This window comes from Marmota monax, unplaced genomic scaffold, assembly GCF_021218885.2.
Source record: "Marmota monax isolate L192 unplaced genomic scaffold, Marmota_monax_Labrador192_F-V1.1 WCK01_AAM20220418_F8-fsc00145, whole genome shotgun sequence".
Lineage (NCBI taxonomy): Eukaryota > Metazoa > Chordata > Mammalia > Rodentia > Sciuridae > Marmota > Marmota monax.
In genome coordinates this window covers 1,508,996-1,581,084 of record NW_026695201.1, presented here as the reverse complement: position 1 = coordinate 1,581,084, position 72,089 = coordinate 1,508,996, and the positions used below count along the sequence as shown (strand labels likewise).

The following is a 72,089-nucleotide window of genomic DNA, read 5'->3' as shown; positions in this document are numbered from 1 at the left end:
ATTAATGGGCAAAAGATCTATATAGACATATCTCAAAAGGAGAAGTAGAAAGGACCAACCAATACATGGAGTCCCCTGTGTTCCTGCTTTGCTAGGGAAACAATAAGACTTCTTTGTCCTTCTTTATTATTGGATTGGCATTGGGGACAAGAAGAGAGTTTTTTGTATCATTTGTACTCTTATAAAATCATATTTGGAGTCAGTGTAAATGTTTACCTTATATCCTTGGAAAGTCCAAGAGCTTTTGTCAGAGCAATTATGTCAGCTTTCATGTCTGATGTCCCCAGGGCTAAAGCTTCATCTGCCAGCACCTGTTGCTCTGTGACCACAGTTTATTTGGCTATCCACAGGCCACTCTCCATGAAGCTGTTCCCTTCTGTGAAGAGGTCCCATTATGAATATGTGATAGGCTGACCAGACAAATCCGACCTGATGATGTCACCAAGACCTCTGAGGAGTCATATTTGCATTGCCTGTTACCATGTGCTGACAGCAGAGATGTGGGATGTAAGATGGACGTAGTTTTAAGGTTGTTAATATTTGGGTTGTCCAGAGAATGGCCTGGTATGGCTTCATATCTTCAGAAGTCAGATAATAGTCACCCTTCTTTTTTAGTAGGACTTCCTGAGGCACATCACAAAGGAAATACCTAAACCTAAGAGTTGGGCAGATGTTAAGAAAAGCCTTCTGACACACCATCCTCAATCTACAAGCTAACTAGTGCTAGAGAAACTCGAACACTTGAAACAAAAGCAAAACACAAACCAAGTTAACTGTAGAATAGATTGCTCAAGCACTCACATTATAAGCTTAGTAAAAGAGAAAGCATATTTCTTTCCAGGCCAAAAATGAAGTAACACACAATTCTCATTTATACAATTCAGTCTCTATTAGAATTATGACATCATTTGCACCGATATTATTTATCATCTAACATGTCTGCATTTGGGCAAAAAATTACTAAAACACATACCAAGAAAATCAAGCTTTGTTCAAGAAACTAAAATCAATAGAGTTAAAATTAGAAATGCTTCATATGTTGGAAAAATCAGAGGGAGTATTTTAAGTACTTTTGTTTAATATATTAGTGGTTTCAATGAAAAGGAAACATTCAACAACAGGAGGAATTTTAGCAAACACATGGAAGTTTTTATTAAATGTTAAATAATGGTTTTTAAAAGAGTTATGATCCAACTATCAGCAGTATTCTGAACAGAAATCCTGCAGGCCAGGGGACAGTAGGATGATATATGCAAAGTGCTATGGGGGAAAAAAAAAACAAACAACTACTAACCAAAAATGCTTTGCAAGAAAATTTGTCTTTGAGAAGTAAACACCTTCCCAGACTAATAGAAGTTAAGGAAGTTCATCATCATAAGTCTGCATTATAGGAAATGCTGAAGGAAATTCATAAACTAAAACATAAAGCTGCCAATTAATAATATAAGACTCTGTAAAAGCACAACCTAGCAGTATAAATAATGCAGAATAATATTCTAAACACTCTAGGACTATAATGGTGAGATGCAAAGTAATTTTATCCATAGTGCAAGGATTAAAGGAAAAAACCATTCATAATAACTACACCTAAAATAAACTGTCAAAGGATAAGTACAGATAAATGATGTAAATTCAGACACCAAAACATCAAAGGGGGAGGCAAACGTGTAGATATTTTTGTATGCAGTCAAAATCAAGCTTATGTCAGCTTAAAATGGACATTTAAAAAGGGTCAGACGTCTTAAGTAAGCACCTCGGTAATCAAACCCAAGTCATAGGAGAGACATACAAGGGCAATGAGAAAGAAAGGATCTAAAGTACCACCTAGGAAAATAATCAAATCACAAAGTAAAACAGTAAGAGAAAAGAAGAAGCAAAGCACAGAAAATGAAAGCACCAATTCAATGTCAGTAATAACTGTTCCCTATCATTAATCACTTTACATGTAAATGGATTAAATTCTCCAATAAAAAGATACATATGGGATAATTGAATAAAATAAGAAGGGCCAATTGCACACTACATACAAGAGAATACATTCCCTTTTAAGAACCCATGTAGACTGGAAGCAAAAGGATGGAAAAAAGATATCCTATGCAAATGAAAACTGGTTCTGAAATTTCAGCCCTTGTTTCAGATGCCCATTCATTAATGAGGACAAAGTTCAATCACTACCATCACCACCACCAAATAGAAATCTCACAGCTTTGCTACCAAAGAAGAAAGTTGATGAACTAACATCATAGAGGCTGCCATTCTAACTGTTGGGTGATCAGAGGGCTATAAAGGGGGATGCCAGAGCATTGTTATCAATATATTTAATTATTTTTTAACTAATGTCCTTAAAAGAGCTGTTTTTCCAATTTTCACACCCAGAGTTTCTTTATTCTTGTGAACAGCAAACAAAAGGGCAAATAGCTTAGAACAGGAAAAATGTTAATATTGTTTCCACTGTAGTTGCCAAGGGGAAGAGAGAGAATAGGAAAAGGAGGGGAAAACAAAATCTCAGCTTTGGAAAAAGCGCCGCCCCCCCCCCCCTTAAAAAAATAGTGGTCAAGCAGCAAGTGTCTATTCAAAGCATAAAGTGGACCATGTTACATGAAAGGGATCCCTGCTACATTTTCCCCACTGGTAATGTCTATTTTTTATTTCTGTGGAAAAAGGTTTGATGACATTTCTGAACTGCTTGCTACTGAGAATGGGCAATGAAAGGGGTCCCTTGAACGGAAGAGTCTTAACCTGTTCTTAATTTTTCTTCTGGGCTTTTATCTGGAAGAGATAAAGAGGTGATTTCAAAGTTGGTAGAAACTGCAAGAAGCATAGGCACGTCCAGCAATTAATGTTTGGCAGACTTATTGTAAATACTGCTTAATGTAGCTCTTTCTACAATACCAGACTTTTCCCTCTCCCTCAGACTACCCAGAAAGGTCTCCCATATACTAGTTTTATAGGGGCCAATTTAAGCCCAATTTTGAGCTCTCCCCTCTCTGGAGGAGAACAATAAAAAACACATTATCTCACTGCAAGTGGGTTTCTTGGTAGAATAGAGTCAATTTCTTTTTGAGGTAGGATTCATCTCTTCCATATTCCCTGCGTGTTGGGGTCTCCAGTTTCCATACATTGTATATCCAATGCTTTGCTTACTTGTGAATTCACATTTGCAGTCAAATATGGTCAATTGTCACTTTGCTTTGAGGAGGGGTGTCTATATGTTGGGATCATCTCCTTCCAGAGGATTTGAGTTATTTTCAAAAATTTTTTTCTTCTGGTGCAATAAGATTCACACACACCCCCAGAAGATATATACCAGAACAAACAAGTATCTGAAGTTTTCCATGACATGGAATATTTGGTGAGATCTATTTGCCAATCTTCAAAAGATTTTATTTCTACATGTTGTGTTCTTTTTACGGTAGGCTAATTTTCAGTCTTCAGATTATTTCGGGTGCAAAATACACTCTCTTGAGTCACCATCAGAATGGTGCGCTGGAGGCACAGCCCTCAAAATGGGACTTGGTGAACTTTACCAAGGCATCCCTCCCATAATGAATACTCTCAAGGAGCACCAGACCAGTTCTTCAGGAAGGAAAAAGAACACATGGGAATTCCATCTCCACTAGGCAGTGCCATCCCAGGAGTCAAAACTCTACTCTCTGACATATTTATCATCCTCTGTCGCTGCCCATGAGACTTTTATTCAGTTTCCTGAACAGGGCAGTAAGATGATTGGAAATAAGACAAATAAAGGTAAATATAGAGATGGCAGGATCTAGTGGATCAACAAAACTCCTGATAGAGAGATGGACCACTAGCAGGCTCTGCTTGTTTATGACATAGGTTTAAACATCAAAAGGAGTTACTGTGAGAAAGCTTCTTCAAGATAAACAAAAATAAGGTTGTGAGCAAAAACAGCCCAATTAAAGCTTATCTGCTATGCCCATATCTCTTCTACCTCTGGGCACCTGGGGTTTGAACTCAAGGCTATTGAACTGATAAATTCCATGACAGACATAGAATTTTTCCTCTAAACAGAGGCCACCTCAAATGGGCAGTGTTCTCAGCACCTTCCCACCAGATGTTACCAAAGAAGGTGTCACCTCTGTCCAGGACAGTTCAAAGCAATGATTCATTCATGTCTCCCAACAATCCTCCTCAGTGCAATGAAGTTTGTATTTGTCTGATTCAAGATGAGGTATTAGAGCCTTGATAAATCATTTGTTCATTTGTTCTTCACAGTCATTTTGGTTGCCCTAAAAGAGATCTTAATATTATGGTCATATAAATGTCCATCTTTGAGTGACCTGGACAGTATATGTTTGCCACCTTCTTTGGATTGGCCACAGTCTACATTAATAGCAATATTTTGAGGGCATGCTTAAAGCCCTTATTCTAAGCTCTGAAGATCCCTCCTTCTTTCCACCTGTGGGTGTACGATCATGAAAGCATATTTTGAGTCAGTGTAAATGTTTCACTTCTTCTCTTTGGACCAACTGAGAGCTTTTGTCAGAGAAATTAGAACAACTTTCCATTCTGATGTTCCCAGTGGCACAGTCTTAGCTTCCAGCACCTGTTGCTCTGTGACCATGGTACCCAGCTTTTCACTGACCATTGTCCAAGAAGGTTTACCTCTGGGAGGAGGTCCCACTCTTGCTGTGTAATATGCTTATCAAACAAATCTAAGCTCCAAGATCTCTGAGTCTTCCTATTATATTGGCCCACTGTCACCTCGTGGTAACAAGGCCGCTGGATTTTAAGTGGACTTGATTTTAGTAGATTGGGGTTTTCTGTCACAATGATTTTGTATCTCTCATATTTTCAGCTTCTTCAAGTCAGCCAGTAGCTACCCTTCTCTTCTAGTTGAAATAGAACTTGGTAAGGAACAAAAATAGCAGTGGGTTGTTCTAGGGTATACTTCTCATTCTCTTGTAGTCAATCACAGGAGCATTTGTTGTCTGAAATCAGGAGATCTATCTTCTTGACACATGATCAACCCATTTTGACAAGTAGGCTAGTGGTGGTAGTAAGCTTCACAAAGCTTGAAAGAGAATTCCAAGGGCTGTGCCATGCTTCTCATGCACATGTATTCTGAACTTTTATTGTAAGTCAGACAGGGGCTAAAACAGAGGCTGTCATGAGATTGTGTTTTAATATCTCAAAGGCAGGTTGGCGCTCTAGGGTTCAAATCAAGGGCACTGGTTTGTTTCTGTTAAGGCCTCATACAGGGGTTTAGCTATTAATTCAAAATTAGGGATCCAACTATGGAAATCCTATCATTTCCAGGAACCCACAGAACTGGCTCTGGCTTCTGGGTTCTCTAAGGCTAACGACAGTCTCCTCTGATCCGACAGCTAATTTCAGTTCCTAGCCTGATCTGTAATTCCAGATAGGTTACTTGTTGTTTACAAATCTGAGCCTTATTTGGGGGTACCTTATAATCCACGTGAGGTGAGGTGGCTAAATACAATGATAGTACTGGAAAGGCTATGTTCATAGCCAAGGCTAGCGATAAGCATATCATCCACATATTGCAAAAAGGATTTCTTTCTTCTGTGATAACAGATCAACTTTAAATTCAGCACCTGATGGTATGGATATGCTCTATAAAGGTCATGGGACTATTGTATACATTCAGTAAAGTGACACTGAGCAATACCACTTAGTATCTCAAAACCAGGAACGTACTTTTGAATTGCTTAAACATAATCCGCAAAAGTAAAAAAAAAATCAGAAGTCATCCCCAGTTACACTGTCAATTAAAAGTTTTACAATTAATACTTGATATAACAGCCAATATATAGCAGAGAATATTGAAAGTGATTTCAGAGTCTCATCCAGTTGTATTTACTAGGGAAGTTTTCTTAAATGTGGATAAAACTGTTCAGAGATAGATACAACCAGGATCAGACCAGCAAGTAAAAGTTCTACCACAATTTCTATAGTTTCCATTTATTTTTCCTTTATGCGTTTACCTAGACAGAATATGCTGTCAAAGCATACTTGCTTATAAACATATAAAAATACTTGTTAATTAGTTTGTATAGGAAAAACATTAATTATCTCTGATTCTGGAAAGATCAATTCCGTATTTTATATTACATCAAACAAAAACAGTCTTAGTTATTTGAATTCCTTAACCAGAAAACTTGAAAAGGAAGATAGAAATTATTCATTGTGCTCTTAGCATGGCTGTGGAAGACTTAAATTAAGAAATCAAGTACACATTGAGATGACTAAGTGCAGAATGAGTCCAAATCTTTGACCACATAGAACATTATCATCTTCAAGAGCAGCAGTAATAACAGGTTTTATAAGCAGTGTTCAGTTCATAAATACAATAGGCATTTTGGTATTCTGGCCACTGGGGGGAAAAATAAAGTTGTAGCATCAAGAAAGTTCTGAAATGTCTTACTTGTGCAGATTCCATTCAGTGTATTTAAGGTTAACTAAAATTGACATCATTTTTTTAAAGATAGACCAAAAATTCACATTAAAAAAAATCTCTATACTTCTATTTAGAGTAACAGTAGGTAATGCGATTCCAGAAGTTAAAAAAATTATTTTATAACATACAAGTTCAGCTTAGCAAACCATTTAGGTTCCAAAATGGATTCATCCCTATTAAAATGTAAGCCTTTAAAACAAAGAATCTGTTTGTATACATAGACATAGACACAAGAACCTTAGTATGAATTTAAAAGGAATCAGCAGCCTTAATGTTTCCTTTAAATAGGTCTGGAAAGAATTATATATTAGCTTCACGGAAAGGATTAGTTGGCTTCCTGGTCTAAGGCTAACATGGGTGATCTCTCCTTCAAGGCTAGAAAGGTACCAAAATGATTTAATCCATAAGGAGAGAAGGAGGAGATGCGGGCTTTTCCTGACAGTTGGTAACTCAAGGAATGCTTAGAAAGTGATAGAAGAATGGCAGCTTTGCTTGTCTTTTTCTTTCCTAGTTGGCTCTGGTGAAGAAACACATTCTTGCTCTTAAAATGTCCTTCTTACCTGGACAAGTTCACGAAAAGCTTGCTTCACGTTCGTCCTAATCTTTGCTGAGGCTCCAGGTACCTTACAGGTCTGATGATTCAAGTCTGCTTTAATGCCAATTAAAATGCTTGGAAACGCATCAAGATCCTTTACTCTGAGAATCTGTCTTCGAAACTTCCAGATTTCTTCAAAACTGCGTCTGTGACTGAAAAGACCAAAGGAAACCCTCACTGGTCCTCATGCACTGTTCCCTCACGGCGCCAAACTCTTCTTGTCCAGTTCTATCCAAAATAGCTAGCCAGATGCAATGTCATCTGTTACACACTGTTTTTTGTGTAAGAATCGCCAATGGTTGGATAATAATCTATTACAAAGCGAGACAGATCTGGCTCTAACTGCGCAGAGCCAAGACGAGAGGACACCACAATCTCACCAATAGAGGGACTGCTGCAGCCAGCAGCTGATCTACACACAAAGGGCTCTGCTCTGGCAACCAAAGCCCTGCCCTAAGAGCAGGAAGCCAGACTTGCATCTCCCAGTGGGCTCCCGCCTGGACTGAAAGGATAAGGTGGAATGGCACTTCCACTCTGCCAGCTCCGCCCTCCCAGCCACATTCCTGAACAGCTGGACTCCAGGGATAGGGACCTGGAGGAGCTCTGAGCCCGGGCACAGTTTAGGAGCTCAGAGACAACCTGCAACCCCCAGCCTCCAGATACAAAAGGATTTCATGATCCAGTCATAATCTTCACGTGGCTTTTGCTAGATTCTTATTTAATAAGAGGAGGAGAGTTTTAGTCCCTGAAATAGGACAGTCCAACAATTTCTTTGAGTGATTACTTTAGAACTGGAGTCCTACCATACAATAGCATCACTGGGAATTCCTTTCTGGTGGATTACAGAAGAATACATTGAGCCCAGCACTAGGAACCACCATAGAAACTTGACACCACAGTCAGCAGAATGTACCTGTTTGATGCTGTGGGTTGAATATCTTGTGCAATATTTTATAAAGCTTGCAAATCTTGCACAAATCAGTACACTCAGTGTGAGGTTTCTTACAGGTAGAATTGGGGTGTTGTGGGGAAACCAGAAAGGCCACATCAATCTGCATTTTAAAATTTTGACTGAAAGAGTCTGGATCCCTATCAATATCTCTTTCCTAAGAGGGTACTGTCTCCTCTTCAGACAGGTTAGCTACTCTTTGAGTAAAATCTTGATTGGGGTAGTGTTAATCATCTTTCCTGGGGCCCATTGCTTCAAGAACCTAATACACACTCTCACAGAACTCCAGCAATATGGACTTGGTTTCTTTTTCCTGGTTGGAAAGTGAAAGCTAGAGACAGGTTGCATTTTCCAGTGGCACTTGCAAATTGACTCATTGCTTTTAGGTGAAAAGGTTATTTGAGCATTTATTTGCAAAACAAATCTCATCCCATGGAAAGAATTGGACAATCTGGCATATACAAAAAGCTAAGGCTTTGCTTGATCAGTTTGCATTCAGGAGGTTGAAGCAATAGATGCTGCTGAGCCTGACCCATTGCTCCTACCACTGCCAGGGTGCTATCACTTCAAAAGGTTAATTTATACTTTAAAATAGAATAGGTTGCACTAATGTCAATCAAGGACTCAATTGTGTTCCCACTGTCAATTTTACTGGGGTTACGTGTGGCTATTGGTATAGGAGCCTTCTCTAAATAAACCTAGATACTCCAACGCTGTTACTTCTCAGCTGAGCCTTGAATTTAGGAGGAGTGACATGATCCTGGGGATCTTGGCTTGGCTTCCATGGACAATCCTTTTTCCAATGTCTTTCCTCCTTTGTAGGCACAAAGATCTCTCTCTCTCTCTCCCTCTCTCTCTCTCTCTCTCTCTCTCTCTCTCTCTGTATATATATATATATATATATATATATATATATATATATATATATCCCCTCCCAACCTTGTGTTAATTTTCCTATAGGTTCTCTTTGCAGGGGATGCCAATAAAACACTTGGTGGCTTTAGTTTCCGTTCCTCCTGATCATATATACCTTAAAAACAATATCAACCCCCAATGAGGTATTTGTGTCAATTGTCCCCTGCTGAAGCTTTCTCTTTATGTCTGGACACTTTGCCCAGTAAGGGTCATGTTGACCATTCAGAGATTTTCAGGGGCTCTCTGATCAGGGTTAAAATGCAGGTGCCAACACACACAGAGGCTCTGGGGGAATCTTACATCTGCTAAGCCTGGTGGGTAGATTGCACCCCCAATTTTCCATACAATGTCCTTGTCAGAAGAGGAAGGCTGACAGATAATGCCCTCCAGATAGCACTGGGTTGAAAAAGTTTAAATGTTTTGAAAATTTTTCTTCCAATGTTCTTCTATCTTTGCACACTGGTGGATTTGCTTTTCTTTGCACCATCAACATAGTTCATGGCCATTCATTCTCATTATCATGTTATCTGCAGAACTTACCTCTGATAGACCAATTCCAACTCCGGATCATATGATATTTCAAAATACTATAGAATAGCCACCTTTCAAAATATATGTTAACCAGACAATTACAGTAAAATACCATTTTTCCCATTGTCATAGTCAAGTGGCACCCCCTTTATCCACAGAGAAGCTCTCTTCACCATGGCTGATTTTAGGACTGTCAGCAAAAGAGTCTCTGCAAAAGAGTCCAATGTAGGTAGATTTCCTATTTTTGTGTCACCCTGTTTAATTGGCCACTGGCCGAGAAGATACCAGGACTCCAGGTGCTGGACACCCCTTAGTAGTTTTTCACAAACATATCCAGTATAGTACTTCGAAGAAATGTGTAAACAAGGCCTCTGGCTTTGAGCTGGGCTTCACAGAGATGTCTACATTTTTAAGATAAGTTACAACTAGGCTCCATGGTAACAGCTGGCAGGGGGAGGAAAGAAAGAGGAGAAGAAGCTCCCCCTTCTCAGGTGTTGTCCTTGAAGGGTTAACTTGCCCAAAACAGTGAAAGAAAAAGCTGCTTTTATGTGAACTTCTGCAGACTGGGAACTTCTGAGTCCCTCCCCCTACATGCTGGGTATAAAACTCTGAAACTGCCTGAACTCGGGGTTCAGGGGATTGATTGATTACAGCAAAAGCTGTGCCCTCTGAACCTGGCTGCAGCCAAATAAAACCGTTTCCTGCTGTCTTTGGTGCCTTGCCTCCTTTGTCCCTACAATAATAGATTTGTAGTTTTTCTTGGCCTATTCAGCCAAGATCTTCCCTTCCTAAGACACTATAGGCAGGACCTGACACTGTGTTGCCTTGTCTTAAAGATAAAATACAACAAAAACACAGAGACAGACAACAAAAACCAAGACAAACAGATTGGAAACCTTTAAAACGACAGATCAAATATGAGGTAAAACCCCTTGGTTTGCATTCTCATTTAACTGTGATCCTGTTATGCTCAAATTCGGGACCCCCAAAAGACCACCAGAGACCAAGATCGATGTAAGCGCAAAGAGGTGTTTATTGTGAGTTAGCGCGGTCCTCTGTGCACACAGCAACTGGTGACACTGAGAGGCCTCGAGCTCAGGGTTTGCAGTAGTTTTATCACTCTTTGGAGAAGGTAGGGACTTCACATACATCATAGCATCTCTTAGCAAATCATCACACACCTCGGGAAAATCAAACAACAACTCTAAAACATGATTAGCGTATCAAGTGGTGGGAAAGAATCTGGAAAGGATTATTGGTTAGTTCAAGGGATTGAGGCACTTAAAATTGATTGGTTTAAATTGTGAGGAGGATGGGGGGTAAGTGCCAAGCTGCAGGGCTTCTAGTTTAGATACTGGTCACCACCCCTAGGTGGGGGCCATCTGGAATTTCAGATATTTCGATATCTTGGCCTATCTTAGGTGCTCACCATCTGTGGCTTTTCAGAGAACTGCTTCCACAGGGCTTTTCTGTGGTATTTTCCTGACTTTAGGACTGCAGGTGGTCAGAGGTTGAGTTTCAGAGCAAAATGAGGTCCCAAGTAGAATGAGGTTGCTTAGGTCTTTCAATCCCTTCACCAGCAGTGCTACAGATGTCCCCAAGAAGAGAGACCAAATGTTTCTAAGAAGGGGAACCAGTTGTTTCCATGAAAGAGTTTTGCAGTGTGGAACCAAAGTTCTCAGTGTGAACACCAGGAGAGCTTACCAGATGGCCAAGGTGTCACAACTGTACTGTGTTCAACTTCATGTTTATGAAAGAACTCCAAATGGTGGAGCAAATCATACTCACTCATGGCGGGGGGCGGGGTGGGGGAAGCAGGAGTTCCCTGAAGCAAAAAGAAGCTTCAGCTGCCCTGGGGCAGTCCCGTAGTCCTTCCTTATTTCTTATGGGAACACAATTCTCCACTAGTTGATTCTCAGCAAGCTCACACCAGAGTGCCAGAGCTGACCAAGAAGTCCAGAGCAGGGTTGTTCTCAGGTCCCATCTGCTCAATTTGATACCAAAAGCTCAGTCCTTGTTCTCAACCCAATTCAAGAATGAGGACAAGTTTTAATGAAAAGGGAAAAATATCTTTTTTGCTTTTCTAGCCAAAGAGAAAGTCAACAGACTCATGTCAGAGAGGCTGCCATTCTGCCAGTGCGAGCAAAGGCCTTTAAGAGGGAGACATTTGGACTGATCTCCAAATATTATTATCAGTAGATCTTAAGTTATATCACTGGGGAAAGGAAAAGGAAAAAGAAGAAATTTTAAAAAGTCATTTTTGAAATAAGTCCCCAGTGGTCAAGCAGCAAGGTTTATACTTAAAGTGCAAAAAGTACCCCTGTTTCAAAGCCACTGCATACCAATATGGTCAAGAATTCATGTGGTCTCACCTAATTTCCAAAGCCAAAGGCTGCTTACATTGACTCCACCAACAAATCTATGACACATTGATTTATTCTGCATAATTGTCTTATAACAAAGGCCCAGTAGCCTGAGTTGCTTGCTTTCAGAATTGAATGTATTCCACTAAACTCCAGACATTCCCCTTTCAGCATACTTAAAATTATAGAAAACACATGCCAAAGATTTATCCCACCTCTTATTGTACCTTGTAAATCCTTCTTGGGATTTAAGTTACAGCTATTTCCTAGATTCAGTATGGATGAAGTTACTTCTGCTTTGGATTTAACACAGTGAAATAAGTTGTGAGATAATCTCACTCCACCATTTCCCCAGAAGTTCATTGTGATTTCTAACATGCTTCTTTTCATGTACATTTTAGAATGGCTAATTGCATTTTTCTCTCTTGCCTTCGAAAATACAGAGATAACTTGGGTGTGATTGTCAAAAGTCTGCTTTCGCTTTGACAAAAAATAAGTAGGCCATGTGGGTCACTAGAGTGAGGAGAGCAAAGAGCTGCAGGTGAACATTTCACAAAACCACAGCTGTCAGTCATTCTTGATGTTCAGATGACATCTGGATTCATAAGCATTAAATTTGGCTGCACGTGACAGAAAAATTAAACTAACAATAATGTCTAAAAGATATAGTTATATTTCTTACTCTGAGAAAGATTGGAAGCAGGAAAGAAAGGGTTGTTAAGGGATTTCATTGTCTCAAGAACTTGGTCCCCAGTTTCCTTTTTAGTTTGGGGGAGATTTTACTGTTTTGTTATTCTCTGTTTTGTTTCAGACTTTATCATGCCTGGTCTGCATTCTGAAGGTCTTCTCATGGTTGGAGATGGTTGCCAGAGTTTTTGCAAGAAAGGTCGCTTTCAACCCGTAATAAGGAAAAATGTGTTGAGCTTCTGAATGTTCTTTTTATATTATCATTGATACATTCTTAATATTATGTGCACTTCTGCTATTTTAAATTTCTTTTAGAACTATAAGTTGTTGTAAAATCCAAGCACAGATATGATGATTTAAGGGCCTAAGGCTTCAAATTTTTAGATTATAAATAAGGATGCTGAAGCTTTGTTATAATCTCTACTGCCACCAACTGGTAAATATACAAATTTATTCCACTCTACAGTCATCAATAATAATCCTAAAAACCCTGACATTTCATGCAGTTTTGATGTTGCAGATATCTTTATTCAGTACTTAGAATCTAATTATTTTATACAAAGTTACACATTTTTATCTGAAAAAGGTACCCATGGTGCAAATTTTTATCCCAATTCAGTATATATTCTATAGAGCATAATTATTTCCAATCTGCTTTCTTTTATTTTTTTATTTGTTCTAAATAGTTATAAATGACAGTAGAATGCATTATGACACATCATACATAAATGGAGAATAACTTCTCATTCTTCTGGTTGTGTCGGAGTCCAGCTCCAACAGGGGGTCTCAGGAGACGAACCAATGGTGAGGAGTCGGCGAAAGGGGGTGGAGAAACAACACAGACACCATAGTGAAAGTGCTGAATCCCCATCTTTACTTGTGAAGTTAATCATATATACTTTTCATTTTGGCAGGCTCACAGTACTTTGTGGTTACAAAACAGGAATCATTATTCAAAGAAACAAAATATTACGTAGCTACAATTAGAATAGAAGAATGTATCTTGGCTTATGCATAAGCAAGCATTTTTCCTTTCAGTTCGCGTTTTGCTTTGAGTGTTTCTGTTTAGTTAACTTTTAATAATAGTTAGAAATGTCCCAACTATTGGCCTATACCTTGACTATTCTTTCTTGACTTACTGACTGGAACCGGTGCCATGGTTACGGCAAGTGGTTGACTTGTTATTAATTTTAATCAAACAAGAGTAAGAGCACAAACCATTGTGCACAGGAACAAGAACAAGTTGCCCAGTACTAAGCACTAATCTGTCTTCTTAACATTAATTCTTCTTCTCTAGATTTTAATTTAATTTCTCAAAAACTTCCTTGACAGGAATACAGGGAGTTTTTCATTAGACATTAACAATTTATGCTCCACAGCTGAATCATTGCATCTAGAGCAAACAGATCTATTCTTAGAAGTAGTTGCATTAATTGGGAAAGTCATGTTTTTTCCTTCATACTTAATGGTCATATGAGAAATCGCAACTATATTTATTAAAGGAATACAAAAACAAACCAGCCCATTCCCAGAAACATACTGCGCTCCTCCAGAGGATGGACGCCTTGCACCATCCACCTCAGTAGGGCCTTGCCATTGCCTGAGTCAGGGGAGGGGCGCAGCATGGTTGTATAAGATGTAGAGTTATACTAGTCCTATAATCACATATGCACATAGGGTAATAATGTCCAATTCTTTATTGTGTTGTGTTTTGTCTTTGGAATCTTTTTAACTGTATATTGTTGAGTTAATAATTCTCCTTTACTTATATAATCATTAACACACAATTGTCAGAAATTGGCTTCTGGGCCAGGCACGGTGGCACATGCCTGTAATTCCAGTGCCTCAATGAATATCATTTGGTCTGATCAGCCTTCTTTTTGATAAAACTATTTGATTGATTGATTCTTTATACCATTTTTTCCTTTCTCCACATTATAATGTGTCATCCTTCTATTTCTATGTGTTCTTCTAAACTGCAGTGTTTCTTTGTGTGTGCAACAAAATGTAGTATTTTATGTATTTCATGCTGCACTCTCTTAAAGACCTTCCCATACCAGTCCATATCTACATTCTGCACAGAGTCCCAGAATACGTAGCTAAGATAATTTTTTTTTTCACCAGAGGTGGAGGTGAGTGTAGGGGGATGGGAAGTGTACCTGGGATTTAACTCAGGGGCACTTGACTACTTGACCCTAGCCCTATTTTGTATTTTATTTAGAAACAGGGTTTCACTGAGTTGCTTAGCACCTCTCTTTTGCTGAAGCTGGCTTTGAACTGGATCTTCCTGTCTCATCCTCCTGAGCTGCTGGGATTACATGAGTGCCCAGCCAACTACCATATTTTATGAATGTGTTCCATAAGGAGTGAACATTTAGTGTGCTTCCAACAGCTTAATACCATTCAATTGTCATGAGAAACATGATTAATTATGTTCCCTCATGGAACTGCGTAAACACTTTTTGGAAGATACGTTTAGAAATGGATTGCAAAGTCTACATTTACAAACTTAGACAAGAAACTGCCACAAGCTTTCCTGAATTAATTCACCACCATCAATGCATGAGGACTCCCATCTCTGCTCTTTCCTGAGGCACAGGTTTCTCACCCTGTAAGATTTTGCCCATTAGGTAAAGTAAAATGATACCTACTTGATTACAAGTTTTGTATTTCTCTAATTAATAATAAGTTTGAATAACATTTATATTCTTTTTTTTTTTGAGAGAGAGAGAGAGAGAGAGAGAGAGAGAGAATTTTAATACTTATTTTTAGTTTTAAGTGGACACAACATCTTTGTATGTGGTGCTGAGGATCGAACCCAGGCTGCATGCATGCCAGGCGAGCGCGCTACCGCTTGAGCCACATCCCCAGCCCCAACATTTATATTCTTTAGTTCTTTTATATCAACATCTGTGAATGGTTTGCTCACATACTTTGCTCATTTTGCAATCCTTAAGGTGTAGACCTTTTTCCTTATTAATCTGTGTTTTTATTGAATATGTATGTAATGTTGTGTGTATGTGATAGTAGAAGCAAATGTGACTCCATTTTATTTTGTGACTTCATCCTGTAAAACAACCAAGCCAAGTAGAAGGGTCATGACTGGGGCAAGATGTTCTTTTCCTTTTGCTATAGAAACCTTTAAGAACAGGGAACTACCTAATGGGGCATTGTTTCTGTAACTAGGGTAACGGGGCTCTGTTTCTGTAACTGGGGTGACTGGGCTAACTGTGATTGGTTAGGCTTCCCTCCGCTTGACTGCACCGTCCCGCTTCTGTAACCTGGCTTGCTTGCATTGGCTAGACCCCAAACATCCCTTTTGCAGTTTTCAGGCTTATAAGGAGCGCCCTTACAATTGTTCAGGGCTGACCAGGGGAACAGCTTTATGTTCTGGTCAGCCGCCACCGGTGTGCTTCAATAAAGGCTTGATTCGATTATACGTGAGTGATCTGGAAGTCAGTTTATGAAACCCTGGGATGAAGCTTTAACTATAACATGTATATACATGCAAATGTACCATATATATGTGTATACATGCACATATCATTTTTAGGATTCCAAATCCACGTTTCAAATTTTTATTTATTACTGTTTCTCAGTGTGTCCTTTGTTGTTGCAATGATTCATTAAATCATCTCTTATTTGCAAAGCCATTCAGTCACACATCTGTATTCCTTCAAGGAAATCTTGTTTTTTTTTTTTTTTTTTTGGTACTGGGGATTGAACTCAGGGGCACTTGACCACTGAGACACATCCCCATCCCTATTTTGTATTTTATTTAGAGTCATTGAGTTGCTTAGCACATGGCAGTTGATGAGGCTGGCTTTGAACTCAAGATCCTCCTGTGTCAGCCTCCCAAGCCGCTGGGATTACAGGCATGTGCCACCATGTCCAGCATAAGGAAATCTCTTATTCCCAATAAAAATTTACACCAAAATTGAAACCTGATTGTAGGTGTTCTGACCATGGAAATAGACAGGGAAGTGTTCCCCTGGTGAGCAAACTCTGTGGGGTGGGGGTGGGGTAGCTGGCACCCTGATTCCCACTATTGGACAGCCCAGCCTCCTCCCTCTGAGGGAATAAGACAGCTATGTAGGCTCTATCTGGTTTCCTTAGCAATGTCCTTGAAGAGAAGGGCTCTGTGTTTGTATTAACCTGGACCTTATCTCAGCTAGCTAGCACTCAGGTTAAAGAAATACTACTTTGAATACAGTCATGGTAATGAAAGTATGTGTTCTTAAACTCCCAGGCAGCGGGGAGTGGACACTTCACTTCTCCACCACTTCACCTCACTCCTCTCTGCTCCTCCTGTCTGTCTGCTTGCACTGTGTGTGTGTCTGTGTCCATTCTTTTGTATGCCTCCTGCACAGGCATTCTTCTACAGGTGTTCCTTTACAGCCAGCGCTCAACATTGGGGCACCAGACCCCACATGTCCTCCCAGTCCACGGAGAGTTTGGGACAAGGAAGTCAGCCCAGACAGAGACCCTTCCAGACATTCGGAGAGGTAAGGGGTCGGGGGAGTGGCTCATGACGTGCATCTTTACACCAGCTGGTTCAGATCCCTAATCAGTTGAGTCATGGGGAATTCTCTACTGCACAGTGGCATGCCACGGAGCAGAACTTTCCTTTCTGTTCTGCAAGGCTGGACATACTGTAAGTGATAGTGATCTGGCTGCCTTGCTAACCAAGATAAGCTCTTGCTGTCCCTTTTACCCAGAAAGTGGATGACTCAATTTGAAAGACTAGGAGAAGTAGGTAAAATAATTCATGAAAAGCCACATATTTGTATACCCGTGTTGCAAACTTGGTGTCTTTGTAGGAATGCAGTTGATAAAACCTTAGATTCTCAAACTTCATGCTCTTCTTTTTCTGTGCCTGGCTGCACTGTCCCTTTAAGGGACCTGCCTGCATCTCTCCAGACACTCCAGGACACTAGGTGATTAACTGTCTTTGTCTTCATGCCTGCCTGCCTGGAGCAGCTGCCTCACCTACAACTAAATCCAAGTTAAGTAAGTGTTTGGGACAAGCTGAGGAGGAAGGGGGATTTCATGATTTAGCTGTCTGTTGCACTGGGTTAAATTTCGCTGGTCTGCCAGAGCATAAGCACTTACCTTCTGCTCTATTCAACGAGTTGAAATGTACCATTTTAAAAATTACAAAATCATTTAAATGGTAACTCATTAAGCTGCCTTGCTTGCCACTGCCTTAAAACCCCCGACTCAGACCAAAAGGAGGAGGAACTAATTTCTCTAACCCCCTCAGGATCCCATGACACAAGTGTTTCCAATATACAGAGAGACCTCTCAACCTCATTTCACAGACCCTTTCATGCTACCAGAGGGAGAGCTGGAATAGGTTTGATTACTACTAAAGGCATCCAAGTGAGGGCTCCCAGGGACTGGAACCAGAGTTCAGTTGATGAAGTGTTTGCCTCTCATGGACGAGATCCCAGCTTCAAACCCAAGCAATATTATTTAAATGAAAGGAAAAATAAAAGATTAGACTCTTCTGTTACTGAACATAACAACACGTTTGTCAATTACTGAAAGTAGACTTAAGTTCACCTTGTTTAATAAGCATTCATATTTCTAGGCTTATTGGACACAAATACTAATGTCATGGTCATAAGACATGGTATGTCTTTACACATGGCCTCAAGAGGCCACCCCAGTTTGGGGAAAATAAAATAAAACAAACAAGTGTCCATTCATTCATGGCCTTAATGGGTCACCCTGGTTTGGGGAAAAGAAAACAAAAACAAACAAGGATCCCAAACCTCCCTGTGGCTACCACCTCTTCCCCTTTCAAACCATACAAACCATTGCTTATGTTCAACCATGTGTGGAAACTGTTACAAGATTTGCAAGGTTTAAGGCAAAAAGAAAGAAAGAAAGAAACAAACAAAAACTTTCCAGAAAGCATATAAACTGGAAAGAAATACTCTTAAAAAAGAAAGAAGGGTTACAACATTTTTCCTTACTTTTCAACTTCTGCTGGATTCCTAACTTTCCTAGCCTCATATTTCAATGTGAATTTCATTCCCTATATGATTTACTAGAGTTGCAAAAAACTAGTTTAGACAAAAGAAGAAAGAATGTCTCTTCTAAATCCACACTGCTTGGCTGACTCTCTTAACTGTTTTTACCCAGTTTTCTTACACAGCTCCTCCCCTTCCTTAATGTTGAAGCACTAATAGAAAGGGAAAAGTAGAAAGACTCCAAATGTGCAAGTTTTCTTTTTTTTCAAAAAAAAGTTTTGTTTTACATTATTTTCTTTCAGAATGTGACAGGCTTCCAACTGATTCTTGTCTGAGTTTAAGGTATACTCTGACCCGATAAAAAATGTTGATATTACTGCAATGTAAGTTTTTAAGTATTCTATGTAAGTTGATGTGTTTTTCTGATTAGTCTGTTTTTATCTAACTATACAGATTTTTACATTCTGCCTTTACACAAAGGCCAATTTCCCCAGAGTTAACTCTTAAATACATTCAAAGATTTCTTTTAATAAATCCTAGGAAGATATAAACATGGTTGTGTTAGGGATAAGTCTTAATAACTATAAAGGACAAAAACGCTAGCTATATGAAACCTTAGATTTCAGTGTCCACCATGGTTGTTGGATGTTGTACCTGACATTTCCAATTTCACAGGCCTGTCTTATGTCTATATATTATTATTAAATTGACATTTAGACAAACGAAGGCTCATAAATTAAAATTTAGAAAAATAAATGGACCCAGATAACTTAATTCAAATCAAATAATTAAATAAATATATAGATGTTTTTAAGGTGATGGCTCATGAGTGTTTATAGGTGGCCAAATAATAAAGTCTTAATTTCTAAAATATATGTAAAATATAATATTCATTACTTCTAATTTTTTTCAACAGAGAAAGGATGATTAATACTATTAATCATGTTTTTCTTATGTTTTTATGTTATAATTAAAATGAATAAATTAAATTTAACATAAATGAGATTAGCCTTCATATTATGGTTTCTTAAATAAATAAATTAAAAATTAGAGCTGATGCCAAGCTGATCTCTCCTTTTGTTTCCAGTTGTTAAAAACAAACAAACAAAAACAGGATGCCACCCCCTTCCTTTATTTGACTCCTTCTTTAAAACAGGCTTTACAAAGAATTCATGAAAAGTTATTGACAGTGATGGAGGATCAACTTCCTGTATCTAATGTGCTATTATCATTGATAGTTCTTGTTGGAAAGCCTTATGCTTTTGAAGCAGTAGTTGCTATTCTTAATAAGAAATGATATATAACAAAATGGCTATATTCTCCTCACTTTTCAGGCTGTAATATTTTGCCTTTTACTAATATGTATGCTCAATTAATTGCTGATGGTCATATTAAAATTTTATCTTTAACAAGCATGGATATTCATGTTTTGCACCTTATGAAAAAAACTTTATATCTCTAATACGTACCATTCATCCTATTATCAAGCTGTATTAGCTAAAATTTTAGTGCTCATTGTGTTTCACCTGCCTCATGATGAACAATTCTCTTTGTTATATCAGTTTCCTTAATTATATCCGTTTTCCTTAATTCCTACTGTTCCTCTTATAGATGAAATAATGGTGTAAACAAACAGGTAAACAAAGAGGAGTAATATCTGTTTTTATTAATGGTGAATGGACTATTATACTCTACCTCAAAATTCTCCACAGTGAGCTGAGTTAGCTACCTTTATCCTGATGCTGAAATTGTTTTCTACTATTTTAAATGTTATTACAAGTTCTCAATATATAGTTAAGCTTGTGCTTCATATTTCCATGGTTGGGTTATGCCCTCATTTGGATTCCAATTCACTGTCTCTTTTTTAAACCCTTTAAACTCTTTTATAGCATCATGCATCTCCTATCTTCCTTGCTCATAGATATAGCCACCCCAAGATTTCTAAACTTTTGATGGAGGTTGTCGCTCACACAGATGAAGATATGAAATCTGCTTATCCTTTTTTTTTTCAAATGCTGTGAAATCTCATGGATTTTTTCATCAAAATACTCGGTCACTACTGAAAACATTTTCCATATCTTCTCAAAAGTTTCATGCTATAGTTAGCAATTGTTCCCACTGTGTACACTTATGAACCCTATATAAAAATTTGTGAACCCAGGCCTACATTTTAATGCACAATGGTAAATGGATGTTACTTATTTCACTCCTTTTTTTCATGTTTTTATTACTACCCATTCTGGATTTATTTAAGCTAGTGCCCACAGGTATAAAAATGTATTTGCTTGCATTTCTCACTTATTGCTTTGCTTTCCACCATGGGCAAGCCTGCTTATTTAGAAAATGGATAATGCCCCTGCGTATACATCTTGTGCTTTTGCACAATTTTGTAATCAATGAAATATAATTTTAAATCATAAAATTCCTCATAATCCTACTGAACAAACTGGTTAAATGAGTGCATCATACTCTTGAAACTTGCCTTTTAAAACTAAAACAAAAAAAGGGGCAATCTAGCCTCTCTCATGTTAATAATGCTTTAAATATTGTTTTATTTACAGTTAACGTGCTCAATATGGAATGCAAAGTTGATATTCACAATTGGTTGTCTGCTTTGGATAGACATTGTATTCCTAAACAGCCATTACTAAGAATTTATGTAAAATATAGGGTTCCACCAGACCCAGGATGACAAGACCCTATGCCTCTGACCACATGGGGAAAAGGATAGTCTGCTGTGCTCACACCAACAGATCCTACTTGGACTCCAGCTTCATGCATGAGCTCTATCCATTGTGAATGGACATCGGGAACTTCACACCTTGATTCCCAAGTTGCATTTGATCCTGGATGAGGAGAGTCCCACCAAACAAGAGGAAACTCTCCTCAAAAGAGAGGAAGCATTAAAGAAGGACAGATAAGAGACATGAAAAGAGGATCCCAAGCTTCTAGACTTCCAGTGAGTTGGGGACATATAAAATCATTAACAGCCTCAGCTCTACAGCTGTTGGCTCAAAGGGGCTTAAAATGTACTCTGGAAAACTTAGTTACTGCTTTGTTTGCTAAACTTACATCAAACTCTGTAAATGTTTTGATCCTTGTGATAATGTTATTCTGCTGTTGTACCCCACTTGTGCGAAACATAGTTCTAAGTCAGACTCCTGGAGTTTTAGAACCCATTATAATATTTAGGTTCGCTTGGTGAAAATTGTTATATACCTGCAAGAATGTCGCAGCAGATTAACTGTGTTCTCACCATCCTTGCAGGATTTAATGGGCCACCATCATGCACAACGTATTCATAAAAGGTCTATTCCCCTTGATGAAAACTGTGATGATTCAGTACATCGTCTCTCAAAGGCAGAATTTGACGCTTTGACATTTTCCATAGTGGGTTTCCCTGGACTAGCTGTCGGGGCTTACAAAACCACTATGAACCTGGCCTGTGCTGTGGTAAAAAAAGTACTAATCCTACCTCTCTGGCCATTAATATGCTTAATGAAGAACAAAAACAACATCGCCAAGACATTCTTGATAACCAGGCTGCTATTGATTATTTGTTGTTGTTACATCATAAAGGATGTGAGGATAAAACACATAAAGGATGTGTTGCTTCAATTTAAGCGATAACAGTAATTCTATTTTAAGAGCATTAAATTACCTTAAATATATCATTAGAAGGTCCAGCAAGATGATGAAGGTTTAGACTTGTTAGATTGGTTAACTTCATGGTTACCCAATTGCATCTGGTTCAAACAATTATTCATAGGTGGAAGTTTGCTGCTATTGGGATTGTTGTGTTGCACTTGCTGCTTGTCAATGCCTGCCCTATATTTCCCCTTGCTAGGATTAAGAAGAAAACAGGTATTTTTCATCCAGAAGGCCTTAAAAAACAAAGGAGAGCTGTAGGTATTCAGACCATGGAAATAGACAGGAAAACATTCTCCTGGTGAGCAAACTCCCGGGGATAACTGGCAGGGTAACTGGTGCCCTGATTCCCACAATTGGAATGCCCAGCCCCCTCCCTCTGAGGGAATAAGACAACTATGCAGGCACTAGCTGCTTTTCTTAGCAATGTCCTTGGAGAGAAGGGGCTCTGTGTTTGTATTAACCTGGACCTTATCTCTATTAGCTAGCACTCAGGTTAAAAAAAAAATACTAATTAGAATACAGTCATGGTAATGGGCGGTATGTGTTCTTTGAGTTAATAAACTCCCAGGCAGCAGGGAGCGGACCCTTCATTTCCAGACTTCTTCACCACTTCACTTCACTGCTCTCTGCTCCTCCTGTCTGTCTGCTTACACTTTGTGTAACACTCTTATGTGCCGCCTCCACAGGTATTTCTCCACAGGTGTTCCTTTACAGTTAATTAATCAATAAGTTAGAAAAAGACATCAGATAAAAAGTTACATTCTTACTATTCAACAAAATTTTACATTTTTGGGGGGGACTGGGGTTGTGGCTCAGTGGTAGCACCCTCGCCTAGCATGCATGAGGCACTGGGTTCGATCCTCAGCACCACAGAAAAACAAAATAATGTGTCCACCTAAAACTAAAGATACATAAATAAATAAATGTTTAAAAAATTTCTACATTTTTAAAATCGTCTTTCAATTTGTTCAAGGTACTTTCCATCACATGTCCAGGAGATAGTGCAAGGAGGGGTGGAGCACAACACCCATCTCCTTGCATGTCTTCACAAATGGAGATGCTTAACCCTCACCACTTCCCCACTTCCCCAGCCTGCCCAGTAATTCTGAGGATACAGCCAACTCCTTCCAATTATGAAATCTTAGCAAGTTAACATGTCAGCCAGGCAAGCCTGCTTCACATTTTATAGTTGGGGTTTCCATCCTTTTTTTTTTTAACTTTATAGGAAATTTCCTTTCCCTAAACATGAACGTATGGTTCCTGGAGCACAAAGCTTGCTCAGGAGACCAACAAGAATATATAATCAGAGAGAAAAAGCTCTCTATTTATTCCATATTGTTGATCAAGCCCAGCAATAGAGAAAGAAAGAATAATTTTTTTTTTCAGAGATCTTTATAGAAAATGATATAGTAAGAAGAAAATCTGGGGAAAAGTACATAAAACTGCATGAAGTTTGACTCTGTATGATGAAATCTAACCATCAAAGATGGAACTAGCTGGGAATTAGAGATTATTAATCATATGTTCAATATCTTGGAGCTAGGACTGATTTTTATAAATTTTGGAATTACTCTCAGTGAATATATTCCCTACACAAAAAGTTGAACTGATGAATAAATACATGGACAAATGAATAAGTGAATAATTTTTTTCAGGAGGAATTCCATGAGAAATATCTTACATGTTGAACTGTTGTTTTCATAACATTAAAATGGTTGTGCTAGATAATCTTTTATCCTTTTGAAGGCCCCGAGAAAATACATTTTTTGCCTATATTTAGATGGACAAAAGAATGAAGATCAAAAAATGTTTCAAAATCACTCACTTAACCAGCAGCATGAAAACCGCTTTGATTTCTGGTCACTGGTTGACAAAAACACATGAAGAGTACAGGAGGGGTATGGATCCAAGTGCCACAGTTAAAAATCAAGTTAGTATAAAAGTTTATAAGAAAAAGCAAAATATAGGAATCAATTTTAAGTAATAACCAATCTTAGAACAGAGAAGAATGAAGAGGGAAGTAGAAAAATAATTTGCAACCAAAAGTAGAAATCAGCTGAATCACCTGATGCCTGGTACATTGGGCAGGATGCTTTCAGTCACCAACAAGAGGACACCATCATAATGAGCTGAAAATACTAAGGGAAATTTTATTGGGTGACATGACTGAGAATTTCAGGGATCATTCAGGCTTTGGATACTGTTTAATCTAAACTCTTCTGTGAGTCTATTGTCATTACATTCTTGACTATTTGATTAATACATAGACTTGCTGTTCCGGAGTTGAAAAAATAATTTGAGCTGGTTTAAGCTTTATATCCTACATGATAACATTCAGAAAAAAAGAGAGTATCACTTTCCCCTTACTAACATCACAGATTTAGGCTCCTTATAAACCGAGCCAGCTTAGGACAGGTACATACCCAGACTCATTTATCTAACAAAGGTAAGTGGAAACTATAGAATGACTACCTTGAATGATACGTTGCCTGTACATTCTTTAGCTTATCACTTTCTCAAGGATGAGTTCTCAAGATTGTCTTAGGCTGATCACTGCAGTTGAGAGTGGAGTTAATCGACCCCATGGCTGCCATGCAAATGTGGTAAAAAGAATGGGAAGCTAGACAGACTGGAGCCAGTCATGTCTGTTCCAAGTAGAAAGTCTGAAGTGTCCCAATGTTTGATTGCCCCCTTCTCCTGCTTTTCATGTTTGCCTTTTCTCTCATGACAACTTCACTTCCCAAAAGTTTAACTATATTTTGGATCTACTCTCAGTGCATATGTTTGCTATGCAAATAGTAAAAAATTGAATTGTGATGAATGAATGGATGGATGGATTAATTTTTCAGGAGAAAAAAGACATAGGAAAATATCTTACATGGCCTGGTCTCTCTGGATATTCCCCTTGCCCTGGGTCCCCTCTTCTCAGTTCCCTAAGCAACACGAGGCTAAGTCCCTTTTTCCAAGTTGAGCTCAAGTAAGTTGCTCAATGAGAAACCTAAGAAAGGCCAAAAAATAATAAAGAGCAGAATTCAATTTTTTAAAGAATATTTTCAAGCTCATACTTTTATTTTTTTTTTTTTGTGTGTGTGTGTGTGGTGCTGGAGAATGAACCCAGGGCCTTGTCCATGAGAGGCAAGCACTCTACCAACTGAGCTACTGAGCTATATACCCAGGCCCAGTGATGATCTTTTTTTTTCTCCATTATTTTATACTCAATATGCACCTGCTGCATAATAAGTATATAGTAGGTGCCTAGGAGCTGTTGAATCCATTTAGGAATTTTAAAGAAATTGAAGTTAATCATGGATATCTTGACTCACACTGTCATTAAGTCCACCTTCATAATCAAGATTTCTGTATTTGCTAACTTGTCTATTTATTGATCTTCACTTGTAACCCCAAATCAATACTCAGTTTTTTATGGATCTGTGCACTGTGGTGCGACACTTGAGTCACATGAAGGTCATGCTCCTTGGGCCCGAGAGTTGGGAAGTGGCCTACGTTGCCTATGTGAGAGGCTCTCAGGGTTCAGCACACTGAATCTGGAAGTTGTGGTGAGCACACTAACCACACTCAGCCCCATCTCCATGGTAACCTGGCCTCTCTCAGGTGCACAGCATGTTCTTTGCCTTCTGCTTTTCTGCCACTGACCTACTAATCCATTGGTTACTGCTTGTAAGTATGTTTCTGGCTCTTTGGATCATTATGACCCTCAGATAAATCTGTCCAGTGACAGGCTATGCTTAAAAGCTTGCCTATGAAATAATAAAGTGGATTGAGCTCTCGAAAACTGGTCTCCAGAGGTCTCTTTTCGATTCCGTTGCCACACCATCCTCAGCTGTTCCGAGGGCTTCTGCAGGACCGAGCGAGCCCCTACACACTCCCTAGAAAAGTCACAGGAGGTGATGTTCTGCCTCTGGTTTCACTCCTCACTACAGGACAAGCATCTTTCTGTGGTCTATTCAGCACCATTTTTTCCCCATATTTTTGTGTCCTTTGCTACTGATTTTGTGAATTAAAATGACCCCAAAACATACTGCAGAAGGGCTATCTACTGTTTTTTAACTCAAAAAGGCTAAAAAGTGCCTTAAAGAGTAAATAAATGAGTTAGATGAACTTTGGGTTACAGTTAGAGTGCAGTTGGCTGTGATTTCAATTTTAATGAATAAACAATACAGAACACCAGGGAAAAGAGGAAATCTGATTAGTAAGTGAGCATTTTTTTATAGTAACAGATATAATGAGTAAGCTTTGTAAAAGCAGCTAAATTTATTTTTTTATTGAGACAAAGTAAATTTTTTTTTAAGTAGAGAGAATTGTAGCAAAGCTGAAAGCCAAAGAAATCTACAAACACATTATTCAAGTCAGGAAATTGTTATACACTTTTCAGGTAGTGTTTTAGTACAAAAAAAACTGCATTTAAATAATTATTTGCAATTTATTTAACTGCATTTAAATAATATATTTTAAAACAAATATACAAAAACAAAGTTATGTATTTAATGTTTAACAAAAACATTATAAACTTCTAACCCTGTTTTTACCTTAGTAACATGGTTCAGTGTTCACTAATCCAGTATTTGCAGCAGCCACTGTATAGAATATAACTACAATGAATAATGACAGCAACGTACTGTATGTACATTACTTACTTGGACCCTGTATTAATCCTTAGGAACAATACTCTCTTTTATGATTCTTTTCTCTTCAGTGACATACTTGTATCATATTCCAAATACTACCTATATCAGACGCCTTTCAAGTTTTTTTATTAGTTGTTCAAAACATTACAAAGCTCTTGACATATCATATTTCATATATTTGATTCAAGTGGGTTATGAACTCGCATTTTTACCCCATATACAGATTGCAGAATAACATCGGTTACACATCCACTTTTTTACATACTGCCATACTAGTGTCTGTTGTATTCTGCTGCCTTTTCTATCCTCTACTATCCCCCCTCCCCTCCCCTCCCCTCCCATCTTCTCTCTCTACCCCATCTACTGTAATTCATTTCGCCTTTCAAGTTTTAATGCACCCAGTGAATCTACTGTTGATTTTTTTAAATGTAAAGAATAGTTCATAAGTCTAACATCAGAGGCCAGATTCTACCTTTCTACCAACCCCCAATGTGATCAATCTGCCACTTGACTATCAAAACATTGAATATTGAGAAACTTCATCCTCCCCAGCTCTTTCAATTTAAAATCTTTGGAACAATAGTTCTACTATACTAATTCTCTACAGTTGAATAACAAAAGAGGAAAGATGAAAAATTGTGTTTCTTCTCAGAGGCTCAGAGAAGAAATTGTAAAACTAGGATAGCTTGAAATATCTTGGCAAAGTGAGAAGACTTTTAATAAGAGGCACATCAAATACCTCAACTGTAACACAGATGTCAGGAAAGGAGAAAATTTTAAAATATTAAACATTTGGCTTAAATTAAATACTGTTTTTCTTAAGAACATGTTATGTGCAGGCAAGACACTTCCCCAGGGTTATAGACATTAAAAAGACATGCACTTTGCTCTCAAGTTTCTAATATTAAAAAGGGAAAAGAACCTACACAACTGCCAGAGAAGCTAGGGAGTGAGGGGTATGGATAGCAAAGTGCAGTTGAAATGTGGGGGAACATAGATGAGAGACAGACTGCTTTCCACTGGGAATCAAGGAAGGTCCTGGGAAGGATGTAAGCTGTGAAGGTGTGTGGAATGCACCTAATGATCAATTAATATCGATCAAGGTGGAGTTAAAAACTGAATTTTAAACCCCCAGAATTCAGGTGAGAACAACAAATCCTGCAAGCTTACACTGAGCATTTCTTGGTTAACTGATCATGAAGTAGCAATAAATTATAAAGGTTTCACTAGGAGAGTTGAAGTGATGTCATCACCACGTGGTGTTGAGGTGTATGATGAGCAGCTGGGTTATTGGGTCCTCATTTCAAAGGGAGAGCACTGCAGAGGTTCACGGTTTGTCCTAAAGTGAACCAAATGAGAACAGAGCAAATAACAGAAATTCATAAAGTGGAGGTAAGAACTGAGGAGAAAAAAAAATTAAGGGGACTAAGGAGAAAAGTAAAAGTGAGGAGAAAGAAAAAAATGGTAATTAAAGTGGGGAATATGGGAAGAATAGGAAAAAATGAATACAAAGAACTCACCAGAGCTTCCTAAACCATATGCAAGACCTATCAGAAGAGCCAGGGCCACCTCCATGGCCAAGATCAAGCCCAGGAAACTGTGATGCTCTGCAGATTCAAATGCACACCAAGGAGGTTATTTTAAATCCATTCCCTGTTTTACCCATCTGCTCCCTGTTTCATTGTATTAACCTGGGCTTCTCTGGTTTGTCTACCAATCTTTCTCCCCACTTTTTCTCAAATCCCTCTTCAGAGATGAATACTTTATCAACCCTGCATCTACTCATCCATCAGTTTTTAACTCTTCTATGCCTTTGATTAACTTACTTGTCTTTTTTTACGTCTGGAATCCCCCAATCCCAAATTTATAGCTGGCCCTTCTGCTCTTCTAGAGGATCAAAACCTCCCATCTCCAGCCTGGGTCCCACTCTTACCACCTTAGTAGAGGACGAGGTCCTGTTCCCCTAGGCTGCTGTGCTTCACCCTGCAGGCCAGGCCAGCTGCCTCCCCAGCTGCCACATCCAGGGTTGCTCTGAGATACCGCGTCCCATCTGCATTGGGCAGGATGTCACCTCTCTGAGTGCCCTGCTGCTCCTGCTCCCCTTGCATCCACATCACCCACACGGGCTTTGGGTAGAAGCCAGACACATGGCACACCAGCAGCAGACGGCCAGGCCCAGGACTGGGACCAGTGGACAACTAGGCACTGGGCTTCACTGAAAAGGACAGAAAAGAGGTTCACAGGTGGACAAGAAGATACCTGAGTGGTTCAGATCCCATCACCTCTGATAGGTCCATCTTTCCCACTTCTGAACATGCCACTCACCCTCCTCTCCTTTGTGACCCCTTCTTATTCTCAATTTGCTTTTAGATTACAAAGTTCTTGGAGAATGGGTACAGTACTGACCTTGTCACTGGAGATGAGCCTTCCCTGCATCAAGAAGACCCAAGATGAATCAGGGGCAGGTGTCACTGAGAAGCCTGGGCATCCTGTGTGTGAAGGCTGGGTTCAGACTGAGTAGTCTGCAGAAATCTTGGCCCTTTCTTCCTCTCTCTGGAGAAGGCAACCATGTTTCATTCTGAAAAGTCGGAAATCAGTTCCTGAAACAGCTAACTGTAAAAAGGTTATGAAGTTCTTCCCTGAGTGCATCTCACAGCCTGCTGCCATCTGTATATCAAAGGGACCTAGGGAAGAGGGATTCAATGAATTAAAGGACAAAGGGAATTTAAAAAGGATAAAATGGAATGAGTAGAAGCAACACACAATAGAAGTGGAAAGGAGAAGTTTTGGAGATTTACAGGAATGGAACCAATTCTGGTTGGATCACAGGTGCACAGAAAAGGGAACTGATAGGAGTTGGAGGTAGAGGAAGAGATGAATGATTTGAAAAAAATGGAAGATTGTTCAAAGGTACATGGAACTGTGTGGGAGGGGGAAGTTGTGAGTCTGAGATTGTAACAAGCTAGGGTAAGTGCATCCTGTGGTTACAATGACTGTGCGGACAGGGAAGGCTGAAGAGATTCAACGGGGGAGAGGAAAATCACACTTTAAAGAGTTAACCAAAGAGTGAGGAGGCTACCTAACTAGAGATCTGGGAAAAGGGTGGCCACAAGATATATCTCTAAGGCAGGATGAAAAAATATAGTCCTGCAATCAATGAGAAAGCAGTTCATAAGTAGCAGAAGACAGAAGTGTTTGAAGGATCTGGTTTATAGAACTTGCCCAACTGTGTGATTGTAATTTTATGATGGAGAGAATGGAGTAAGATTCAGAACAGAGTATGCGATTTCCTAGAGGAATAAAAACTCACAGAGAGATACCCCATGCACCACCCTCCCAACTGAGGGAACTGAACTCACAATCAAATTGTAATAGACCAGTGTGAACTGCCTGAGAGACACTAGTGAAGTAGTTTCGGAAATATGTTTCCAGTTCACTCAACTCCTTGTTGCTGAATTTGCCCCTGGACCAGGGATACAGGAAAATGATAGTATCAGAGCTGGCTGTCCCAGCTGCGAGTCTACAGTTCATGCAACCCAACTGAGCATTTACCTTGTACCCAGGAATTGTTGTAAAAGGATGCAGTCTTGCTGATATGGACGGTAATAGGATCTTCAAACCCTGTATGTAGCAAAAGAATAGAAACAATGGGGAGAAATGAGATACTTGGAAGGAGAGAATTGGGAAAAAATGGCACCAGAATGGGAAGACTCAGAATGCGAAACACAGAAGGAGCACATTTATCTTAGGTGGCATTTGCTTATTACAGGGTCCCCTGCTCTCTCTGTAAACACCCTCCAGAAGACTACAGGGACCTCCAGTCAAGGGCATTTATGATAGCACCATCATGGCACTCTTAATCTCTAGGTGTAAACTACCAGCACAAACACACACACACACACACACACACACACACACCCTCTTCTGTCTAACTGGTCAATTGCCCCAGTTCTTATCAATTTCACTGTCACAGCATGGCACTTGCACTTGTTATTGTTTTCTCTCTGAAAAGTTTTTCTTTGATTTCTGTTCTAAACAAAACCTATCCCCGCAGAACTCTCTTCTTACTTTCCTTCTCCAACCAGCAGAAAAATGTTTACTGCCTGAAACAAGAAAATTCTGCTCCTGGCCAAAACCCTGAGCCTCCTACTCAGTTTCCCATTTCCCTTTAGTTTGGGCTTTCTTCTAAGATTCCAGCTTCTCTCACATCAACAGCTTCTATCCCATTGATCTTCTCCTATTTTGACTGCCATAGAACAAGTTTTATATGGCACTGAAAAGTCATCTTATCAATAGGGACTTTTGGTTTTTTTTCAGTGCTGAGGATTGAGCCCCGGATCTTGTGCATTTTCTGTTATTCTGTCCACTTGCCCCTTTGCATTATTCCCCCAGGTGTTCTCTTCCCTTTCTGATTTGCACATCTGGGCTGTCTCCCCAAAACTCTCAGTTGCTGGCTTCCCTGTGAACCACACTTTGACCTTAGTGGTCTACTTTTTTGCCTTCAATTTTATGTCCCCAAAGCCCAAATCACTACCGTCCCAGTTGCTGTCCACCCCCCTCCTCTGCTGTAGCAGCTTCAAGATCACATCTTTTGTGTAGTTTTTCCACTTGTTCCTTGGTGGTATCCATCTATTTGCTTTTGAAGGAGTTTGGCTGCAGATCTACCATTTGTGAGTCAGACCCTAGAGAATGTGTGTCGTCTGTGCTTTGTCTGCAGTAGGAGCTCCTAGGCTCATGACAGAAAACCAGAATCCTAGATTCCAGAGTTTTAAACATCACTACACACACAAAAACAAACAAACAAACAAACAAGTAAACAAAAAAGCTTTCTACCTACCAAGAGATAGTCACAAGCTTTCCATGTTGCGTCCCCTTTTCCTAACCACTGAGAGCTTCCACACCTCTCGCCCCATGTTCTTGTACAATGTCCTCGTGGCCTTTCAAAACATCCTCCTGGGATGCCTGACAGATTCTGTGCCTTCCTTCTGTACATCAAAATCTCCTAGAAGATAGAAGAAGAAAGGAGGCAGTGAAGGAACAGCTGACGACAGATGGGGACAGCATACATGTTCTAAGACCCCATATCAGACAGTATGAGATCTGGAGAGACTTGTAGATTGGTAACTAGAGCAGAAAATAAGGATAGAATGCCTTAACCTTAAACCCAAAGCAGAGAATTGAGAAGGTGGGGCAACAGAGAGAGAAAGGAAGATGAAAATGATAAAAGCTCACTACTTGAGCAGTAGCTGGGAAAATGCAGGCCAACTTGAAACACAACAGGAACAGCAGGATCATTGAAGGAGATCCAGCAGTGGACAGAGTGCTAGGCCAGGCATGACAGCCATTTGGGCATAACAGCCTCACCTCTCCTTCAAACAGAAATGAATAGAACCAGAGGGAGTTCTTCTACAAGGAACTTGTAGAGGGATAACTACCAACTGAAAGTGGCTGAAACCCTCAAATCCCACTCTATTACAAACAAGGGGAATGGGTTGAGGCAGACCCAAGAGCAGGACACTCCTAGGAAGTGTTTGGCTAGCTCATCAGTCTGCACATGGTCCACGGGAGCCTGGCAGAGATGGTGGCGGGAAATGGGATCTCAGAACCCAGGAGGGAAGGCAGTCTCTGTCCTCAGCATTGGAAGGAAGTGGCACCCATGGTTCACAACCTTAGGCAGTGGGAACTAGAACCTAGGGGAACTGGCTGAGCCTCTTTTCTGGTAGCAGGAACAGTGCTCTGGCAATTTGTGTTGGTCAGGGGGATGCCTCTGTACCACTCACAACCCATAGAGAAACACAACCACAAGTCTCACACTTGCAGACAGTCACCAGCCTCTATGTCACTTTGAAGAGGACCCTGTGGAGAGGAGCAGGTGTGTGATTACCTGCAGCAATCAAACCAACAGCCCAGAGCCCCGTATTCTGAACTCCTGCACACAGAAAGAGCCAACAGATACAACACCACATACTCAGAGCATCCAGACTCAGGACCCTGGGTTCAAATGAGAACCAGCTGGTAGAGAGTTCATAGCAACTAGGAGAGTGGCTCCTGTGCCCAGAATTTCTGGAGGAATCCAAATCTGAAGAGTGATGGACACTTTCTAAATCTCTCAGATGCTGATGAAATCCAGACAGACATTCAATAAGAATTCTCTTCACTTGGCATGGTTTATCATAAATAGCTGAAATGTCAACTTTGATCATATATCACTCTTCCTCTACATTTGATAGTTGCTACCCTACTATTTGATATTGTGACATCAGCCCATTTGATTGTATTTCTTCTAATGTTTTAAGGCATTATTTTGAATAATTCTCTCCTTGTTTTCCTAGCTTAGGTTCATATTTGCTTCTCTTACCTCCTTTTCCCTGTTATATTACCTGTTGACTTTCAATCTCCTCCACCCCACCAATTTGCTTTTCTCTTATTTTTACTTTAGGGTTCATTTTTTTCTCTTATATTTTTTCTTTTCTCTTCTTTCTCTCTCCTCTTTTTGTCCAAATTTCTCTCTTCCCTTTTCAACCCCTACATATTGTTTTAGCAGTTTGACTGTTTGATTAGTAACTTTTCAACATATTCCAGAACTTTACAACAAGTTTATATCTGGATTATAGAAACTGTTGAGAACACTATCAACAAGTTTTTGGGTTTTCCTAAGATTGAATAGTATGTGGATTTGCTCCGAAGGATTGCAGTAAATAGGGATCTGTGGCTTCTCTCAAAGTGGTGCTGAATTGGGAACCACAAAGGACACAAATTGAATAAAATTATCAATAGTTACACATTTATATCCCTGGGCTCTTAAAAGGAAGAAGTTTACTATATAATCCCTTATGTTAAAAAAGTTATAATCATCCCAGAAGATGGACAGACATAAGAGCCGTATGAAATACCAAGGGAAGAAACCACACCAAATAGCCAAGACATTCCAACAACTGGCCCCGTTGATTCAGCAATGGAGAACATATCAGAGAAAGAATTTAGAAATTTCATAGTCTTAACTATGAAATGTTAAGATGATGTACAACAAGACAAAAGAAGGTGTAAGGCATGAACTTAGAAAACACAGGAAGTGAAAGGTAATTTCTATAAAGAATCTGCAGAAGAAACAAATGGAATTCCTGAAAATAAAAGATTGAAAGGAAAGCATCATAAATAGATTAGATGGCATTGAAGACCAATCCCAAGGAGTTCAAGACAAAGTATATAATCTTGAAAATAAAGTTGACAATAAAGAACAGATGTTAAGAGACTATGAAAAGAATATGTAAAACAGCTGGGATAACATTAAGAGACCAAACTTAAGAATCATTGAAAATTATCATATAAGTGAAATAAGACAAATTCAGAAAGCCAAGGGTCAAATGTTTTCTCTAATAAACCAAAACTAGTCCAAAATAAGGGGGAAAAAGAGAAAAGAAAATAGAGTGGTAGAATTCCATGAAAATAGAATAAATATCAGTGGAACAGAGGAAGGGCATTGAAGGAGAGAGAGTAGGCACAGGATAATGGAAGACAGTGGAACAAATCGGACCTAACATTCCTATTTACATATATGAATATACCACAGGGAATCTCACCATAATGCATATCCACAAGACACTAAAAACAAACAAACAAACAAACAACAAAGAAACTGTAAGTAAATAGCCAGAAAGATCAGTAGACTAAAGACTAGAGGAAAGAGAACTGGGGAGGGGAGAAGGGAAAGAAGTAGTGGAGAATGAACTATAAAAAACATATCCTATGATTCTATAATTATGTCAAATTGAATCCTACTGTTATATATAACTAAAAATAACCATTTTTTTCAAAAAATATAGAACATTTATACAAAAATAACAGTTAGAATTAATGAACAAAATAAAATTTAGCTCTTAAAAAATAAATAAAATGGGTGCCGACCAAGGTAGTGGTGCTGGGAAAACTGGATGTCCATATGTGGAAGCATGAAAGTGGACCCCTGTCTCTCTCCCAGCCCACAAATCAATTCAAAGTGGATCAAAGGCCTAGGAGTTAGACTAGAAGCTCTGCCACTGCAAGAAGAAAATGTAGGCTCAACATTCCGATATATCAACACAGGCATCAAGTTCCTTATGGAGACTCCTAAAGTTCAAGAAATAAAACTAAGAATCAATAAGTGGGATGCCAACAAACCAAAAAGCTTCTGCAAATATATGATATCCCCCAGTGAATTTCACCTGTGTGTGTATCTATCAAGCACCAATTATAAAAAATACAATAAATAAATAGAAGAAATGCTAATAGAGAAGACAAAGGGGAAAAAGGAGAGGAAAGAGGGAGGGGAAAGAGTACCTGAGACCAAAATGAAGCAAATTATATTTCATGCATGTGTGACTATGGCGAAGTGCACCTGTGTATTATGATGACTAATATGCACTGAAAAAGACGTTTTTGCAAATATGCTTGGAGATATTTTTAAACATATCTTTTGTTAGCAATTGACAGACAAAATGATTAAGATCTGTATACAGAAGATTGGAACCATAATATCAACCAATATGACCCAATATATGTCTATCAGACATTATACCTGAGCAACTTCTGAATGTGATTTCTTTCAACATGCACAGAACACTCACTGTGGTTCTGCCATTAAAGAAGTTTCATTCAATATGGAAGAATTGAAACCACTGAATATGTTCTCTGATCACAATGGAAATCAACTTGGAATCAATAACAATAAGACATCTAGAAAATACCTAAATAGTTGAAAATTAAACACTTCCTCTAAAGATTAATCAAATTCATATATCCCTAACAAGAATAATGAATAAAAAGAGAAAAAAAATTATCAAATTACCAGTATCAAGAATAAAAGAAAGGATATTAGCACAAACTCTATCATTAAATTGATAAGATGGGAATATAATGAAAAACTTGATGTCAATACATTTGAGAATGTAGATTAAATTTTTAAAAATTCTTAAGAACATAATTTACAGAAATTGAGAGGAGAAAGTAAATATTGTGATAACTCTATGGTAATTTGTTATTAAAACAATAGATATCAAAAAAAAATTAAAAATAAATATTAACATATTTATTTTTTTCAACTCAACCAATAAAGAAAAATTCTGAACCAGAAGGCTTAGTGAACTTTATCAATGATTAAGAGGAGAAAAAATGCTAATGATATATAAAATCTTTGACAAATAGAAAGGGAAGCAGCTCTCAATTTATTTTATAAGTACAGCATTTGCCTAACACTGAAACTTTACAAAGAAATTATATAAAATAAGTTACAGACCTATGTTACTCATAGACTTACACACAAAAATTCTTAACAAAAGAAGACTGGAAGAATTATGATTGTGTAGATTACAAATGCAGCATGTGGATCTTATTTCAGGCTGACGGTAACTATGGAACAAAATAGGGGAGAAATGGCCCAGAGGCAGATAATCAACTCTGCCATTTACAGCAAAATTATCACCTACAAACCTCCTCACATCTTTACAGTTTACTTAAAAGTACCAAAATAAGCTTGTTTGTTCTTCTTAAAAATAGTGAGTTAAGATAAGGGTTCCAACAAATAAACTGCAGTTTAACAGTTCTACGTCAGGCACCAGAATTTCAGTTTGAAATGGTGAAACAGCAAATTTTCTCTTTAAACACCTGATGATGTTTGTAAATGTCTGTATTTTACCACTAGGTGGCATGGAGTAACTAGGAGACTCGGTAACTGTTACTGAGCATGGAGTATTTAGTTACTGAATATTGGAGGACTAAGACATTCTTTGGGAAAAAAAAAAGATTGATTTTTGAGTTTACATATATTTTTTGTTTGTCAATATAGTAATATAGTAGCAAGACACCTCTTTTACCCTGCCTTACATCAAGGCCAGTTCTTCCCTCCATCCCTAATGAAGCAATTGTGACAGGCTCATTTTCCTGCAGCCGTGAACATTCTCTGTGCATTTGCGCCAAGACTTTTCTCATGATGTGACTGGGACACCTGAAGAAGCTACTTAGCATGTGTGAACTTAGCACTCAGAACTCCACCTGTGGGAGGTAACATCTCATGGGACCATCCTAACTATTGATGGTGTGAGGTCATGTATATGTGCTCCTCCAAAACCCCTCGGGTAAATAATAAGAGGCACAATTGGTATGGAGGGCCAGAAAGTCCCAGCAAGATCAGATCGCAGTTTTTCACACTAGTGACAAGGCTGATAGCACCTCTGTATTGGCTCTCCATCCTTTCCTGTTTTACCCTTAGTGTCCCCCCACCCCTGATATCATGCCCCCAAATAAAGTTTTACCTATAAAGCTTCTTTTGGCTTTATCTTTTTCCTGTTTTATGGTATTATTCCTGGAAGAAGCCCAAGTAAGATCATGATCCTAAAAAGGAATATTTTTAGCACCCAGAAGTCTGAGTCATGGTTCCTCTTCCAGTCAACAACCTCTTAAGGGTAATCAATATTCTGATCTCTATCACATTAGGTTAGTTTTGATTCTGTTTTTGAACTTTGCATTAATAGAATCTTAATGCCCTTTCCTCATAGAACATTATTTCTGAGATCTATCCATATTGTGATTTGTAGCAGTAGTTCAATCTTTTTCTTTTCTGTGTAGCATTCCATTGTGTGTGACCATACAACAATTTATCCAATTTATTGTAGGTTGACATTTGAATTGTCACCAGATTTTAGTTATTTTGAATAACTAAAATACTTTTAAGTACTTTTAGACAAGTTTTATTTGTTTTGTCAGTCCTAGACATTGAATCCAGGGCCTTTTGCAAGCTAGGCAAGTGATTTCACCATGGGCTACATCCCCAGCCTTTTTAAAATTTCACTTTGACATAGAGTCTCACTATGTTTCCCATGCTGGCCCTGAACTTGTGATTCTCCTGCTTCAGCACCACCACAGCTGGTTTGTAAACGTCTTTATAAATATAAACACTCATCTCTTAGGATACACACAGAAATGAACTTTCTAGGTTAAAAGTTACAGATATTTTTTTAGATTTATCAGTTAGTATTGTGCTTCCAGCTTTATTCTTTTGGTTGAAGACAGCTTGGGCTAGTCAGGGTCTTTTGTGCTTCCAAAAGTAAATTTTAGGACTTTGTTTCTAGTTTTATGAAGAATGTTATTGGAATTTTGGAATTTTGAATTGAATCCATAAATCACTTTGGCTAGTATGGGAATTTTAATATTAATTTTTCTAATTCATGAACATGAGAGGTCTCACTGTGTGTGTGTGTGTGTGTGTGTGTTCTTTAACTTGTTTAATCAGTGTTTTGCAATGTTCACTGTAGAGGTCTTTCACTTCCTTGATTTAGTTTAATCTTCGGGATTTTGTTTTGTTGGTGGTGACATTTTGTTTCTTTGTTAGTTTGGTGGCTAGAATGAATGAAATTGATTTCCTGATTTCTTTTTTCAGCAAATTTGTTATAGGTGAATCGAATAGCTATCAATTTTTTTTATGTTGGTTTTATGCTCTGCTACTTTACTGAATTTGTTATCATTTCTAATAATCTCTTGGTGGGGTCTTTAGACTTCGACATATGGAGAATTATATCATCTGCTACTAAGGATAATTTAACTTCCTGCCTTCCTGTTTATAGGTATGCATTTTATTTCTTTGACTTGCCTACTTGCTCTGGCTCAAAATTCTAGTATTGTTGAATAATGACAGTAAGAGTGGCTAGTCCTGTCTTTTTTCTGATTACAGAGAAAATGCTCTTAGATTTTCCCCCTTCAGTATGATGTTAGCTGTGGGGTTGTCATATGTACCCCTTATTATGTTGAAATATGTCTAGCTAATTTGTTCAAGGCTTTTATAATGAAAGGAATGTTGAATTTTTATAAAATGCTTTTTCTGCAACTATTGAGCATACCACATGGCTTTGCCTTTAATTCTATTGACATGAAATATTATATTTATTGATTTGCACTTCTTGAGCCATTTTTGAGATTTTTACATATTGAACCATCCTTGTGTCCCCAGATGAAACCAACTTGATAACAGTGAATTATTTTTTTGATATGCTATTAAATTTGATTTGATAGTGTTTGGTTAAAATTTTTTACATCTAAAAAGAAAAAAAAAACAAATAAGTAAAACAATTTTTACACCCAAGCTCACTGTGGCTATTGAACCATAGTAAGTTTGCTTTTGCTGTTGTTATTGTTGCCATGTTCTTGCCTGGTGTTTGTAACAGGGCAACATTTGTTTCATAGAATGAGTTTGAAGGGTTTCCCTCTCTCTAAGTTCTATGGAATATCTTGAAGAAAACTGGTGGTACAGTGGGTACAGTTTCAAAGTGGTGCCCAATGATAACAGCTTAGATCGTGGGACACAGAGGGCACAAAATGTGGGCTGGTGAAATTGTTTGAGGTTTGTGAGTTCTGTGGAAATCACCTGTAGAGTCATCTGTGGTGGCAATGGAGACCATTGGGGATCTCCAGCTTACATTTTTTTTTCCATAAAAAGTCTGTCTTGGCCAATCCAGGTGGGAAAGACTGTGGTGTTTCTAGAGTGTTCATCCTTTCTATAGTGTCACCTTGGGCTTTTCTGTACTGGGGGGATCTTGTCACTTCTCTTCTGCTCTCTGGCTTACTTCCTTAGTTACTCCCTCAGAACATATTCGTTTATTCTTTGCTGTGTTTCTTTTTTGTGGAGAAGAATAAAGAACAGGACACTCTACTTGGCCATCCTACTGACATCAAATTTTAATTGTTTAAAATGACAGTCAACTAACTAGTACCACTGATATGTAGGACCAACATTCTTATAATTTGAAGAAATGTACACACACTCCCACCTAGATTGGTTTAGAACCAACACAGACTTCTCCTTAGGGGGAAAACGCAAGCTAGAGATCCCCATGGTCCATTGCCACAGCAGATGACTGTGGACAATGTTATATATATGTTTTGAGTCTCTAAAACATTTTTGTTTTCTTTTAGTTATCACACACACACACACACACACACACAAACCCTATAGGGGTTACTAAAAGGAAACTAAATAGAAAACTCCATATTACAGGCATGCCAGTCCCCTCAAATTCAACTAGACAACTGTGAATACACACACACACGCACACACACGCATATGTGTGAGAATATATATATGTATATATATATATATATATATATATATATATATATATATATATATATATTGCATTTTTAAAGTACATCTTGGATATTCATGTTCCTTTCCTTGCTCACAATTATTTTGAGTATTGGCTTGTTGAGTTCAGTGGGAATACCTGCTGGATTTGATTCAGATTTCACAGTTGTCTAGTTGAATTTGAGGAGACTGGCATGCCTGTCACATGGAATTTCCTATTTAGGTTCCTTTCAGCAATCCTTGTGGTTTTCTTGTGACATCACTAAAAAAAATGTTTTAGAGGCTCAAGGTAGAAGAATACAAAGGAAGAGTCCTGGCATTCATGTCTTTTATTGTTGGGAAACAATTTGCATCTTGGACACCATGCGTGAAACAATTCTGGGCACAAAAATATAGTAGGGATTGTAAGAGAACAAGTGAAAACAAGGGCCAATAATTCTCAGCCCTATAAAAATATGTAACAGTTTGAAGAAGTGAGTAGGAAATGTTGTGGACCCTCTGTACATTATCCTTAAAGTTCATAAACAGGAGAAAACCTGATCAGTAGAGACCTATTTGAGATGAGAACAGAAAATAGGTTTTCAGAAAAAAAAGGACTACAAGTCAAACCAAAGAAAATTTTCTTTCCTTTTCTTTATTCCATTGGTGGTGGTGGTGCTATTTTTCAAATTATTTTATTGTGAAATATAAAAAGAGATAAGGCATAAAGCAATTATATAAAATTAATTGAATAATTATGCACTCAACTCCAGTGCAGCAAAGTTGATTGGTTTCTTGAAATCATGTCAAGAAACACAGCATTGCAGTGCTGTGATTTGGTGTGGTTTGTTCCCCAAAGGCTCATGCGCTGGCATCTTGGTCCCCAATGTAAAGTATTGAGAAGTGACAGATCTTCAAGGGGTGAGGCCTAGTGGAGGGAAATGAGGTCATGGGACACACTGTAGTTTGGATGTTGAATGTCCCCAAAGGCTCATGTGTTAAATGTTTGGTTCCCAGGGTGCAGTTAATGGGAGGTGGTGGGACCTCTGGGAGGTTAAGTCCTTGGTCATTGAAAGCTTGTCCTTGAAGGGGGTTGGAGGACCTCTGCCTCTTCCTCTTTCCTGTCTTTCTCCTCTGTGCTCCTTTGGTTGTGATGCCATGTTCTTCCACCATGATGTGCAGACTTTCCATAGACCCAAAGTGACGGGGCCACTGACTGGGAACTGGAACCTCTAAGACTGTGAGCAAAAAGAAAACAAAGTATTTTATTTTTCTTAGAAGTTAATTATCTCAGGTTTTTCACTATATTGATGGAAAAGTAGCTAACACAGAGTACCACCCTGTGTTAGTCTCTTACTGAGGAGTTAGGAGAAGCTCATATGTGACCTCTGAAAGTATCATGGGTGGTATTTAGTATGTAGGCTCAATTTCAATCTTTTCTGATATCTTCATAAATTTCTGAATTAAAAACCCTTGAGATATGTGTTCTCTGCGTTGGCCATATCTAATTTTTTCAGCCAAAATTCTAGTGTTCACTGTAAACAAGGTCATGAAAATAGTAAATATAAATAAAATATATTTATTTAAACTCACTTATGTCTGAATGCTTTATCTCAGGTGTTATATGTATGCTTGGTTTATACGTGTTCTTCTCTAGCATATGAGTTTTTATTTCTCTACTCTGTCTAATGTTATCATGGAGGTTATTTATGCCCTTGGGGTTGAGTAGACATTAATTGAATGCATATTTAAGAAATGAAAAATGCCCTCAAATAACTTTGTTTTACCTTTTCTTATATTACGAGTTACCTACATCTCTTGAGTTTCTTTCTTCCCTATGAAAAGCGAAGATTATTTTTCATAATTATCAATTTTACTTTGGTGTTTTCTAAATCTCAAAATACATGTTCTGAAAAATTCTCAGTCACAATTGCTTGAAATATATCCTTTTCCCACGTTCTGCCTCCTTATGAAATTCCTGTTGCTGAAATCTCAATTTAGTTTTGATTTGCATTTCCCTGATTGCTAAAAATGTATTGGGTGTTTGCCTTTCCAGTATCCTCTATTCCAAGTCTGACCTTATTGATCCAGTACTGAGTCCTTGGAAGTAAGAGATCACTGTAGCCAAACCCCTGAGAACCCACGTACAACAATATATTGTTTGTACAGGTATCAGATTCTATTTTTCTAGTTTAACATTTCTTCATCATTGTATTCCCAAGGGGGCTTCCTTAAATTCACTGTAAGTGTATCTCTGTATTTAGGAAGAGTTTATTATTTTACATTCGGTGGTGTTTTTTTTTTTTAGCAGTATGTCTTTTCAAGGTATGTAGGGTGTCATCTTGGCAAAAACAGGATTCACAACTGTGTCTTCTATATTTGTGCAGAGAATTCCAAGGATTGGATGATGAACTATTGTCCTAGAGTAGAAAGGGGAGCCCAGCAGTTGTCAAGAACATCACCACCCCAAGTGATACTGGCCAACCTTCCCTTAGCACTCAGGGTTACATGGAAGGACACTGAGGCCGCAGGGATGACATGCTGTTTCACTTTAGCGCAGGTGTCCCCTGCAGGAGAGCACCATGACTCAGTCTGAAGCTCCTTTCACTGCAAGAAATTTGCTGTGAGAGAAAAAACACACAGGTCATATGTAGGGAAAAAAAATCCTGAGGAAGTGTGGGAGGGGGAAGGAGAAGCCAGCACAGGCAGGAAGTCCTGACAGACAGTGGGTTTCTCTGGGAGGGAGATTGAGGTTGGTGTTGGTGAGGTGGGAAGTCAGAGGGCACAGTGAGATCACGTGGGGCGGGCAGCTCGCATCTGGGTTTTGAGGAAAGCCGTGTGGGGAAGGAGACATTCAGGGGTCCTGGTGGTGTGAAGGGGAGCAACGCTTAGACATGTTAATGTTAGGGCACAGATAGGTGAGAATAGTGGGAACATGAGGTTAAGAAGATCATTCCATAAAATGGGCCCAAGGTGTGGCTCCCCACATGCTTTCTTTGCCAAAAAGCAATTCACCTGCAGCCCTGACTGGCCTAAGTGGACAGGATAGGTCACCTTCCTAGGCAAACTGAGGCAGGGGCAAAGATCAGGCAGTCCGTGTAGGTAACAATGGTGCAGTCCACAGAGTGACAAAGTGGTTATCAAAGACAGAACTTTCTTCCATAAAACTTGCTCTCTGCTCCTGCCTTGGCAACCCTCAGTTGTTGATTCTTCAACACCAGGTAATAAGAACCCATTCCTGATCTCCAACAGGTGGGTATCATTAGGAGGAACACAAGCCAGTTTGTAGCCTAGGCAGCAATGCTTCAAGAAAGGGAATCCTGAAGGAAGGTCTTGTGATACAGGAAAGAATCCTGGGTGCCCCTAGGAGAACTGGGACACCCTGCCCGGCTGAGTTTTAATTGGCATGTATCTTACTTGCTGTGGCTTTTCCCTCATGATTTCCTGTGACCAGGGAGGAAATAATCAGTGAACTATATAACCATCTCCTGTCTCAAAGATTTTCTTTTTTCCTGCTCCTGGTCACCTCCCCAAAAGGTCAAAAGACCTTTTCCTACAGTCTTGCTTTCTCCAGCTCTCAGCCTCCCCCAGGCAGCTCCCAATGGTCTCCATCCTTTCCTCTCCCCTCCCCAGTCCTTGTCTTCCACCCTCCACAGCTGAGAGCTCACTCAGGGGTGCAGTGGACTGGGGAGCTGCAGATCCTCAGTGGGACTCTGACCCAAGCACCAGTAGCTACCTGCATCTCTGATCAGGAGGCACTGTGTCAGGGGAAAGTCGGGGGGAAGAAATGTGGGCTCTGCTTCATTTCTCTCTGTAATCTACTCCCTTCCCTCTCCCCTCTCCTCCTTCTCCACCATCTGTTATGCCCTTAATGTCTCTAATCATATCTTGACATTTGGGTCTCAGAACTTCATTCCTTACTTAATTTTCTTTCCTCTCCTTTCTACCCAAACCCAACTGTCATCTCCTTGCTTTCCCCACCCCACACTCAAGAGCACCAGCCATAATCTCATGGGATCCTGTGAAAATGAGAATGTGAAGCCTTGTCTTAGCCCAGTTAGGCTGCTGTCACAGAATGCCATGGATTGGGTGGCTTATAAATCTCATTACTAAGGGTGGCAACCTCATAATATAATCACCTCCCCAAGGCCCTACCTCCTACTAACCATCGCATTGATGGTTAGGATTTCAATATGAATTTGAGGAAGAAATAAAGATTCACACCATAGTAGAATTGTATTAAAAAAGCAGGGGGGAGTTCTTTTAAAAGTACTAAAATACAAAACTTTTTCACTTTTTTTTGAAGTTTCTGTCTCAATCTGTTACACACTCTGCTGTTGGCCATTTAATTTACTAATGTTGCATCCCTTGGGCTCAGGGATACCCACAGGATGATTGCAGGAACTCTTAGGCACCAGGGACCCCACTCCATGACGCCATGCAAGTTGCCCACTGGTTGCCTATTTCCACCTGCCTCAGCTGCTCAAATGAGCTTTGCCTCTGCTAGGATGAAGGGGAAGTTAATCTCTTTCCCAAAGTGGTCACCCCAATTTCTGGTACTTGAGTGACCACTGAGAAATTGTAGCCAAATTATGTAGGGATACACATGACACTTGGAACAAAGATGGGCTTGAGGTTCATCCTGACAGTTACAAAACAATGTGAAACAGACTGGATGGGATAGCTGCACCTATGTTCTGCCCGGACACTGTTGGGTGTGTGTCCCATTCTCTCTCTGTGCCTGCCAGCGGGGAGATAATGGTGGAAAGGTGATGGCAGACAGGGCCTGCCCTGCTAATGAGACATAGTGCAGTGGGCGCAGGGTAGGAGTGGACAGGCAGAGTCTAGGGTATAAAGGGCCCAGACATTGAGAGCAGGTGGCAGAGGGCTGAGTATGCAGGTGATAAGGTTGGTGGTGGCAATAGCAGAGGTAACTTGAGATAAGAGTTGAGGTTGATAACACACAATAAGTGGTAGGGAAGTAGGAAAGAATAGAAGTTCTTTGGATTAGAGAAAGGGGAATTTTAGGGAAGGAATGAGGAATGGGAATAGGAAAGACAGTAGAATTAATTGGACATCAGTTTTCCATGTTCATATATGAATACATGACCAGTATAACTCCATATAATACACAACTACAAAATTGGGAAGTTATACTCCATGTATGTATGATATATCAAAATACATTCTAGAGTCATGTATAACTAAAAAAAAACAAATAAAAATTTTTAAAAGACCCCAAAAAATTAAATAATAAAAAGATGATATAGTTATGAGCTAAAGATAAATTTGATGGCTATGTTCTGTTTAAACACATTGTCTATGATAAGGGATAGTTATATTTCTTCTCTTTTACTACATGTCAGTTACTGATCTTCATCACATAATTTTTGAATGATGTTGAATAACAATGGTGAGAGGATATCTTTGCCTTTTTATGTATCTTCAGGGGAAAGCAGTCAATCTTTTGCCACAAAGTCGGATGTTCAAGTTTGTTATCAATGTTATTTAGCAGGTTTTGACAGTTTATTGATTTCTTGTTTGCTAAGTGTCATTTTGTGGGTTTTTTTTTGTTGTTGTTGTTATTTTGGATTGGTTTGGTTTTGCTTCTGTTTTTTCTTTTAGTCTTAAATGTGTATTAAATATGTGAAATAAATTTTATGCAGTAATTTATGTAAAAATGTTTATTCTTGTTCTGTATATTAGACATTTTTATTATAACATATCTTGGAGAGTATTTTTTTAATCTTTTCTACTTGGGCATGTAAATGTATCTCATATTTGGATTTTCATTTTATTTCTAAATTTTGGTGAATTTTCTGATATTATTTCATTGAAGAGTGTGTGAATTTATTGGTTTGTTTCTCAGAGATTTCTTTTATATCAGTGATTCTAAGATGTTACCTGTTAATGTTATTGAATATTCTGATCCTGATCTCTTGACATCTTTTCTTTATTGTTGATTTTATTTTCAAGACTATATATCAAGACTTGTATTCAAGGCCTACAAAAATGGCTTCTATATCATCTAGTATATTGCTAATGTTTTCAAACAATTTTTACTTGATTTATTGAGTCTTTCATTTGTAGGATATCTGTTTCTTTTTTTTAAGGAACTTATATCTCTTTATTGAAATGTTCTTTTACCTCCTGTTTTATTTCAGTTCATTCATTACTATGGAGGGTGGTGATAGGGAATGGGAGAGCAGTGACTGAGATTGGGGGTCTCTGATGACTTCATTGCTATGGCATGCCTGCTGCCTGTAAATGTTTCTGTGCAAGGGCACAATATACTTAGCTGCTATGGTAATGCCCCCCTCACCCAAAGAGGCTCTGTGCAAGAGTCCAATAATCTTTTACATTGATTTCAGGCACATAGCTCCCAGGGATAGAGGAATTATAATGCAAGACAACAATAATGTTTCACCAGCTCTGCTACTCCTAAGCCTGCCTGATTAACAATAACTTTAAACAATGGACCACTTTGAATGCTGCACAAATCTCCCAACATTGCACATTGCAACTGTGGAAAAGCTGCATAGATGTTTCTAGTTCTGTAAATTTCCTGAGTGCAAAGAATAATACTTGCATAGTATTTAACCTGATAATGAGACATATACAAATAAAGATTGCTGCTGTAACTCTTCAGATACTGCTTCTCCATCAGAGAGCAGCACTTGACTGTTGCGTCCGGCCAAGGGAGCCGAGTCCGGCGAGGGACGGCGAGGTTAAAAGACACACAGGACACCAAGGTTCTTCATCCAGGAGTCAATAATCTTTATTGCTAACACACCTTTTTTTATACCCCAAGCAGCAGAAGTGGAAAACTACCCAAAAGCAGGAGGGAGGGGGGAGAAATTTAGTTTCAACATCTATTATTGTCAGGTACCGAAACCTCCCTTAACAATAAGTCCATCAGACCAGAAAAGGTCAAGGCATTCCCGTGGGATACATATGTCTCAGACGGACAAGCAGGAACAGAAAAACCGCAAGTTCGCCATGGCCTTGTGAGCTGGCCACACTGGCATGCAGAACAAACTAGTGGAGGTAGGGCTCCAGGGGCCAGGGTGGACCTGTTGCCAACAAGTTCCCCTCTTTTGTTTTTTGCATGCCAGTGGGAATCAAGTAGCCCCTGTCTTAGGTCGTTCACAGCCCTTGCGATGTTTACCCGTCTCTGGGAAGGCCCCGATTCCCTGTCTTAGGTCGCACAGCAAGCGTGAAAGTTGCCCGTCACTGGGTACTACAAGATCAGCTCAAGGTGTTATGACCTATCAAGACATTATTGCGGTGAACATTTAACCGTCTCCACCCACGGGACCCATGACCGTCACCGCCGAATGGCAGATGTGATTGGACCGAGAGATTAGACAGCAAAGATCCTAGTACAGGAAGGCAAGAGGGAGAGGTATGCATAGAGAAAAGATATGGCAGGAGTTCTTCTTTTAAGGAGGACACTCATCTTCGGATAGGTTTGAAGTATATCTCAGAGGGGCGATCATCCATCTTTAAGCATTGATAGTGAACCTGTATTGGCTTAGAGGCTAAGATATTAAGTTGATCTTTAATGAATTGTACTATCTTATTTACAATGCAGGGTCCTATTGACACTACTAGAAGGAGGCCTAACAATGGTCCCAATAAGGGAAGAAGATAAGGCAAAAATCCATTAAGTCTAGTCTAGAGAGGGTTCTCAAATAATTCTTTCCTCTTTTTTTTTAGGTCTTCTTGGAGTTGTTTAATTTTTGTGCGAACTATGTTAGACTTGTTAGCATAAAAATAGCACCTCTCCCCAAGGGCTAAACAAATTCCCCCTTGATTGGCAGTAAGCAAGTTTAAATCCCGCCTGTTCTAAAGAACTACTTTTGCTAGGGAGTTTATCTGGTCTTGTAAGTCTTTAATGGTTCCCGATAGGGTTTGCACATCATCTAGGATGATGTAGGATTGGAACTGTTAAGTAAAGAAAAGGTAGTTTCTAGGATATCTAATGTATTGGCATCTAAATCAGGAAGCTGGGATTTGGGCACTATCAAGGGGTGGTATGTAGGCTTAGGGATCTCTGGCTTTAAAAGCTTAATCACCTGAAGGTGTTTGATAGCATCAGTGGGTCCCCCTCCATCAGAGATTCTGATGGGGGCCTGCATGGGCCAGCAGGAAGGTTTACCCATGACGCCCTCATATCTCGCCTCCGTTAACCGAGTCGTGATACCTTCCCTTCCCCGGTCACCAAGAAAAGGAATATAATTATAAGTGGTCCCCCATTCTCCACGGGTGTTAGTTAGGATGGCCTCAAAATATTGTTTTCCTTGATTATTAACACAAATTGAGGCTGATGTATAACAAGAGATGTGCATTGCCGGGGTGTAACGACAAGTGGCGGAACAGCTTCCAAGAGTCTCGGTCAGATTAGGGACAACAAGTCCGGGCTTATTAACATATACCCATTTTGGTTGTTTAAATCCTCCGATGTTTTCATTGAGTTCAGCCGCCATGTAGGCTACTTTAGTCCCACAATCAATGCTCTGGATATAACCAGAGGGGGCCGAGTGCTGGGGCCCTCCCTTACACTCGCAAGGGGCTCCAAAAAGATATTCATGAATATTCCCAGGTGGGGGGTCAAGCCCTCCTTCAACAAACCTGTCCAGAAGGAATGCCACAAGCGGGGTCCAGCTCATGAGGTGTGTCTCGGCACTCACTTGAAGGAGTGAGAACAACAGCGGCAGGATCAGCCATCTTGGGAACTTCATTTTGTCTTGAATTTTCATTCACCGGTCTGGTGTAGCGCTCCGGGATCCAAATGGGCTTCTCAGTTCCTGGGGGAAAAACACATATAGTTCCCCTCACTCTAGCTAAGAGTGGAGCCGGGGGTTGCCACTTTCCGGTGGATAAATCTTTCCACCTTATTTGAGCATCTTGTACAGTGGGAGGGGAAAAGTGGCGTTGTGCAGCCGTGCGCCCTCCAGTGTCAGTGAGTAAAAAATTTAAAGTAAATAAGGTTATGCTTAGAAGTGCTTGTGGTCCCTGACAATTCTGGTATATTTCCCCCTCTTTTGTTTTTTGTAAATAAGTTTTTAAATGTTGATGGGCTCGTTCCATGATAGTTTGTCCCTGTGGATTATAAGGGATTCCAGTCTTATGATTAATTTCCCATTGGGTGCAAAACCGTTGAATCGTCTGGCTTACATATGCGGGACCATTATCGGTTTTGAGGCATCGTGGGGTGCCCATGGAGGAAAAGGCTTTTAGAAGATGACTGATTACATCCTTAGCCTTCTCTCCAGTATGTAAGGTGGCAAAAATGAAGCCAGAATATGTGTCAGTGGAAACATGTATAAAGGAGAGCTTACCAAAGCTAGGGAAGTGTGTAACATCAGTTTGCCAGACATCATTAGGTTGTAGTCCTCTTGGATTAACCCCAAGGGAAGGAGAATGAATAAATGGTGCACAGGTTGGACATAATGAGACAATCTGTAAAGCTTGGTCTATGAACATCCTGTGTGGAAGCGTAAAGACTGTGCATTTAAATGAAATTTGTTGTGGAATTGTAAGGCCTTATCATATTCGGTCGTCACACAGGAAAGGCCAACAGCATGAGTAGCAGCGTCTGTTTTTGCGTTGCCCTCTGATAAAGGTCCAGGGAGCCCTGAATGGCTTCGGATGTGGCCAATGTATAAAGGATCTCGTCTAGCCCAAATGAGAAGTTGAACTACCTGTAGTTGTTCTGTGATGGTGGATTGCTTTCCAATATATGATGCTGTTTCTATGACTAGAGCCAGATTGGCTACATATAAGCTGTCAGTATATACATTAAGAGGAATAGAGCTATAGACTTTGAGAGCTATGATTAAAGTTTTAACTTCTGCCTTTTGGGCCGATTGACCTGACACAGGTTGTCGGAGAATTTGAGATCCATCAAAAACGACGGCAAATCCATTTTTGGTCCAATCTGTATATACAGTTTGGGCCTATGGAATAGGTTCCCTTTTCATAATCTTTGGGAAGATAATGGGACACCTTTTAAAGTTCTCCAAAAGTCTATGTTTAGGGAAGTGATTATCAATCTGACCCTTGAAGCTGCACAGGAAAAGACACCAAAGGTCATGTTCTTGTTGTAACTTGTGTATCATATCTTGAGTGTAAGGTTGAATAAGTATGTCAAAGGTTTTTCCAAACAATGCATCACCCAAATATTTAGCCTTCCAAATTAAGTTAATAACTAGCTCATAAAAGGGAGTCAATACCCGGGGGTTAGAAGCCGGCAAGTGGACCCAATAAATGGGACCCGTTTGCCAGAACACTCCTGTGGGAGTAATTTTAGAAGGTAGAACTATAAATGACAAGGGCAGAGAATAATTTATCTGCGTAATCTGCATGTCCTGTAGAGCCTCTTTTATTAGCCTCAGTGCTCGTAAGGCTTCTGGTGTAGGTACTCTACACGACGTAGGAGAAGGATCTCCTCACAAGAGGTCATATAGGGGTTTGAGCTCTCCAGTTGGAATATGAAAGGACGGGCGCAGCCACTGTATTTCTCCGAGGAATGTTTGCCACTGATGTAAAGTTTTGAGCTGATTTATCTGGAACTGGGGTCTCTGGGGAAAGATTCCTATGTTATTAATGATGTATCCCAAGTAATTGTAAGGGTGTTGAAATTGCACCTTTTCGGGTGCTATGATTAGCTTTGCCCCTTTTAGAAGGGATTGGAGGACTTCATAAGATTGAAGAAGCCTTTCTTTCTTGGGCCTTGCCAGTAAGATGTCATCCATATAATGAATGAGGTAGAGCTGTGGGAACTGCTGTCGAAAGGGTCGTAAGACCTCAGCTACAAAATATTGGCACATTGTAGGACTATTAGTCATCCCTTGAGGTAGGACGGTCCATTCATATCGTTGGTAAGGTTCCCTAAAGTTTGTGGAAGGCAAGGAAAAAGCGAAACGCTTTTGGTCTCGTGGGTCTAAGGGGATAGAGAAGAAACAATCTTTTAAATCTATGACAATAAGATGCCAATCCTTTGGGATCGCAGTAGGAAAGGGTAGCCCTGGTTGTAAGGGTCCCATGGGTTGCATAGTTTTATTAATAGCTCGTAGGTCCTGAAGAAGTCTCCACTTCCTAGACCCCTTTTGTATAACAAAAATAGGGGTATTCCAAGGGGAGGTAGAGGGCACCACATGTCCTAACTTAAGCTGGTCTTGAATTAATAGGGAAGTGGTTTGTAATTTGTCCTTAGTTAGGGGCCACTGTTCTACCCACACAGGGTCATCTGATAACCAAGTACTGGACAGTGGAGGTGGCCGCACTTCAGTGGCCCCTAGGATAAATTTCCCAGTTCTCTTTGGTCTCTTCCCGGCGGGTAACCTGTTCTGCTGGATCCATGGGTGATATTCTGCCCTCATGTCTCTTTCTTAGTCCCCTTCCAGGGATCCATCCCATGTCTAGCATTGCATCATTAACAAAGTCATTATTTCCTTTTAAAGTCTGGGTAGTGAGAATATCCCCCATTTGATGAAGCAAGTCCCTCCCCCAAAGATTCGTGGGGAGTCCAGTTATTACATAAGGCTGGAAATGGCCATTATGTTTTTTATTATCTCTCCATTTTAAAAAGGAAGCACTTCTTTTTGGTCGGGTTTGTCTTATCCCCTGTAATATGGCCGAGGGACTCTGGAGGGGCCAGGCAGGTGGCCATTGTTTTTCAGAAATGACAGAGACATCTACCCCCGTATCTAGTATTCCCTTGAAAGTTTTGTCCTGTATCTCAATGGTCAGGTTGGGACGCGAATCCAAATGAGCTACACAAAAGGCCTGGGGAGTTTCAGTGAAGCCAAAGCTGCTGTTGCCCCGGGACCCACGGAGGGTGTGCCCAGGAATGGAAGCTAAGGGTAGCAGCAGCAATTGAGCTATATGCTCCCCGGGGGGAAGAATAACAATTCCTTGGGTAGCTTTTATTATTATTTTTATTTCTCCCTGATAATCAGCATCAATAACCCCCATAAGAATCTTCAAGCCCCACTGAGTTGTGTTACCTCGTCCCAACACTAGTCTTATTGTCCCCTCTGGCAGGGGTCCAAAAACCCCAGTAGGTAGCATCTGAGGTCCCATTTGGGGAGTTAATACCGCTCGGGAGGTGGAACTGAGGTCCAGTCCTGCGCTTCCTGGTGTTCCCTTGGGGAGTTCCCAGATAGAAAGGGGTTGGTCAGTGGGAGGCGGTGAAGACGTCCACTCCCCGGGGCACTGTTTCGTTCCTGCATTGCCCCGTACACTTTGGCTTCCGGGGCCCGGGGCGGGCCCTTGCTCCTGTTTCCCGATGGTATTGGGTTACCCTGGATGTCAAATTTTGACTTGCATTCATTGCTCCAATGATTTCCTTTATGACATCTAGGACAAATTCTAGGCATCCCTCTGTTAGCACCCTCGCTCCTTTTTGGGCAGTTTCTCCTTATATGTCCCTCTTTTCCACATTTAAAACACCCCTTAGAGTGGGTTCCCCTGTTATCAGATTTTTGCATTCCAGTCTTAAGGGCAGCAGCCAAAACCTGACCAGTAATATGAGGCCCATCTATATCTTTGCATGCTCGAATCATGTCATCTATACTTTTGGCCCGGGAGGACTTAATAGCATTTTGGCAGTAAGTGTTAGCGTTTTCATATGCCAGTTGTCTAATAAGTGGTATAGCCTGTTCTAGATTAGGGAATATCTTTCCAGCAGCCTGCATTAGGCGGGCTATAAAGTCCGAATAAGGTTCAGAGGGTCCTTGAGAGATCTTGGAAATTTTTGCTTCAGTCTTAGAAATGGGCAGGGCTTTCCAGGCATGGACTGCAGCTGAGGCTATTTGAGCATAAACACCTGGGTTGTAATTAATTTGTTGGCCTATGGTGGCATACTGCCCAGTTCCTGTTAACATTTCAGCATTTCGCCGTTGATGGCCTGCATTCAGGTTAATCTGAGCCAGCTCGCGGCACCTTTCATGATATTCACTTTTCCACAATAAGAAATTCCCTCCAGATAACACAGCCCTGCAAAGTTGTTGCCAATCATTGGGTATTAGTTGACTGGCTGAGAAAGACTCGAAGAGGGTCAATGTGAAAGGGGCATGAGGTCCATAATTAATGACCGCCTCCTTAAGCTGTTTTATGTCCTTGAAGGCTAGGGGGACATGGGCTTTGGCCGGCTGTCCATTAGCATTGGCGTTCTCAATCATTGGAAAAACTTGAGCCACTCTAGAACCCCAGTGGACCCCCGCCCGTCTGGTAGGGGCGTCCTCATTCCAATCAGGATTATAGGGAGGAGGTGCGGCAATTGAGGGGGCTCTAGGCACCCTCATATTTGCCCTTTTAAGGCGATGTTCTAGTTCCTCTATCTCCCTTTTTAATCCCTCCTCTTCCTCAGAGAGAGAACTGAGGTCCTCAGGATCCTTTTTGGGCTTAGAAATTTGGAGGCGTTTCCTACCCTCTGAGCCCGAGTCCTCAAGGGGACCCTCATCCTTTAAGGATTCTGCCATTTGCTCTTCCTGCACCTGATTAAGGGCCTGTTCACATTCAGCAAGCTGATTTTTGATCTTTACTTTATCTGTTAATAAAGCATCCTTTATCAACCTCCATAAGGAAAAGGTGGCAACTGGGACACTGTCTGAGCCCCGGTCCCTCAATAATTTCTGAAGGTCATGCCTCATTAGGTCCCAGTCACTATTATTAAGAAATGCTCCTGTCAGAAACCAAGGACAAACCTGGGCAATAATTTCAACGAATTCGGTTGCTGTCTTAGTTTTTATTCTTGTTCCTTGTGTATTTAATAGCTCTTTCAGTTTGTTGGCCAGACGAACTTTCGCTGTTGAGTTACCCATGGTATGTACCCTGTCTCTTTAAATTATCTTTAAATTAATCCTCCCCCTTCTTTCTTAGAAGGTGAGCCCCGTCCGTTTACCCCTGCTTTCCGGATCTCGGTGGAACCTCCAATTGCCGTGTCCGGCCAAGGGAGCCGAGTCCGGCGAGGGACGGCGAGGTTAAAAGACACACAGGACACCAAGGTTCTTCATCCAGAAGTCAATAATCTTTATTGCTAACACACCTTTTTTTATACCCCAAACAGCAGAAGTGGAAAACTACCCAAAAGCAGGAGGGAGGGGGGAGAAATTTAGTTTCAACATCTATTATTGTCAGGTACCGAAACCTCCCTTAACAATAAGTCCATCAGACCAGAAAAGGTCAAGGCATTCCCGTGGGATACATATGTCTCAGATGGACAAGCAGGAACAGAAAAACCGCAAGTTCGCCATGGCCTTGTGAGCTGGCCACACTGGCATGCAGAACAAACTAGTGGAGGTAGGGCTCCAGGGGCCAAGGTGGACCTGTTGCCAACACTTGACCTAATCTCAGGTAAAGTTTATTTATCCTCATATCTCTGTGTGTCTTTTATCTAACCCCCCATCACCCCTTGCCAGTACTACAGGTGTGGTCATGCAGGACACAGCATATTAAATTTTATATTAGTTCATTGAACATTTCAACCATGAACTTACTAAATTTTTTATCCAATATCTCTTTCACTTTGGTGTCAATGAGACCAGCTGTTTAAGTTTTGGGGGCTGTTTGAAGAGACTTGTCACCTTGATTTTTCATATTGTTTATATTTTATCTGTTGTTGGGGATGATTATCTCTTCTACTTTTATACAAGGGACTATTTAACTAGTTTTTTTGTCTTAAGTTCCTCAGTCTGGGTGAACATCTCCTTTTGATATTCTCACTCAAAATTTCCCCATTGCTATACCCAGCACCACTTTAAGAGAATATATTTAAACCTACAAAGAGTAGGTTTGGGGAAAATTGGGAACCAAGTCCTGAGATAATGGAATACTCTACCAACCCTTTCTTACCTACTTCCTGTATTAGGTTCGGCTGCATGTGACAGAACATTCAAACTAGTAATATCTTCTAAAAACTGTAGTTTATGTAAAAATACAGTGTTGCAGCAGACCTCAGAAATTCACCAATTTCTTCTTTCTGGGTTTGTAGCAGGGGTTCAAGTGATGCTTTGACTATATCCCTGTGGCTTTGAAATTTACACTTTTTTTTTCTTTTTCCCAACTTTTTTCTTTCTGATCTTCTCCTCCCTGATCTTCTTTTCCCTAAACTTCTCCTTCCTGGTCTTCTCTTTTCTGATTTTCTCTCTCCTAATCTCTTTTCCTCATTTTCTCTGATCTTCTTTTCCCTAACCTTCTCCTCCTTGATCTTCTTCTTCTTGGCCTTCTCCTTTCTGATCTCTCCTCCATAATCTCATTTTCTCTGAATCATCTCTATAAAAGCTGCTGAGAGCCACAGCTGAGTCGGAATGGCCCCTGACATTTTGCCAATAGTAGTGGTTGACAGGCGAGGCATTACTATCCGCCTCTGCTGCTACTTTGGAGTTCTCGTGGGGATTCCCGGGGATTCCCAGAGAGTTCTCATTGGTTGGGGAAGTGCAGGAGGAGGGATTTCCAGAGGAGATATTTCCGGTGGCTGGTTCCTGGATGAGACGCCTGGGGTTCCGGATAGTTCCTGGGGAGCGTGTGTGGAGTGTGCTGGTGGAGTTCAGAAATAAAGTTTGTTCCTGCTTCAAGTGGCTCGTGATTTGTGCCCAGCCAGACTGCGGCAAAAAGCCCCCTGTTACTGCTGAGGGGAAGAATCACAGTCCTTTGGACAGGAGTCCCCTGTGGTTCTCCTTTGCTAGCAAAGCAACACATTCTTTTTTTCTCCTTTTTCCCAAAACCATGTCCTCATTATTAGATTGGCCTCGGGGACAAGGACCCAAGTTTTGGAAGCAAATCCAAAGAATTAAACTCATGGATGATGGAAGGCAAGAGTGAAAGGAGGAGAATTTATTCAAGAATAGAAACATAAACAGAACTCTCATATGGGGAGGGAGAACCCATAGCAGTTTTTGCTTGAGTGTGCAAAATCCAGGGGTTTATAGGGCCCTGATATAGGCCAGGCTATATGAGCAATGACCAAACAGACTCCAGTTTACCCTGATATTCCATATTAGGTAAGAAATGCTTCTTCCATGGGAAAGCCCCACCTCTGTACTCATTAATAATTGCCAGCATAGTATACTTGACAACACAAAATAGCAATTCTTACACAATGTAAAATTGTTCCCTTTGGTTTATATTAGCATCAGATCAATATTGGCATCAGATTCACCATTTTAGGTCAGAAGCCATTTTATCTAGAGGCACCAAAGTTTCAATTTTGAGGCAATGCTGCTTAGCTTCCCGTGAGAACATGTGCCTGCTAAACAATCAACCCCCCTCCAGTTTAAGCTTCTAAGCAGCTTATGAAATTCCTCTTGTGAGCTATGAATTTTATTTGTGAGTGCCGACATGCTGCTGCTCTCCTCAGAGGGACAGCCTTGGCGGTTTGCCTTGTGTTACCGACAATAAATCTCTCGCATGAAATTCCGGTGTGTGGTATGGTCTTTGGACTTTGCATGTACTCTACAAGTGTCCTGTCAGTTTCCATTTTTTTGAGCAATGTACCCTGTCAGAGATTGAGGGTCTAGATGTTAGCAACCATTCCATAACCTGTACTCAACTAGGGTCATTTTGACCCACTTCCCTTCTGCTTGCTTGCTGCTATGCCAACCTGGAAAGTCCCTTGGGGATTACCAAGGTACCTATTGCATTGTCTTGCTAACTGCCTAATTCAGCTTCTGTACCTGCTTGCTTGTAGCTAAGTCAACTGGGATGTGTTTTTTGCCTTTAAATACCCTAAAATGTTGAGGCTCAAGGATGTTTTCTGCAGAGATAACTTGGTCTTGTAGGAAGCAGTCCTGAACAGTTGGAATAAAGACTTTTCAATTTGGACAAAACTGGGACTTGGTGTGTTTTCTGAGTGACCTGCTCCATAACAATATAACACATGGGTCAATGCTGTTTGTCCAAATTTATGCTAATCAGGGTTTAGAAAAGCACTAAAATTATTGGTTCACTCTTAAGTCTGAGCTACCATTCAGGTCTTTCTTACTTCAGTTTCCTCACTGCTTGTCTGAAATTTCTCTTTTCCAGGCAGTTGAGGCCACAGTATCATACATGCTCAGGGGTCTGAAGCTATAGCATTGCATGAAAGGGATGTCTGCATCTGGCCAGCCAGGCCACCATGGATGACTGTTGGCCATATCCTGACTTACCTTGGCCCTCACTTGTCATGCCTCTGGCCTGTACCAGCACAGCAGATTTTGTGTGGCTGGGGGCCCACCACCTATCTGTGCTTCAGCCTTCCCAGGCTGCCCCTCTAGCACTCCATAACTGCTTCTCAGTAGGGATTAGTGGACTGACTCTGAAGCTTAGCAACTGGGGAATCATGTTTGAGGTGGGAGATTTCTTATTGGATCTTCTTGATTTGGATCTCATCAGGACTTGGGACCTTCAGAAGACGCCCACCACTTCTTGGCTTTGCCTCTAATTTTCCCTGGGTGTGGAATTAGTGATCATACCAGCTCACCTGTGATATAACTCTAGAAGTTCCCCTCCAATCTTTGGAGTGTCTAGGTACCTACTAGCTTTCTTCTGGATCAGAGGATATTGGTCCTAATTGTCTGTGAATTATCATCCAGGTCACTTTCTCTTAGATGACGCAATCTTGTGTGCCATCCTGAAGAAAAGCTACATATATCCAACACTGTCAAATACAGTGTGGGTTCCCTTATGTATATTTTGGAGTGTGTGGGTTGGGGAAGTCTAAGGTAGAATTATATAATACCTCTGGTTAAAGTGACACTGGGTGGCCCACGGGAGTGTAGTGCTAATACTCTTGGAAGTGCATATATGGAAGATAGGTAGACTTGTATCTAGGCACATTGGGTGGTGGCTAGTATCTGTGGGACACTCCTTTGTGTACCCTTTGTGGAGTGTGCTGTGTTGAGTATGCATGAGTTTCTCCACTGGCTGTTGGAGTTATTCTCAGGAAATGCCCTCTGTGTGTCCTTGGATTTGAATGAGAATTAAGTTAACTGGCAACTTGAGAATTCATAGCTGTGGACCTTCTGAGAGGTGCTGAGGCACAGAAACTACTTCCCTTGTTGATGTGTCTCTCTCACTAGCCAGTGCTTTTTAGTCAGCCTATAAGCCCAAGTCTGCATTTTTTGGAGGGTACTGCATCTGGTGGTTATTCCTGTTGGGTTCAGGGGTGGTTGGCACAGGGTTTATGGCTGCTGCTGTATACTGTAGAGTACTAAGCACCTGATTCCCTCTTCTGGGGCTTGTTTTTAGTGGTCCTAAGCAATTAGTGACTATCTGAAATAGGAGTCATAAATTCAGGCTCTCTCTGGGTGCTCTGTGTCACAGAAGCCCCCACCCTGGCTGATGCAGATCACCAGAGTATCATCTCCATGCCTGGGACAAACTGTCAGCTGGCCTGCCTTCACCTGTGTTCCTACAGTTGGCAGTTGTAAATTGCTGTTGCTCCCCTCTGCTGAAGATCCTCTGTGTTGGTATTATCTAAGAACTTGGTGGCTGTCTGCAACTGAGTGCAGGTTCTGTCTGGGTGGTCTGTGACACAGAAACCTCCACTGTGGCTTCTGCAGATCACCAGGATTTTACCTGTCAGGTGATGGGGTAGCGTGTCCCATGGCTCCTTAAAGGCTGTGGGGAACACTGGGATGGGATAAGCACTCTCTAGAAGTGATTTGTTCTTGGTCAGGCCCTCCCCCACTCCCCTTATGCATGGGAGGGGGAGGGGGTTTCAATGAGCTCCAGCTGACAATGATCACTCTACAAGCTCCTTCAACATAAATTACTAAAACAACCCATATCAGAAGTGTTTCCTGTGGAATTATTGGTTGCTATTTATAGTAGGGAAAAGCTATATTGGTTTAAGTTTTTCTAGGGAGACTTGCTAGCTGTGAACTAAAAAAAAAAAAAAAAATGCCTACCTTGCCCAACAGTTTTCAGCAAAAAATGTGGGCTAAATTATGTAATTTCATTCATCATCTTTATTGTCTTCTGGCTCATTTTAATGTGGATTGTTTTTCTTTCCAGCTGTTAAGGAAGTAAGTTTGACGCTTTCCCTCTGTTTATCTCTTTATTACCTCTCTCCTTACCATCCCAGGATCAAGGCTAAAAGTCAAGAATTTTTTTTTTTTCATATTTTATGCTCTAGTAACCAAACTTCAAGTCCCTCCCAGCCTCAAGCTGTCCAGTATATGTTTTAGATAATTTATCCTGCACCCACATATCTGCTCAGCTGTTCTTTCACTACTTCATTTCTGAGCTGTGAAGGGGTCAAGGATGGCTGCCTAGATCTGCTCCACCATCTAGAGAAACAGTTCCTTACATACGCTCTACTTTAATCATTTGTCAGATAGTAGTTGGCAACTAATTTCTCTGATTCTGTTAAGTTTTTCCTTTACTCTGTTAAATGTCTCCTTTGTTGTGCAGAAGGTTTTTAATTTAATGTAATTCCATTCATCCATTTTTACTTGTTTCCTATGCTTTGGGGATTCTAACCAGAAAATCATTGTCTGTATCAATGTCTTGAAGTGTTTCCACTATGAATTCTTGCACTAGTTTGAACGTTTCAGTCTTACATTTAGGTTCTGATCTTTTTAGAGTTGGTTTTTGTACAGGGTGACAGTTGGGGCCCAAGTTTCAATTCTTTTGCATGTAGATATCCAGTTTCCCCAGAATCAGTTATTGTCTTTTCATCAAAATATGTTTCTGGAGACTTTGTTGAGAATCTATTGGGTATGGATGCACAGGATCATTTCTAGGGTATTTATTCAATTCTGTTGATCTAAGTACCTGTTTTTATGCCAGTAAAATGCTGTTTTGGTTACTATATCTCTGAAGTATGTCCTGAAATCAGGTCTTGGGATGCTTCAAGTTTTGCTCTTTCAGTTAAAGATTACTTTGTTATTTGGAGGTCTTTTGTGCTTTCATATAAATTTTATGACTGCCTTTTCTAGTTCTAAGGAAAATTTCAGTGATATTTTGGTGGGGAATGCTTTGGATAGTACGAATATTTAAACAAAATTAAGTATGGATATTTAAACAAAAATTTCATGAACATGGGAGATCTTTCTATTTTGGGGGTCCTCTACCTACTGTCATTGTTTTGTAATTTTCACTATATTTTTGCTTCCTTGATTAAATGTACTTCTCAGGAATATTTTTAGTACTTATGGTGAGTAGAATTGTTCTCCTGGTTTCTTCCTCAGCAAGTGTGTCATTAGTATGTAAAAACGCTAGTGATTTTTTGCATGTTGATTTTGTATCTTGCAACTTTGATGAATTCATTTATCAGTGCCCATAGTCTTTTGATGGACTCTTCAGATTTTTCCACATATTATCATATGACCTACAAGAGGGATAATTTGACTTCCCCCCTTTTAATAATAGATTTATAGCTTTATGGGCCTCAATGAGCTAAAATTTTTCCTAAGAGATTAGAACTGGAACCTGACTGAGTGTTGTGCATGTCTTAAAGTGTAATTACCTGATAAAACACACACACGCACACACACACACACACACAGAAAGGATATTCATAACAAGTCTAATAGATTGGAAATCTTTAAGATGAACAGAGAAGATGGGGGGAACTCCCCCTTAATCATGTTTCCTATATTAGCAGAGCCACAGATATCCCCACAAAGGGGGACCAAATGTTCATGAAGGGATTCAGATGTTCTCACAAAGGAATACCAGATGTGTGGAAATAGATTCTAAGCATACTCACCAGGGGAGCTTACCAATGGGCCAAGAACTTGCAACTCTACTATATTCAGTTTCCTTTTTCTTAAATAGACCAGATGGAGGAGGGCACTGCACCTATTCAGGAAAATAAAGAAGGAAATCTCCAAAACACAGGGAATCCTGGCAGCTTCTTCAAAACTCCCTCAGACTCTCCACCTTACTTATGGAAGCAGCTCCTCCAGTCCAACCTGAGGCTCACAATCAGAAAGCGAGACTTGCCCAAGAGAGAGCTAGGGTCTCTCTCAGGTACTATCTGGGGTGCCAAAATTGAAACAAAAGCTCCGTTTTTGTCCCTGATGCTGATTCTATAATGAAGACAAAGTTTGGGGGAAAAGGAAAAAACAAATCATTGCTTTGCAGCAAAGGAGAAAGACGAAGGAATCACCCCACAAAGGCTGCCATTCATCACACTAATACTCTTCTGGGGAGAGCACAGCACTAAAAAGGCGGACACAGCAGCTGTTTTCTGAGTAGTATTATCAGTTAACTTAATTAATATTTAACTTATATCCTTGAAAAAGCTGTTTTTCCAGTTTCCAGGTCCAGAGTTTCCTTATTCTTGTGGGCAGTAAGTGGAAGGGAAGATTACTTGGTTAAAGGTTGTAAGAATGTCATTCTTCTTGTCCCTTGGCTGGGAACAGGAGAGAGAGAGATGATGAAAGAAAAAAAAAAAAAGGTCAGTTTTAATATAAACTGCCAGGTGTTGAACAGCAAGGTTTGTACCCAAAGCATGAAGTGGACCCCTGTTTCAAGACCACTGCCTACCAACAAGGTCAAAGATTCATTTTCAAAGCCAAAAGTCATGTAAATGGGATCCACCAACAAATCTTCTACACATCACTTTAATGTCCATAGTTGTCTTCTAACAAATGCCCTTGTAACCATTACTGAAACACATTCTCTTTTAAACTAAAAAAAATTTTCCATTTGTCATAATAAAAAATATTGAAAATTCCTTCCAAAAATTTATTCCTTCTCTTATTGTAAATTTTAAATCTTCTTTGGTTTTTGTTTTAGGTTTCAGCTCTTTCCTAGATTCAATGTAGATGGAGTTACTTTTTCTACTTTGGATTTACCTCAGTTAAAAGAGTTCTGAAATATTTTACTCTACATTTTCACCAGAAGTTCACTCTGAATTCTAACATGTTTCTCTTCATGTAAATTTTGGAATGTATGGCTGGCTGCATATTTCTAGCCAGCCTTAGAAAACAAAGAGATAAAAATGAATTAATATACATATAACTGGGGCATGATGGTCAAAATTATGCTTTTCTTTTCTTTTTTTTTTAGAGAGAGTGAGAGAGGGAGAGAGAGAGAGAAAGAATTTTAATATTTATTTTTTAGTTATCAGCGGACACAACATCTTTGTATGTGTGCTGAGGATCGAACCCGGGCCGCACGCATGCCGGGCAAGCGCACTACCGCTTGAGCCACATCCCAGCCCAAAATTATGCTTTTCCATTAGCAAAAACTAAGTAGGCCATGTAGGTAACTATAAGCAGAAAAACAAAGAGCTGCAGATGAACATTTCACAAATCACCACAATCAACCTTTCTTGATGTTCAGATAAGATTCTGTACTGTTTTAGCATTAAGCTTGATTGCACAAGGCAGAACACTCACATTAACAATATCTTCTAAAAGATGTAGTTATGTGAAAAGTATACAAATAGGTAAGAGAAGATGATTAGGGCATTGAATGGTCTCAGGAATTTGTTTCCTATTTTCCAATTTTGCTTGGGATAAGTATTTACTTTTCAATTCTGCTTCATTTTTTTTGTGGGGGGGCGGTCTTTAACATGTTTGCTTCCATTTCCAAAGTTATCTCAGACATTGAGAAGCCTGAGTTCCTGCCATCAAAATGTCTTGTCAGTCTGCAATTAGGAGAAACAGAAATGTTAAAACACACCTTCCTCCCTTGTCTTCAGATGCACTTTGCAGGAGTTCTGCACCCCACTGGTCAGACTGAAGTCATGTGACCATTATGGGTTGAATTATTTTCTTTATTTGATTGAATAAAATGAGAAAAGTAGTTTCATTCATCCCAGATAATAATTAGGAAGGAAATGGAGGACTCATTCTAAAGGAAGTGGTAAACAGATTCTGGAAAATAATGAATGGGCTGTCATATAACCCCATTTTCCCCAAGTCTAGTATCCATTTAGTTATATAGATACACAGTTGGTAACAAATTTCATCTGACTGGGAACTCTGGAATCAATGGCTCAAATATGGCTTATGAATCTCATTACTCTAATCATGCTTTTTTTTTTTTTTACATTTTTATTGGTTCTTTTTTAGTTATACATGGCAGTAGAATCCATTTTGATATAATTATACAAGCATGAAATATATCTTCTTTTAATTAAAACCCTTTTAGTAAATAGTAAATTAAGTGTTAATGGTGAGATTCACTATGGCATATTCATATATGTACACAGAAAATTTGTATCAGATTCATTTCACTGTCTCTCCTTTTCCTATCCTTGCCAAACATGCTTCTTTTATTTAACTGTCCCAACTATTTGATTTATTTTTTATCCCAACTTTTTCTTTCCCCTACATCTAATATATTAATGTATCATCCTTTTATATCTGTGTTCTTCAAAAACGTGTTGCTTTTTGTGTAGAAATTTAATTGTAACAAAAAGTAGAAAGCTATGCTTCATGCATAATGCATTTCATTCAGCATCCACTTAAACACCTTCCCATATCAGTCTATGTCTAGCCTGTATCTTCCCTCTATATAGGAAGTGTACATCTACCACATTTCACCAATGTTTTCCCAATAGGGTAAACGTATCAGGTGTGCTTCTAACACCTCATTACCATTAAATTGTTGTGCTCAACATCATTGTATGTTCGCTCATGGAACTGTGGCCACAGTATGTTCAGAAGTGGGATTTCAAGTTCAACGTGTACATACTTAGATAAGATACTGCCACATTAGATAAGACACTGCCACAGCTCTCCCTAATCACTTCACCACCATCAGTGCATGAGATTTCCCAACTAGTTCCCATCCCTGCAGACTCTGGGTTTCTCTGGCTTTCTGATTTTCCCAAGTTAGTAATGTAAAATGATACTACTTTCTTTTAATTTTTATTTCTCATATCACTAGTGGATTTCAGTATCATTCATATGCTTTTATCTTTGGGGGTTTTTTATCTGTGAATGGCTTATTCACATACTTTGCTTATTTTGTAAATACTTAATCTTCTTATTAATGCCTGTGCAAAATTATCTTTACATTCCTGAGAGCACTGACAGGATATGTTCTGCCTTCCTTTAACTGAGGAAAAAAAGATAGAAAACTTTTCAAAATCACTCATTTATTCAAGGAACATAACCACCACTTTGATTCCTCATCAGTGGTTTTACAAAAATCCATGAAGATCCCAGAGAGGTGCTTATCCACATGCCACAGTTAAAACCAAAACAGGTTAAAAGTTTAAAACTGGCATGAAAAAAATAAAAGAGATAAGTTTTAGAGAATAGCTAATTTCTGGAAGAAAGGAAGAGGAAGAAAGAAGTAAAATAATGCTACAACCAAAAGTAGAGATCAGCTGAGTCCCCCAACATCTGTGTGCAGTAAGCAGGATGCTTTCAGTCTCCAACAAGAGGACCCCCAATTTGAAGACCTGAAAAAACTCAAGAAAGTGTATTGACCAACAGGACTGAGAAGTCCAGGATTCATTCAGGCTTTGAATGTGGTTTCATCTGGACTCTTCAGTGAGTTTGTTCCCTCTAATTTCTTGTCCATCTGATTTCATCGGTAGAATTGTTTTTCTGGTGCTGGAAAAGTAACGAGTGATGTATACCCACCAGGGTAACATCCAGAACAAGATAGACCATCTTTTTCCCCCACCATCAAAAATGAAATTCAGGCTGCACATAAACTGAGCCAGACCAAATAGGACAGGCTCATATACTGACTCACCTCTTCAAGAAAATGTAAATGGATCTCTGTGATGTTATCTTGAATTAGAGGCTACCTGTTTATTCTTTAGCCCATCACATTGTCAAAGGAGGGATATCATGATTGCCTTGGGCTTAGCATCACAGCTGAGAGTGAAATCAATCAGCTGAAACCACATTGCTCACAAGCAAATGTGGAAAAGTGAACTGGAAGCTGCATGAGTGGTAGCCAGTCATGTTCCATCCAAGTAAAAACACTTCAGCTGACACCCATTTACTTTCCTCCATTTCATGTTTTTACCTTTTCCTCTGTTCTTCTTTTCTAATTATTTCCCTGTATTTTGGAGTTATTCTCAGTAAATACGTTGACCACACAAACAGTCACAGCCAGATGTGTGATGAATGAAGGCACGACAAGTGAATGCAAGAATGCATTTTTCAGGAGGAAATCCATGGGAGAATTTTCAGCGTGTGCTGTCACCTGCACCTGGTCTCTCTAGATGTTTTCTTTTTCCTGGGTTCCCTCTTCTCACTCTCTAAGCAAAATAAGGCTAATTCCATTTCCGCAAGTTCACCTCAAGTAAATTCTTCCATGAAGCTAAGAAAGAAGCAATGAAAATAATAAATAAACTGCAGAATCAAATTGGGTAGGCAAAATTTTTAAGCTCTGAACACAGTGATGATCTTTTTTTCCTTCCTTCCTTTACACTCAATATGCACCTGCCGCATAGTAAGTGTATAGTAGGTGCCTAAGAACTGTTTGTTGAATCAATTTATGAATTTTAAAGTAATAGAGTCTGGTCACAGAGGTCTTTACTCATATTGATAGTTGTGGTCATTAGTCAATGCCCATTAGTCAGGATTTCTGAATTTTCTGATTTGTCTACCTGTGGAAATTTATACCCCAAATTAGGTACTCACAGTGTTTTGCAATCATTCATAGATATGGACAGAGTGGTACAAAATGTAAGTCAAATGAAAAACACATTTCCTATGAAATATTAAAATGATGCTCTGTCTTCAGGTTTCACTTCTCACTCCAGGATGAACTGCACGTTTCATACTTTGTGCTCTTTGTTACTATTTTTGCCAATTAAAATGACCTCAAACATCTCTAAAATGCTACCTAATGATCTTAAAGTGAGAAAAAAAGTTGTAATGTGAATTACAGAGCAAGCATGTGTTTTAGATAAGTTTTGTTACAGTTACAATACTGTTGCCTGAAAGTTCAATGTTAATAAATGAACACTGGAAAAAGAAAGATGAAGTTTGATGATTAGTATGTGAAGCTACTTGTTATGGAAAATTTATGCTATGATAAAGTTACAGGAAAAAAAACCTAAATGAGTGGTTTACTGAGATGAGAACTAATTATTTTACATGTGGTAAACAGCATCGTAGGAAGATTAAATGCCAAGGAAATTTGTGATCACATTAATAAGCATCAGGAAATTGTTAAACACTTCTCTGATAATATTTTTGTTTAAAGAAATACTGCATACATTGATTTACCTGCATACAGTGATTTACTTATAAGTATATATTAAATAAGATTTTTAAACAAAATACACAAAACCAAGGTTATGTATTCATCAGTTAAAAAAAATATTGTGAACAGACAATCAAAGGAACCTATCCCTCTATTTACCCTAGGAGCATGACTCAGTGTTCACTAATGCAGTGTTTGCAGCAGCAACTGTAGAGAACATAACTCCTGAGAATGCACCTTACTCACCCGGACCTACTTCAGTCCTCAAGAGCAGCACTTTGACTCCATTTTTGATCCCCTCCTCAGTGATGCACTTGGGCCATATTTCAGGTATCACCACCATGAGGTGCCTCTCAACCTGAAAATGCATCTGTGACTCTTTCTGATGATTTTGTTAAAACAAAAATTATAATTCAGTAAGTCTGAGACCCAGGCCATAGAGTCTACATTTCTACCAAACTCCAATGTAATGAATCTGCTGAATATGTAAGAAAGACCTTCATCCTTCCCTGATCTTTTAATTAAGAGCACTTGGAACAAAAGTTTTATTCTCACAGTTCCATATAATTGAATAACGGAGTGGGTAAGGTGTTTCTTCTCAGAAGCTCAGAGAAAGCACTGTAAAACTAGGAAAGCATGAAGTCTCTTGGCCAAGCAAGACTTTTAACTAGTTGAGCATCAAATGTCTCAATTACAACATGGGTGTCAAGAAGACAGAGAATACAAGGTGGGGGGGGGGGGACCTCCAAGCCTTACCTAAATTCAACACAGGTTTTCACTGAGGACATGTCACATGCAGGCCAGACACTTCACCAGGGATACAGATATTTAAAAAGCATGTGCTTTGCTCTCAAATTTCTAAAACCTTAAAAGAAAAAAATGAATTTACAAAACTTCCACAGAGGGCAGACAGTAAAGGGTATAGTTGAAATGTAGGGAGTTGCACACGTGAGGAGAGATTGTGTCCCACTGTGAATCAAGAAAGAAACCTCTGTAGGATGTGACATCTGAAACACATCTGATAATACATTTATATCTAACCAGGCAGAGCTTGTTAGGATCCTATTCCTAACAAGGTCACAAATCCTGCAAGATCACATAGAGCATATATTAGTAACTGATCATGGAATGGAAATGAATCACCAAGCTTTAACAAGGAAGTGATGTCATCACCACATGGTGTCCAGGTGTAGACTGGGCACCTGGGTAGCTGGGTCCTCACTTCGAAGGGACAGCACTGCAGGGAGCTTCACAGTGGGTCCTAAGTGAACCAAATGAGAACAGAGAAATAACAGACCTTCATAAGGTGGAGGTGAGACCTGAGCAGAAAATGGGAATGGGGCTGAGAGGAGAAGGAAAGTGAGGAAAAAGTCAAAACAGAAGGGAAGACCATTGGGGAGGAGGAATGAACAGAACAGATTGATACAAAGAACTCACCAGTGTTTCCTAAATCAAAATCCAAGACTTGTCAGAAGAGCCAGGGCCACTATCACAGCCAAGAGGATCAAGCCCAGGGCACTATGAGGTGCTGCGGATTCATGATTCAAATCCATTCCCGGTTTTACCCCATGCACTCCCTGTTCACTGTATTAACCTATGCTAGTTTTCTTTGAGTTTCTACCTCACCAATCTTTCTTTCTATTTTTATCTCATTCCTTTACACAGATGAATCCTTCATCTATCCTATACCTTTTTGCTTCTACAGAGCCCTCATTCTTTTTGAGCCCTCATTTTTAATTCTTGCATTCCTTGGATTAAAATTTTTGTCTTCTTTTTTGGTCTGCAATCCTTAAACTCCCAATTTTTTAGCTGGTTCTCATGCCCTGCTAGAAGACCACTCCATCTCAATCCTGGGTCCCCATCTCTTACTACCCCAGTGGAGGACAGCCAGGCCTCAGGCTTCACTGCAAAGGACAGAAGAAACATTCAGACACAGATTGACATTGACTGAGGAGGTTCAGAACTCCATATGAGACCACATAGGTATATTTTTCCCCCTTTTGTAAATGTCACTTGGTATCCTTTTTATCCTGAATTTGACTTTAAAATAGAAAAAATCTTAGAGAAGGGCTACAAGACTGACCTTGTCTCTGGGGATGAGCCTTCAGAGCATCAAGAAGACCCAAGGTGAAACGTGGGCAGGTGTCATTGAGGAGCCTATGTACCCTCTCTGTGTTGCCTTGTGTCAGACTGAGTCATTTGCAGACTTTCTGGACCTTTCTTCCACCCTTTAGAGATGATCACCATGTTTTGTTTTAGAAGCTCATGAAATTATCTTGTCTATGAGTGAGTGATTTAACAGAAGATAACCATGGAGCATTCAAGTAGGACCAATGAGAAAGGAATCCTGGATAACAGATTTCAGAATACTTTATTCATTTTCACAAGTTCTGACTATTTTTTTATTATTATAAGCAACAGTAAATTTAGCAGAATGCTATATGTAAACCCATACTTAGTACCACATGCTTTTATCCTAAGTCAAACTGTGTAGGGTTCTCATTTCATCTTGGAGAGTTATAAGTATCCTTTATACATTACACTATATTAACTTATAACTTGAACAAATATTTACTAAACACCTACTCAGTGCCAGGCCCTCTGTTAGGAGGAGATACAGGATAATAAAAGATTAAGACTAATACCCCAAGTTGATCACTGAGGTAAAAATATAGATTAGACAAACACCTATGAAAGGTAGCCACATTAGAAAATATTAGTTCAATCAGGTTTTTAAAACTAGACTCTACTCTTTAAACTCAGCACACCAAACTCTATAATTCTCCCTACATAAACTGAAAGATCCTCTAATAAAGCAATTGCATTGCCAACCACTGTGTACTCATTAGTGTAGCAAGATACTTGGTTCTTGGCAGGTGCTAAATGACGGGTGAGTGAAAATGTATCAATGAAAGTCAAACAGAGGAAGCCTTTCTGTTTATCTTTTCAATGTTCCTGTGGTTTCCGTGATGGCTGCTGCCTTTTCCCTAAGAACAATGGAGAGTTGGTGATAGTTGATACTGTTGTAAAGGACAATCATAGGGGATTCTGAAAAAGTAGATAAAGTAACCAGTGATGTCGGAGAAGTGAACGTGGTGGAGTGGGGGATGGGGTACAGAAGAGGACACATTGGAGGATAATTCAAAACATCAGGAGGACAAAATACAGAAAATGCTTAAGACCCTGGGTTCAATCCACAGCACTAAAAAACATGTCCCTAGTGGTAAGGTGACTGTCATTACCACACAAGACTTATCCCATAGCAGTTGAAATCAGGGAGGACGAACAGGTTGGAAATTCATGACAGTGAGAGAAGTTGGAAGACTAAACAGAAAGAGTAGCAGGGTAAAGGGGAAACTGAGTAGGTGGTCTGGGTTTAGGGAAGGAGCAGATTTTCTTCATTGCAGGGAAGATAGGTTTGTCTGATGGTGGAGAAGGAAGTTAGAAGAGAGGTCTGTGGGGTAGGTTTGTTTAGAACAGAAATCAAAGGAAAACTTCTCTGAGAGAAAAAAGTAGCATCTGCAAGGGCCATCCTGTTTCTGCTAGTTCCCTTGCTCACTGCTGTCTTCCCAGGAGGTGACAGTAAAGTTGGTTAGAATTGAGGGAACTGACCAGATGGGTGTGTGTGTGTGGAGGGGTGGGGATGGTAGTTTCCCCTGCACATACCTGGAGAGAACCATGCTGGCCCCATTCTGCATGTTCTTACTCAAGCCCTCTGTGCTCTCATGGAGGCTGTGGATAGAGCATGGGACCCTGGGGGCCAGCAGATGTCAGCTAAGGTAACGGCAGCTCTCCATTTTTCCAGATCCTTTTTCTTAACTTGAGGACCTCCTTGGACCTCTATCTGGTGAGAGAACCTGTTGAGAGCCACAACCAAGTCAAGATGACGCCTGGCATTTTGCCAGAAGGAGTGGATGAGAAGTAACACCAGCGAGCCATTAAGATGATGATATTTGAGTTAAGCTGTGTATAATTATTAAGATAATGACTGATTGCTGTAACTGGGTGATGCTAAATTGAAACAAGCTGTGTATTCAGTTGTGCACATAAACCTCTGCTGTCTGGCAATAAGGCAGCTCCTGCTACCTCGGGTGCCCGCTACTTTTGAGTTCTCGTGGAGTTCCCGTTGAGTTCCCATTGAGTTTCCGTGGAGTTCTGGAGAGTTCCTGTTGGATTCGGGCAATCAAGTAGTTCCTGTTTGAACCTACAAGTGGCTCGTGAGCTCCCGGTTATTTGTGCCCAGCCAGACTGCGGCAAGAACCACCAGGGTCCCTGACTGAAAATCTGAATGAGGCAAAATTAATCTGTGGATCCTGTATCCAGAGCTGACTCCGCAGGTCACACAACCAGTAAAGTAATGCATTTAATGCTCCATGATCACCACCTTGGATTTTATTGAATTTGTGTTTCATAAGTGATATTCAATGGAACTTGTGAGAAAGCTCACAGAAGCCTCCTCAGCTTGTGTGGGGTTCTTCCCCTCACAACCTCACCTGCATGATCAGCACTGTGCCACCTGCTCCCCACTCTCTGGGGCCTTGGCAACTCTACACTCGACCTCTCCACTTCCATCCTGCCACCATGCAGTGACCAGGTCTTATTGCAGGGCAGGCCCCTTCAACATCAGCCTCTGCCACTGTCTCATGTTGGCAGGCACAAAAGGAGAATTGGCCATGAACCCAACAGTGCCTGGACAGAACATAACTGCAGACATCCCATCCAGTCTGTACCATCTTGTTTTGTAACTTGCTGAGAGCCACGGCCGAGTCTGTATGGCCCCTGGCATTTTGCCGACAGTATTGATTGACAGGCGAGGCATTACTATCCGCCTCTGCCACAACTTTTGAGTTCTCGCACTATTTTGGAGTTCTCGTGGGGATTTCCGGGGATTCCCCGAGAGTTCCCATTGGTTGGGGAAGTGCAGAAGGAGGGATTTCCGGGAGAGATATTTTCGGCTGGGGGTTTCCTGGACAAGAGGCGTGGCGTTTGGGAGGATTCCCCGGGAGCTGTGTGAAGTGTTTTCCTGCAGTTCAAAAATAAAGTTTGTTCCTGCTTCAGTGGCTCGTGATTTGTGCCCAGACAGACTGCGGCAATTGGCGGCCCATGCAGGGAACGTCTGAAGCTTCGGGGTAAGTGAAATTGCTTGCCCCTAAGGGAAGGCGAGAGAGAGAATGGGTGACCATTTTAAAAAACAATGTGTTCTTGTTTTGATTTGTTTTGTGTTTGTTTCAAGCTGCCTATCCCTAGAATTTTCTCAGGCAGATTGGGAAAAATGGTTGGCTCAAGGTTTGAAGTTGTTCGCCCCTGAGGAAGAGATAGAAATAGACCACAAATGCACATATCAAGAAAATAGATGGATCCTTCTCAAAAATAGACCGTATATTATGCCATAGGGCAACCCTCAGTAAATATACAGGGGTGGAGATAATCCCATGCATTTTATCTGATCATAATGGAATGAAACTGGAAATCAATGATAAAAGAAGGAAGGAAAAATCCTACATCACATGGAAAATGAACAATATGTTACTGAATGATCAATGGGTTACAGAAGACATAAAGGAGGAAATCAAAAAATTCTTAGAGATAAATGAAAATACAGACACAACATATCAGAATCTATGGGACACAATGAAAGCAGTTTTAAGAGGGAAATTCATCACCTGGAGGTCATTCCTCAAAAAAAGGAAAAACCAACAAATAAATGAGCTCACACATCATCTCAAAGCCCTAGAAAAGGAAGAGCAAAACAACAGCAAATGTAGCAGAAGGCAAGAAATAATTAAAATCAGAGCGGAAATCAACAAAATTGAAACAAAAGAAACTATTGAAAAAATTAACAAAACTAAAAGTTGGTTCTTTGAAAAACTAAATAAGATCGACAGACCCTTAGCCATGCTAACGAAGAGAAGAAGAGAGAGAACTCAAATTACCAACATACGGGATGAAAAAGGCAATATCACAACAGACGCTACAGAAATACAGAAGACAATTAGAAATTATTTTGAAAACCTATATTCCAATAAAATAGAAGATAGTGAAGACATCAATAAATTCCTTAAGTCATATGATTTGCCCAGACTGAGTCAGGAGGATACTCACAACTTAAACAGACCAATAT

At 39.8% G+C, this 72,089-nt stretch overlaps 2 long non-coding RNA genes and 2 pseudogenes across 2 annotated transcripts; 1 reads left to right on the top strand and 3 right to left on the bottom strand.

Annotated features, from left to right (window-relative positions):
• Nucleotides 1-6,903: 6,903 nt before the first annotated feature.
• On the bottom strand, nt 6,904-11,416 carry LOC124082484 (ras-related protein R-Ras2-like; annotated as a pseudogene).
• A 4,444-nt stretch (nt 11,417-15,860) lies between these two features.
• Nucleotides 15,861-23,050, top strand: LOC124082561 (uncharacterized). Its single transcript, XR_009225379.1, has 2 exons — nt 15,861-16,987; nt 21,131-23,050. It is a non-coding gene; the product is annotated as an uncharacterized LOC124082561 (long non-coding RNA).
• Nucleotides 23,051-24,172: 1,122 nt separating this feature from the next.
• Nucleotides 24,173-57,016, bottom strand: LOC124082483 (T-cell surface glycoprotein CD1a-like; annotated as a pseudogene).
• A 6,878-nt stretch (nt 57,017-63,894) lies between these two features.
• On the bottom strand, nt 63,895-67,576 carry LOC124082563 (uncharacterized). Its single transcript, XR_006848430.2, has 3 exons — nt 66,725-67,576; nt 66,215-66,326; nt 63,895-65,077 (listed from the first exon to the last, which is right to left on the bottom strand). It is a non-coding gene; the product is annotated as an uncharacterized LOC124082563 (long non-coding RNA).
• Nucleotides 67,577-72,089: the final 4,513 nt, after the last annotated feature.